Genomic DNA, 72089 nt, shown 5'->3' with positions numbered 1-72089 from the left:
GCATCCCTTCTGTAAAGCCCAGAAAGTTAGTTTTGCTTTGTTCTTCCCCATTACTTAAGCTATTCAGTTGTGGGATATAAATTATGCTTCTTTTGCACATGGTAAATTTATCTCAACATTTTCCTAATGTATACATTGTATTTTAAGATTTTTATTAAAAAATAACCTTCTGGCTTTAATATTGTGTTAGGTTAGAAGGTAGGATGACAGAATTGGGATCCAAAATAATTGTGATGAGTTAGAACAGTGGGCTGAAGTTATCCAGATAAAACAAAGTCATTAGCCTTACTCTTTCTTCCAGAGTCATTGAAATCCAGTGCCAATGGGGCAGTTATGTGGTGCAGTGGATACAGCACTGGCCCTGAAGTCAGGAGAACCTAAGTTCAAATCCGGCCTCAGACCAAACACTTGACACTTACTAGCTGTGTGACCCTGGGCAAGTCACATAACCCCCGCTGCCTAAAAAAAAAAAAGAAAGAAAGAAAGAAAGAAAGAAAGAAAGAAAAAAAGAAAGAAAGAAAGAAAGAAAGAGAGAAAGAAAGAAAGAAAGAAATCCAGTGCTAAGACAAAAGTCAAGATGACGGGTGATGGTCTGGGATGCAGTGGATGACCTTCTTGTCTTTGATGTCTAACCAAGCTCTGCTTCAGCCACTTTCATGGCTGTTGGAACAAACTATTCTCATCTGCCCATTTCACCAGAGAAGGCATCTCCCTAACTCACTGATGGGTTTCAGGCCTATCAGTTATGCTCAACTGGGTTCAGTCTGTCTGCTGAAATGGTTTTACCAGGGTGTGGCTGCTACATATGCCACAGCTTCTTGGAGCCACAAGTGAGAGTTGGGTAAAAGGTGGACACCAAAGGTGGATGAGAAGCCCTGAAAAGGACTCAACAATCCCTCAAACCAGAGAGGCTAGTTCACCCTGAACACCCCATACTACCTGATACTACCTGTCAGCATGAGCAGATCACTTAATTTTCTTGGACTTCAGTATACTTCAATCTGAATCCATAATTCATCAATTCTTTCTGAAGATGGATAGTATTTTTCATCATGGATCCTTTGGTATTGTCTTGGATCATTGTTTTTATCAGAGCAGCTAAGTCTTTCACAGTTGGCCATCTTTACAAAATTTCTGTTACTGTGTACAGTATTCTCTTGGTTGATATATTTTATTTCTTTTTCTGAAACCTGCTTGTTCACATCCTTTGACCACTTATCAATTGGGGAATGGCTCTTATTTTGTTTTTATAAATTTGGCCTTATTAGAGAAGCTTGATGTAAAACTTTTTTTTTTCCAGTTCCCTTTTTCACTTCTAATTTTGGCCATATGAGTTTTGTTTGTGCAGAAGCCCTGTAATTTCATGTAACCCAAATTATCCATTTTACTTTCTGGGATTCTCTCTCTATCTCTCTTTCTCTCTGTCTTGCTTGGTAATAAACTCTTCCCTTATTCATAGATCTCACAGGTATGTTTTTCCATGGTCCCCTAATTTACTTGGGATATCACCCTTTATGTCTAAATCATTTATTCATTTGACCTTATCTTGGTATATGGTATGAGGTGTTGGTCTATGCCTACTTTCTACTGAACTGCTTCTAGCAGTTGTTTTTGTAAAATACTGAGTTCTTACCCCAAAAGTAGTGTTTATCAAACACTAGATTACTATGATCATTTACTATTATATATTATGTACCTAATCTATTCAAGTGATCAATCAATCTATTTCTTAGCCAGTATCAGATTGTTTTGATGATTACTACTTTTTAATATACTTTGAAATCTGGTATTGCTAGATTGTCTTCTTTCACGTTTTTCCCCTTTGATTCCATTGATATTCTTGACCTTTTTTCTTCCAGATGAATTTTTTTATTTTTTTCTAGCATGTTTGTTGTTGTTGTTTGTCCTTTGTTCTTGAAGAGGACCATGACATTGGGGAGGTGATGCCATGACATGCAAGTGAATCAGATTTAAGCAAGGGTGGGCTGTGCAAAGTCACCAGCCTCACTTTCTCCTCTGGAGCCATCTGAGTCCAGTGACCAGATATAGATCAGGATAACTGGAGAAAGCTCAGTATGCAGTGGGGGACTTTGGCCCTTTCAAACTAAGGTCTTTAACAGATCTCAATTTCTTTACTAGTAATACCCCATGAGCAGTTTTGGCGTGCTATAATCCCTGGGGTCATAACAAGTTGGACATGACTGAACAATTGAACAACAACAGAAATATGTACTCCAGAGAAAGAGAGACAAAGAGAGGTGATAGCTCTATACTCCATACCTAGTTATCTTTATATCTAGTAGGAGGTACTGGATATTACCCAGCAAGACACCCAGCAAGAGATGGTGAAATAGTATGATTTTTTATTAATTTTGAATTCCCATTAGTCTTTTTTCCTTTTTTCCTTTTTTTGTCTCAGTATCTTGTAGTTGGATGCCATGATTTTTGGGGTAGGATTTCCCCATAGTTGTTTCTGTAAATGCTGTCATATTGAAGGCCTTTCTCATCTTTTGCCTGATTTATGTTGTGCTATAGCACAACATTCTCACCCCTGCAAAATCCAGTTTTCACTCAATTAAAAAAAATCATCTGTTGTGATTGATAATGTCTTAGAGAGATGTAATGGATAGAGGGTGGGCCTCAGAGTCAGGATGACCTGACATATACTGGCTATGATGAAGGAAACTGAGGCTCATCAGGAAGGTTAAAAGTAACAGAACTAGGTCACACAGCTAAGGAATGTTAGATTTGGGATTTGTCCTGATTTCAAATCCAGGGCTGTGTGACCAAAGCCAACACACTATGCTGTATCTTCTACTCTAATCAAACTCTATTCATATAGACAAATGTTAACATCTTCCCTGCCTTTTCTCATACATTTAAATACAAACGAAATCCTAGAAGTAAGAGCTATAAATAAACATTACATTAAAAACTATAAAATAATTGTATGGAAAATGAAACCAGAAAATATTTTGAAAGAAAATAACATTTTATACCTGTCAACAAGCAATCACGACTTCATGAAACTTAAGTGAAAACTAGGTTAATTACATGAAGAATGGATATGCATGTGGAATTCAAAGCCAGAGCAGAGTTCACAATCCATACAGAAGTTTCCATATTTATGACAGTAGGACACAGAGAGGAGAGGGTACTAGAAACCTCCTCCTAAATGGGCATGGCATGAGAAGAGGAAAGGTGCAGTAAAGGTGGGAAAAGGACAAAACCTCTCCTGATAGGGAGGATCAAGGCAGTAGTAAAAGGGGCATTCTTTTCCCCTGGGAGTTGGACTATGAAGATAGGATGGTCGGCTTATCTACAAGAGTCTCAGCTGCACAATTTCCCGGCCTGGTGCAGACTCACTGGTGCCTGTCTTACCTCCCAAGGACACACTGGAAATCCAGCTTGGGGTGTAAGCAACAAATTATGTCAGCTTGGGGTGGGGGCCCTTCATCCTTGATACATTCCGGTTCTCCTGCATACACTGGGTCCAGTGTTTCTGGAAAATATGGCAACTCGAGAAGACAGGTTAAGTTGGATTCAGAGCAACATACCTTATATCACAATTAGCTCCTATTGGATACTTGAATAGTCAAATGGATCTGCGATCTCGTTGGTAAGGACATTCTCATACCAATCACAATCCATCCATGGTTGCTCAGGTATGATTGTTGTCCCTCCACAAATTTAATATAGGTTATCCTGCAAATGTACTGGAGCCTTCCTCAAGTGCTCCTATATCTCAGGGATAGCTACATGGGCCATCCATGGGTCTGCTGTCACTTTTGCCACATGGCCGACTCATATTTTTCTGTCATCCATTTTTTTTTTTTTTGCTATTCTTGAAATCGCTTAAAAACTCCTGATCTAGAACATATTGCAGTCTTCTCAGTCCCTCCATATTCCTTTCTGTTGCCTTTTGAGTGATCCTCATAAACACCAGGCCACAGTGTTTCTCCAGGGCCTCTATAGCAATAAATGTAATACTATTCACATCTTTCACTGCTTAAGCAGCAAATAAGTTTCTCCTTTCATATGATCTGTCAAACATTTTTGTCTTTTTTTGTCTTTTTATTTCTGGGGGCTGGGAGACAGAAGAAGAACAATTTAATTTCCCACTTTTCTATCCTTCCTGGAGCTGACTAGCTGGACAAAAGCACCTCCAAGTTAGTCTGGAAAAGAGAAGTCCAAGAGATAATGTGCATAAATGGATCCAATTTACAAACACCCTGTGATAGCTATGATTTGAGTGTCATTCACAAACACAATGAACATGCTTTGAATTTTTTATACTAAGTTCAAATCCAAGAGCCATTATCTACCAATTAAAAAAAAAAGGTGCCAATTCCAGGCTGGGTTTCTTTCTATATTGGCCAAGTTTAGTGGTTAATTATCAAATGCTCATTTTCTTAGGTGTATAATACATATATTTATATATTATATAACAAAGTTATATAATCAAAGAGGAAGAATTTTTATTTATTTCTGGTAATACTTCCCCCAACCTTCATAGACCTTACCATTTCACTGTTGACTCATCTTGCCTGAAAATACTGTTTCTTTTTAAATTCCAATGAGTGGATGCAGGAATCTATTTTTCCACAAACTTTTGAAGTAATAATTGATCTGAATATACAGAAAAGCTGGCTCTTTCCCTTACAGATAACACATACTCCAAAAGAGAGAGAGGGAAAAAGAGAAAGAGAGAGAGAAAGAGTGTTTTTGAACAGATAACACAGAATACAGAAGCAGATAGCACAATCTGCATTACTCCTTAGGGAAGAGAATTTCACTGCCTAGTAACTATCTGGACTGCATCATCTTCAAGCTGAATGGATAGACATCAATATATAACCATCTGAACTATCCCAAGATTTTGTAGAGAAATAGGCATCATGGGGGGGGGAAGAGAGGGATGGATTCTAATCTTTTCTTACTAGTTCTGGGTCACTGCTCCTTGGCATAGTCAGCATACATGCCAGAAGGAGTCAATGATTTTGATCTCTCTGCAGTGAAATCAGTTTTCCTTTACAAGACTTTTTTTTTTTAAAGCCCAACAAAGTATTGGCAGCAAGAATATGGAAAAGATGTGTGTTTAGTTGTTTCTGACTTTTGTGACTCCATTTGGAGTTTTCTTGTAAAGATATAGAGTGGTTTGCCATTTCCTTCTCCAGCTCATTTTACAGATGAAGAAACTGAGGAAAAAGGGGTTAAGTGATTTGCCCAGGGTCACCTAGCTAGTAAGAGTCTGAGGTAAAATTTGAATTCAGAAAGAGGAGCCTTCCTAACTCTAGGCCTGGCATTCTATCCACTAAGCTACCTAGCTGACCCTAATACTGTATTTACCTTACATTAAAAAAAAATTCAAAATCACATTCCTCAGTGGATAAGTGGTTAAAGAATATGAACAAATGGCTGACAAAAGAAGAACTGAACTGTAGGTCTGGTGCTCCATACATTATGCCACCTAGCTGCCCCATGGAAACTATAGTCAACTTAATAATAACCATAGCTGATATTTATTCAGTACTTTCAGGTTAGCAAAACTCCTTGTGAACATTGTCTCCTTTGAGTCTCACAACCTTGTGAAGAATGCCCATGAGGGTATGCAGGATGGATACATTGGAAAGTGAGGCAATGCGGGCATTATTTCTGAAACATTGTATTGATTCAGTGGTTAATAGGTGGTACAGTGGATAGAGTGCTGGCCTTAATACAGAAAGAGCTAGTTTCACACATTTCCCCAGATATTAGCTGGTTATCACCCTGGGCAAGTTACTCAAAACTTTATGGGTTTCTTCATCTGTAAAATAAGGGGATTAAACAAAATGGATTCCAAAATCCCTTCCAGCTCTAAATCTGTGATCTTATTTTCCATATTCATTTGTTTTGGTCCCTGTTCCTAAGGCAGTTTGACTTAGTAAGAAAATAGAAACAAATCAGGTAACCCAATAGATTGGGAAATGTCTAAACAAATTGTGGCTTTACTTCTGATTCTCTGGACTTTTCTACCTACATCTCAGCAAACCTTCTCACTCTGGAAGATGTTTCTGTTCCCTCTTCCAATTAATGAGTCCTTCTCCAGAACTTCCATTCCAGCAAATACCCAAGCCAACCATTCTCGCTCCTCTTGGCTCTGTTCCTGCCTCTCCAGACTTCTCCACTTCCATCCCAGCTGTCCTCTAATTCTGGAAGATTCAGACTCACCTGTGGTCCTCTCACCCTGGAAGACTCTTTTACCCCACACCCATACTCCCATTGGGGAGCTCCTCCTTATAACTGCCAGAGCCAGCCATACTCACTCCTCTCCTGTTTCCCCTTCTTGCTCCCTCCTTCTCTACCTTCTCTCTCTCTCTCTCCTCCAACCCACTACTTTTCCTCTCCCTTTTACATATTGTTTTCAATATGAGAATGTAAGGTCCATGAGAACAAGAACTATTTTAAAAATTTTGTTTCTTATATTTGTATTCCTAACATTCATCAGAGTGCCTGGTACATAGTAAGTGCTTAATAAATGCTTTACAACCCATCTGTCTACCTACCTATCTGATTATCTATTCATATGTATCAGAACTATATTGAAACCTTTTTAACTAACCCTGAATGACCTTGGGCAAGTGTCATTTAGCCCCTCTGGAACTCCATTCTTTGATTTGGAAAATGAAGGGGTTGTGTTATAGTACTTCCAACATCCCTTTCAACTCTATATCTTATTATTCTGTGCTATGTATGATCTCAGCCTGTCTCCTATCCTCTCCAAACACAAATACTCAGCCCAACCAAGCAGTTGCTTTTGTTGTTGGAGGATGGAAAAAAAAAACTCTTTAGACAAGATGTTCCAATGACTATGGGATCTATTTAACCTTAAAAAACAAAAACCACAAAAAATCTACTGTTTAGCTCTACAATTTTACTGCTCCCTTAACAAAAACATCCCTATGCATCTTCATTTCTGGTGTTTCTGCAGGTTTATGGCTGCCATTGAACTTGAGGACAGAAGTTCACTGAAGCATTTTATGCTGTAACAGCCTCTTGCAATTATCCCTTTTCTTTCTCTTTTTTATACTAGATGATTATCAATCTAAGAAACACATTTTGAAAGTAAAATACTGTATGAGAAAGTTGCAGCAATACATAGCTGTTCCACATCTTTGCAGGTTGACAAAATGTTAACTGAAACATAAAAACCTCTTTTCATAATCAGATCACAATATAAAACATCCCAGAAGAGAAAAGATAGTAGGACCTCTACCAGACTATGGAATGAGATTACAGATGAAAGTGCTACTTTCATTTTGGCACCTGAGACCAGGAACTGGAGGTGCATGTAGAAGAGTGAATTTGTTCTCTAGTACTTAGATAAGGTAGGTTATGAAAGTGAAAGGAATCCAGCTAATTGCGATGGACCCAGATACAAGCTGTTTATTCAATGGCTTTCTTAAGCAAGGCACAGTAGCCCAATCAAAGTGGAACAGTGGGGAAAATACTTAAGAACTGGATGACTATAGCTTCCTGAATCTGTCTGTATAGTGCTATCCAATCAACATTTTTTGGTCCATTTAGTCCTTCTTAGTGTCCTAAAGACAGTAACATGGTATTTTTTTTTTTTGGTAGCTGTTGACTGATGTTCCAGAACCTAGCAGAAAAGCAACCAGCCCACCGGCAATTTTTAATAGTAAAAATTCTTTCATCCTCCACTTTTAAGTACCCAGGAGTAGTCAGGCACCAAAAAATTAAACAGTCTTTTTCTGTGAGCAACAAGGGAAGAGTAATGCATTCTGGTAAAAGCTCTGTTTTTGCCAGATTGTGAATATTGCTTCAAACCAGCAAGCAAGGATTCTTTCAGTCTTTAGATGACCGAATTGGCATGGTCAAAATATATCAACTTTTTTCCCCTCTCAACTTGGTATATGCTAAGGAAAACATTCAGAACTCCTGCAGCTATTCAGATAGCTCACAAGAGGTTTTCTGAAGCAAGCCATGGCCAAATTAAAAACTCTCATAGCACATTATGAATTGGAAGGGGTTCAAAAACAGCCACCAACTCTTAGTGATTATTCTCACTTCTAAAAATGACCATTTCAGAGCTAGTTGTAATTTTGATGAAGGCACCACTTTTTACATTAAAAAATAGTGCTGAAAGTAGTCTAGCAAAACTGAATGAGAACCTGCAAGGGTATTCCTTTTCTGAACATGTGAGAATTCTATCTCACTCCCTAATGTTTCTGAGGCATGTGGATTTGATAGAAAAAGAGAAGACAGTGGGAACCTTTGGGAAAAAATGGACTAGAGAAAAGCTGATGTGCCTTGAGGTCATTTCAGGGTAATTAAAGGCCAGGATATTCATTTGGATTCTTGGAGGAACACAGGAAGCCTATGAGCATATTTAGTAATATTACAAGAAAAGAGAGAGATCAGGACATTATTAAACAGATCAAGTGATGGGCCTAAAGCTATTATTTTTCTCATTAAAGTTGTTTTTGAGATTCTACTTCTGGGAGCCAAGGTGGTAGAGTAAGCAGTAAATCTCTGTAGTTCTTCCACATTCACTTCCAGACAAACATAAAATAGAATGCCATAACAAATCCTAGAATGGTGGAGCCAGTGGAAAGACAGAGTGGAGTGGACTTTTAGCCTAGGAGACTTGGAGGATCTTCAAGAAAGGTCTGTCTTACTTGGGTAAAAGGTGAGTGCATTCTAAAACAGGAGGTATCCTAGCCAGCCAGCAGCAAGCCCTACCTCAGCAAACCAGCTGGAAGTCCTGAGCACCAGTGTGGTACAGCAGGCAAAAGCCAACAATAGGACTTCTCCTCTCTCCCTGCCCCCCATGACTTTTAGCACAGCCGGGGAAACCAGAAGACTCCAATTCTGAGAACCACCATGTGCTTCAGCACAGCTGAGAAAAAACAGGCATCTTCCAGTGGCCAGACCTCCATGTGCTTCAGTATAGCCATGAGGAAACACAGAAACACCCCATCAGGCCTCAGCGCATGCCAAATACCACCACTAGGATCTTGGCTCAGCACCAAGTAAGTGGCTAGACCTCCTGTAGTCTCCAACAGGGCCAGCCATCCCTGCCCCAGCCTCTCAACATAGCACCAGACACCAGGGTCCCCTGTGGACCTCAGAATAACATCAGTGCAGCACCAGGTAAACAGCCAGGGGCAGCAGACACTGGCACAAGAAGTCTGAGACAGAATCCCTTCCACCCTGGGAGCAGAGCTCAAATTTAAAAGAAAGGAAAAAGGCCAAAAAAAAAAAAAAGATGAGCAAAAAACAACAAAAAAATCTGACTATAGAAAGTTATTATGATGACAGAGAAGATCAAAATGCAAACTCAGATGAGGCCAACAATGTCAAAACACCTATGAGCAAAACCCCAAAGAGAAAGAAGAAGCTGTCTCAAGCCTAGAAAGAACTCATAGAAGAGCTCAAAAAGAAGCTTAAAATCATATGAGGGAGGTAGAGGAAAAATTGGGAAAAGAAATTTGAATGATGTGAGAGAATTATGAAAAAAAAAAGAGTCTACAGCTTGGAAAACTGCTTAAAAATAGAATTGGCCAAGTGGAAAAGGAAATACAAAATTCCATTGAAGAAAACAACTCATTAAAGAGTACAATTGGCCAAATGAAAAAGTACAAAAGCTAATTGAGGAAAACAACACCTAAAAAGTTAGAATAGGGCAAGTGGAAACTAATGACACTATGAGACATCAAGAATTAATCAAACAAAATCAAAAGAATGAAAAATGGAAGAAAATGTAAAATAACTCATTGGAAAAACAACTGACCTGGAAAATAGACCCAAGAGAGACAATATGAGAATCATTGAACTACCTGAAAGACGTAATCAAAAAGAAGACCTGGACAGCTTCTTTCAAGAAATTATCCAGGAAAACTGCCTTGATATCCTGGAACCAGAGGGCAAAATAGGCATTGAAAGAATCTACTGATCACCTCAGGAAAGAGATCCCAAAATAAAAATTTCAAGGAACATCATGGCCAAGTTACAGAAATATCAGGTCAAGGAAGAAATACTACAAATGGCAAGAAAGAAACAATTCAAATATCAGAGAGTCACAATCAACATTACACAAGACTTGGCAGCTGCAACATTAAAAGGATCAAAGGCCATGAAACATGATATTCCAGAAGGCAAAGGATCTTGGCCTACAACCAATAATCACTTACCCCACAAAATTAAGCATAATATATCAATGGAAAAATGGTCATTCAATAAAATAGGAGGATTTCAAAGTTTCATAAGGAGAAGACCAGAACTAAACCAAAAAATTGATCTCAGGAGCAGCTAGGTGGCACAGTAGATAGAGCACTGGCCCTGAAGTCAGGAAGACCTGAGTTCAAATGTGGCCTCAGACCAAACACTTGACACTTGACTAGCTGTGTGACCCTGGGCAAGTCACAACCCCAGTTGCCTAAAAAATAATGATCTCCAATATCAAGGCCCAAGAGAAGCATAAACAGGTAAAAATGGAAAAGAAAACATAAGCGCTTTAATAGAGCTAAACTATTTAAATCCCTACATTGGAAGATGATGCTCGTAATTCTTAAAATTGTATCACTAATAGTATAGCTAGAAGGAATATACATATAGAGTACAGGTATAAGGTGAATTTGAGGGAATGACATAAAAAATTAAGGGATGAGAAAGAGGAGTACAATGAGTGAGAAGGAAGGGAAAAATAGAATGGGGTAAATTGTTTCACATGCAGAGGCCCAAAAGATCTATTGCAGTGGAGGGAAAGATGGGAGCATGAGAAATGAGCATCACTCAGTATTGGCTCAAAGAGGGAATAATATACACAGTCAGTTGAATATAGGAATCTATCTTACCTGACAGCAAAGTAGGAGGGGAGGAGATAAAGTAAGGTGGGATGGAGACTCACAAACAGGAAAGCAGATCAGGGCACATGGCAGACAGAAGCAAAACTCTGGTGAGGAGGGAAAAGGTGAAAGGAGAGAGAGGAGGAAGAATAGGATGGAGGGAAATACACAGTAATCATAACTGTGAATGTGAATGTGAACTCTCTCATAAAATTCAAGCCAATAGCAGAGTGGCTTACAAACCAGAATCCTACAGCATGTTGTTTATAAGAAGTACATTTGAAGTAGAGACACAGAGAGAAAAAGTAAAAAACTAGAGCATGATATATTATGCTTCAGCTGAAGTTAAAAAAAAAAAACCAGGGGTAGCAATCCTGGTCTCAGAAAAAGCAAAAGAAAAAATAGACCTAATTAAACAAGATAAGGAAGGAAACCACATCTTGCTAAAAGGTGCCATAGACAATGAAGCCATATCAATAGTAAACCTATATGTCCTAAGTGATATAGTATCCAAGTTCTTTATATATATATATACATATATATATATATATATAAATTTATTTATTTTTAGTTTTCAACATTCCCTTCCAAAAGTTTTTGAGTTCCAAATTTTCACCCCATCTCTTCCCCCCCCAAAGATGTCATGTATTCTGAATATCCCTTCCCCTACTCTGTCCTCTCTTCTGTCTCTCTCCCCTTCTCTTATCCCCTTCCCCTTCTATTTTCCTGTGGGGCAGGATAGACTTCTGTACCCCATTTCCTATGTTTATTTCCCAGTAGCATGTGAAAACATTTTTTTTAAACATATGTTTTTAAAACTTTAGGTTTCAAATTTTCTCTCTTCCTCCCTCCCCACCCACCCTCATTGAAAAGGCAAGCAACTCAATATAAGTTGTACATGTGCAGTTATGCAAAACACTCCATAGTAGACATGTTGTGAAAAACTAACTCTATTTCCCTTAATCCTATCCTGCCCTCCCATTTATTCTATTCTTTCTTTTGACCCTGTCTCTCCTCAGAAGTATTTACTTCTGATTAACCCCTTTCCCAATCTGCCCTCCTCTCTATCATCCCCCGCTCTCTTGTCCCCTTTCCCCCTATTTTCCTGTAGGGTAAGACAGATTTCCATACCCAATTGAATGTGTATGTTATTCCCTCCTTAAGCCAAATCCTATGAGAATAAGATTCACTCATTCCCTCTCACCTTCCCCTGTTTCCCCTTCCACTGTAAGAGACTTTTCTGGTTTTTTTTTGTGAGATAATTTACCCCATTCTACCTCTCCCTTTCTTCTTCTCCGAGTATAATCCTCTCTCATCCCTTAATTTTATTCTCCAGATATGACCCCTTAATCTTCAGCTCACCCTGTGCCCTCTATCTATCTATCTACATATACATACATATAATTTTTTTCCTCCAACTACCCTGATACTGACAAAGGTCTCATGAGTTATAAATATCATCTTTCCATGCAGGAATGTAAACAGTTCAATCTTAATAAGTCTCTTATGATTTCTCTTTCCTGTTTACCTCTTCATGTTCCACTTGAGTCCTGTATTTGAAAGTCAAATTTTCTATTCAGCTCTGGTCTTTTCATCAAGAATGCTTGAAAGTCCTCTATTTCACTGAATGACCATTTTTTCCCCTGAAGGATTATACTCAGTTTTGCTGGGTAGGTGATTCTTGGTTGTAATCCTATCTCCTTTGCCCTCTGGAATATTATATTCCATGCTAATGTAGAAGCTGCTAAATCTTGTGTTATCCTGATTGTGTTTCCACAGTACTTGAATTGTTTCCTTCTGGCAGCTTGTAATATTTTCTCCTTGACCTGGGAACTCTGGAATTTGGCTACAATATTCCTAGGAGTTTTCCTTTGGGGATCTCTTTCAGGAGGAGATCTGTGGATTCTTTCCATTTCTATTTTGCCCTCTGGTTCTAATATCAGGGCAGTTTTCCTTGATAATTTCTTGAAAGATGATGTCTAGGCTCTTTTTTTGATCATGGCTTTCAGATAGTCCAATAATTTTTAAATTCTCTCTGCTGGATCTATTTTCCAGGTCAGTTGTTTTTCCAATGAGATATTTCACATTGTTTTCTAATTTTTCATTCTTTTGGATTTGTTCTACTGTGTCTGATTTCTCATAAAGTCACTATCTTCCAATTGCTCTATTCTAATTTTTAAGGAAGTATTTTCTTCAGTAAGCTTTTGGACTTCCTTTTCCATTGGCCAATTTTGCTTTTTAGGGCATTTTTCTCCTCATTGGCTTTTTGGACCTCTTTTGCCATTTGGGTTAGGCTATTTTTTAAGGTGTTATTTTCTTCAGTTTTTTTTGGGTCTCCTTTAACATCACTCTCAGTTTTTCCTCTACTTCTCTAACTTGCTTCTCAAAATCGTTTTTGAGCTCTTCCATGGCCTGAGACCAATTCATATTTTTCTTGGAGGCTTTGGATGTAGGGGCTTTGACTTTGTTGTCTTCTTCTGGTTGTATATTTTGGTCTTCTTTTTCACCAAAGTAAGATAATATAGTCTGACTCTTTTTGCACTACTTGCTCATGATCCCGGCCAATTACTTGAGTTTTAAACTTTTTGTTAAGGTACGGATCTGCTTCCAATGTGGAGAATGTACTGTCCCAAGCTTCGGGGGTTTTTACAGCTGTTTTCAGAGGTACTTGTAGGGACCTGTAAATTTTCAGTTCTTCCAAGGTGGTATGATAAGGGGCAAGGTGTTTACTCCTTTCCTGGCCTGTGACTACAAGTACTCCTTTCTGTCCTGTAACTGTGATGATGGGCTCCTCTCCACAACCACTACAAGCTCCACCAAGCCAGAGCTCCTCTGGCTGCCCAGAACTGTGGCCCAGATCCAAACACGGGCAAAGCAAGAGATTCCTGCCTCAGCACTGGCAAAGAGATCCCGGCAATCCCCCTCTGAGTAGCCACTGGATTGCCCCTCAGTCTGTGGGCTGGAAGCTCGGGAGCTGCCCCCCCAGGGCCACGCTCTTGGGGAATGGAGCTGAAACCCCCCTTCCTTTCTCAGGCACCAACAGAAACAGACTTTTCCCACTGACCTTCTAATTTGTCTTTGGCATTGGTGGATTGAGGAGTCTGGAAACCTCCACAGCTGCCCGAGATTCAGTCCTCTGAGGCCTGCTCCAGGTTTGGTGTAGCCTGCGTACCCACGCTGCAGCCTGTGCACCCACGCCACGCTGCACTGCACTCCCAGCCCGGCTCGATAAACCTTTCTAATCAATCATCCAGGTTGTCTTGGGCTGGAAATTTGTTTCACTCTGTCTTTTTGTGGGTTCTGCTGCTTCAGAATTTATTTAGAGCCATTTTTTATGAGTATTTGGAGGGGTTTGGGGGAGAGCTCAAGCAAGTCACTGCTTTCACTCCGCCATCTTGGCTCCGCCAGTATCCAAGTTCTTAAAGGAAAAGTAAAGCGAGTTACAGGAAGAAATAGACAGCAAAACAATACTAGTGGGGGATCTTAACCCTCCTCTCTCAGTAGCTGATAAATACAACAAAAAAACCAAGAAAGAAACTAAGGCAGTAAATAGAATATTAGTAAAGTTATATATGATAGACCTTTGGAGAAAACTGAATGGGAAAAGAAAGGAATATACCTTTTCTCAGCAGCACATGGCACCAACACAAAAACTGAGTGAATTCTACCAAACATTTAAAGACCAATTAATTCTAATACTATATAAACTATTTGGGAAAGTAGGCAGGGAAGGAGTTCTATCAAACTCCTTTTATGACACAAATATGATATTGATACCTAAACCAGGAAGAGCTAAAATAGAGAAAAAAAAATATAGGCCATTTTCCCTAATGGATATTGATGCAAAAATTTTGAACAAAATACTATCAAGACAATTACAGCAATCTATCACAAGGAGTATACACTATGACCAGGTGGGATTTATACCAGGAATGCAGGGTTGGTTCAATATTAGGAAAACTATAAATGTAATTGACCATAACAATAACAAAATCAACAGAAATGACATGATTATCTCAATAGATGCTGAAAAGTTTTTTGACAAAATATAGCACCCATTCCTATTAAAAACACTAGAGAGCATGGGAATAATGGGGATGTTCCTCAAAATGATAAGCAGCATCTATCTAAAATGATCAGCAAGTATTATCTGTAATGGAGAGAAGATAGAAGCCTTTCTGATAAGATCAGGGGTGAAACAAAGATGCCCATTATCACCACTATTACTCAATATAGTACTAGAAATGTTAGCTATAGCAATAAGAGAAGAAAAAAGAATTGAAGGAATTAGAATAGGCAATGAGGAAACAGAACTATTATTCTTTGCAGATGATATGATGGTATAAAGACACTTAGAGCATCAACTAAAAAAATACTTGAAATAATTAACAACTTTAGCAAAGTTGCAGGATATAAGATAAACCCACACAAATCATCAGCATTTGTTTATATGACCAATAAAGTCCCGAAGCAAGAGATATAAAGAGAAATTCCATTTAAAATAACTATTAACAATATAAAAACTTAGGAGTCTACCTGCCAAGACAAATCCAGGAACACAATTACAAAACACTTTTCACACAAATAAAGTCAGATCTAAAAATTTGGAAAAATATTAAATGCTCATGAATAAGCCAAACTAATATAATAAAAATGAGAATTCTGCTTAAACTAGTTTACTTATTCAGTACCACACCAATCAAACTACCAAAATTATTTTATAGAACTAGAAAACAACAAAACTCATCTGGAAGAACAAAATGTCAAGAATATCAAGGGAATTAATGAAAAAAAATACAAAGGAAGGTGGCCTAGCAGTACCAGATCTCAGTCTGTGTTATAAAGCAGTAATCATCAAAACTATCTAGTTCTGGCTAGGAAATAGAGTGGTGGATCAGTAGAATAGATTAAGTACAGAAGACACAGTAGTCAATGACCATAGTAACCTAGTGTTTCATAAACCCAAAGCTTTGGAGATAAGAACTTAATATTTGACAAAAACTGCTGGGAAAACTAGAAAACAATAGGACATAATCTAAGTATAGACCAACATCTCACACTTTGTACCAAGATAAGGTCAAAATGGGTGCATGATTTAGACATAAAGGGTGACACCATAAACAAATAAGAAGAGCAAGGAATAGTCTATCTGTCAGATCTATGGGGAGGGGAAGAATTCATGACCAAACAAGAGCATTACAAAAAGCAAAATAGATAATTTTGATTATATTAAATTTAAAAGCTTTTTACAAACAAAACCAATGCAATTAAGATTACAAAGAATGCAGAAAGCTGGGAAATAATCTTTTCAGCAAGTGCCTCTGATAAAGGCCTCTTTCTCAAATATCTAGAGAACTGAATCAAATTTATAAGAATATAAATCATTCCCCAATTGATAAATTGTCAAAGGATATGAACAGATGGTTTTCAGATGAAGATATCAAGAAGAAGTGCTCTAAATCAGTGCTTCTTAAACTGTGGGTCTTGACCTCATATGGGGTTGCAAAAAATTTGGCAACATTAAAAGGTTTCTGTGCAATGACCAAAAATTATTTAAAAATCAAATGTGTAATGAATTTGAGGTATTTCTGGCAGCACTTTCCCATGTTGCATCATTCAGCTTTGCTGCAGCCTTGTTTCTGAACATAAAGCATATACACTTTGCATTGAGCATGACTTCAGGCCACTCAACACCAACTAAAGCTGCCTAAAGGGAAAAGGAGTTGTGAGTGGAAAATGTTTAAGAAGTCCTTCTCTAAATCACTTTTGATTAGACAAATGCAAATTTAAAACAACTTTGAGGTACCACCTCACACCTATCAGACTGGCTAATATGACAAAAACGGAAAATGGTAAATTTTGGAGAGGATGTGGGAAAATTGGAACACTAATGCCTTGTTGGTGGAGTTGTGAATTGGAACTATGCCCAAAGAGCAACCAAATTATGCACACCCTTTGATCCAGCAATATCACTACTAGATCTGTATCCCAAAGACATCATAAAAAAAGAAAAAGAAAAGGACTTACCTATGCAAAAATATTTATAGCAGCCCTTTTTGTGGTATTGGAAATTGAGGGGATGTTCATCAATTTGGAAATGGCTGAACAAGCTGTGGTCTAATGAATGTAATAGAATATTATTGTGCAATAAGAAATGATGAACAGTCAGATTTCAGAAAAATCTTGGAAGGACTTGCACAAACTGGTGCAAAGTGAAATGAGCAGAACCAGAAAACATTTTACACAGTATTAGCAATACTGTGTGATGATCACCCATGAATGACTTAGCTTTTCTAAGCAACACAGCGATCTAAGACAAGTACAAAGGACTCATGAAGGAAAATGGTATCCACATCCAGATAAAGAACTGATGGACTCTGGGGATTGAAGCATATTTTTTTTTCACTTACTTTATTCTTTTTGATGCCTTTTTCCATTTAGATCTGTTTCTTCTTTCAAAACTATGACTGATATGGAAATATTTCTACATGATAGCATACACATAAACTATATCAAACTGTCTACCATTTTCAGAATAGGGGAGGGGATGGAGGGAGGGAGAAACATTTGAACTCAAAAATCTTTCTTTTTCTTTTTTCTTTTATTTTTTAATTACTAAAATGAATACACAATAAGAAAAAAAAGAAACATCATAAACTTGAATATTGAAACAAATATAAAATAAGAAAAAAAGCATATTATGCACAGTAGAATGTAAGAGAAGATTCAAACTATATAGCAATAAATTTCCATTTCAAGAAAGCCTATATAATAAATACTATGTATTGTATTGAGAGCTGTCCATTTTTCCTTTGCTTACTTGTAAGCTTTCTTTTGTTCTCTGCTGTGCACTTTTTACTTTGATCTTTTTTCCCCCTTTCTTCTCCCCCTCCTTCCAGAAGGCTCCAATAAGCATAGATATATTTATATATAGTTATAGATATATACATACAGATATACATATGTATAAATACATAAATATATACATACATGTGTAGACATATACTTTCTCTAACAGATTCTACTTCTGATCTTTGTTTTGATGTTTGTGCATATCTCTTATTTCCTATCCCTCCTAACTCCTCTACTTTACTTCTACCAGCTACCTTGCTCTCCTATTACTTAACCTACTCCCCCCCCATCTCTCCCTTATCCTCCCATTCATCTAAACACTCTTCTATAGCCACCTTTGATCTATTCCCTCACCTTCCCTCTAAAGATCCTTCCTTTATCCTCCCTAGAATCACTTCCTTATCCTACCATTCCCATTAGTCTAAACACCCCTCTATACCCCCCTTAACCTATTCCTTCACATTCCTCTCTAGAGATCCCTCCCTTATCCTCTCCCCCTTACTATCCCTTTAGTGTTTTATTTTTTTCTGAATTTAGAAGACTTTTATACTCGTGTGTGTGTGTGTGTGTGTGTGTGTGTGTGTGTGTGTGTGTGTGTATATAGTTTTCTCTTGAACCTGTATCTGATGAAAGTAGGTTTCAAGAACTAACAGCCTTGCTCCTCCATCTAATTCCCATACTCTTTTTAGTTGTTCCTAAACAGTTTTACTTTTTAAAGTCATATCATACTCAGGTCTACCCCAATCTTTCTTACAAACTGCCCAATTACTAATAACAATCAGATATATGTTTTACATTTTACCTACATAATAGGTAAACAGTCTGTTTTTATTGAGTCCCTTGTAATTAGTTTTTGGTATGTATCTGATATTTCTCTTGGCTCTTGCATATCAAATCTTCTATTTAATTCAAGTTTTTTTTTTTTTAACAAAGTCCTGAAAGTCTAACAGTTCATTAAATGTCTATTTTTTTTTCATTCAGGATTATGCTTAGCTTTGCTGGGTATGATATTTTTGTCTGAAACCCCAGTTCTTTTGCTCTTCAATATATAGTGTTCCAAGACCTGTAGCCTTTTAGTGTCACTACTGCTAGGTCTTGTGTGACCCTAATTGTGGCACTGCCATATTTAAATTGCTTTTTTTTCCTTATTGCTTGTAATATTTTATCCTTGAGCTGGGGGTTTCTGAATTTGACTTTGCTATTCCCTTGGGTTTTCCTCACAGGATCTCTTTCAGGTGGTGACCAGTGGATTTTTTCTATTTCTATTTTCCCTTCTTGTCCTAATGTTCAAGACAATTTTCTTTAATTATTTCTTGTATCATTGTATAAAGATTCTTTTTTTTTATCATAGCTTTCAGGTAGTCCAATTATTCTCATGTTTTCTTTTCTTGATCTTTTCTCCAGATTAATTGTTTTCTTCTGAGATGTTTCACGTTGCCTTCTATTTTTTCACTCTTTATATTTTGTTTTATTATTTCCTTTTTTTTCTTATACCCTGGCTGACTTCCCCTTGCCCAATTCTGATTTTCAAGGAGTCATTTTCTTCCTTAAGATTCCAGATCTCCTTTTCTAATTGGTTGACTTTGTTTTTATAATCTTCTTGATTTTGCTGAATTTTTTTGTTTGTTTTTCCTCAATCTCTCTCATTTGAGTTTTAAAGTCTTTTTAAAGTTCTTCTATGAATTCTTTTTGAGCAGGTGACCATTTGACATTACTCTTTGTTGTAGGAGAGGGTTTCTTTGCTTTAGTGTCCTTTTCTGAAGATGAAACCTGGTCTTCTCTATTCCCATAGTAACTCTCTGTGGTTGGATTCTTTTTCTTTTGCCTGTGCATTTTTAAAAAATTTTAGTAGCTTAGTGTATTGTAATGACCTCTAGTCCTGGGGTTTGGGAGATGGTGCCTCTGGCCTCAAATCCTCCTTCAGTTGTACCCTTTGGCCTGGGACCTGGACCAAGACCTTTATCCTCCTCTAAGAGCCCACAGCCAGCAGTGTTCCCACCACACAGGTTTGGCACTCACCTGGCCTGAGCCGTTCCTTCTTGCCCCACCATGTCTCCCCAGCACAGCTGAGTCTGGTGTTACTTGTCAGCAGAGGTTCCTTTGATCTTCACTGGCTCGGATATCCAACACCCCTCACTGTCCCAGGGGTAAAAATTCCCTCAGCTGGGGCCAAAGCAGCCTCCAAACCCAGCTAACTTTAGGTCTTGCTACTTGTTGTTTAAGCAAACCTAGGAGCTAGCCTGGTGGTGTTTACTCTTCACAGAGACCAAATCTCATCCTGTGATTTTTCTTCAGATCTCTGATTGTCCCAAGAGAATCCCTGTTCTGTCCCTACTCTTATTTATTTTTACTGCTCAATATTTACCCTGAAGCCCTATTTCATCTCTTTTGTGGGGGAAAATCTTCAGAGCTTGGAATTTTCTGACCCACTCCACCATCTACTCAGAATCCTGTCCTGAAACGAAGAATCTTGTAAAAAATGAATGGTAAAAAAAAAATTTTTGACATGCAACCAGGGAAAAAATAAAATACTATAAAACTTTAAAAAAATTTAAAAATCAGGTTAAAAATAAATAAATATGTTGTTTTGAGTTTCTTGGATATGAGAAGCAATATATGAAAATTAAACTATCTCATTTTTTTTAGGTCCTCTTTGTTATCCAGATTAGAGTAGTCCAAACATTGAGTCTATGATATGCTGAGGAAAGGACAACAGCTGTCTGTGTATAACTGCAAAACTCAGTATACATAAAATCACCCAAAATAATTCTGTTATACAACTCAAGGTCTTAAGCCTACTTCCTGTGGTGGATTCATGCATGAATCAAATAAATATTTTTCTGGCAATAATCAACCAACTGACAAGTATTCTTTAAGTATTTACTATGTAACAGGCACTGAACTTGGTTCTGGGGATAGCATATGCCCCCCAAAATAGAATAAAGAAATAAAAAAAAAATCTCCACACTTGAAAAGCTTACATTTTGTCGGAGGAGACAATATATCCCCGCCCTGTTCTAGATGGAGGGGTTAGTAACTAGTAGTTAATAATCTGGATTACTTCTATTTTTTTTTTTTTTTAGTTTTCTCACACTTTACAACTCCCTTCCCCACATTCCCTAACATGCCCACACATACTTTGCTATTTAGTCGCAATGATCTCCTTGCCTTTCCTCACAGAAAACACTCCATCTCCTGGCTCCTGGCTTTTTCATTGGCTGTCCTCTATGCCATGAATTCTCTCTCTCCTCATCTTCATCTTCTCTCTCCTCCCCGGCCCCCCCCCCCCCCCCCCCCCGCCCCTGTCCCACCCCAGGCTTCTTTCAGGGTCCAGCTAAAATGCTGCCTTCTACAGGAAGTCTTTCTTGACCCTACTAGTGCCTTCTCTTTGATTGTTATTTACAATTTCACCTATGTGAATCTTGTTTGCATGTTGTCTCTCCCACTAGACTGCATGCTCCTTGACACCAGTGATTTATTTTTTGGTCTTTTTTCTTTTTATTCCCCAGTGCTTACCACAGTACTTGGTACATAGTAGGTTCTTAATAATGCTTATTAACTGACTTGGGCCCATGAACTAAAACTTATTTTGGTAACTGTATTTCAGTTAGTTTCATCTGCAATCCTATATATAGTTAATGAATTTAAAGACATTTTTCTGAGAAGTGGTCCATATCTTTAGACCTTGAAGGGACCTCAGAGGTAATTTAGTCCAAATCCCCTGCCCCTTCATTTCACAGATCAGGAAACTGAGTCCCAAGGAGGGTAGGTGATCTGTCCAAATTCACAACTTAGGTGACAGGGTGTGAACACAAGTCCTCTGCCTCTAGTCAGCACACTTCCCTCTGTAACACCTGCCTCCTTTTCACATGCATCTCTGCCATCATTCTTCTTATGCAAAGATGGAACTGGTTGGCTACAGAAGCTCTACCCTGGATGGGGTCCAGACTACATAACAGGGTAACAGATTTTATCTCAGAATCTCTAACTCCTTCAAAATTTTTTCTTTTCAAGAACTTCACCATTTGCCTAGATGCCTGAAAATAGTGCAGAGGAAGTTTTCCTTATGGCTACTAAAATGATTATTTAGGTAGAAAGCAAATTTTTTTATGTAATCTCTCTAAAGTAAACAGGAAAAAAATCCTACAACAGATTCTAAGGGGAAAAACAACAACAACAACCTGGAAGTGGTTTCTGTATTAGTATGTAGCAAGGTTACAGAATCACACAGAGAATGACAGAATCCTAGAGTTTTGGAAGGGACCTCAGCAGCCATATGGCAGATTATATAGCTTCTGAGATCTCTTCCAACTCCATGTGAGCAAGAGTGCTCTCTACGATATACCTAACAAGTGATCATTCAGCTTTTGCTTGGAGACTTTGAGTGAGAGGCATTTGCTCTCTCCAGAGGCTACCCATTCCACTTTTGGATGGCTTTAATTATTGAAAATTATTCTCCTTAAGTCAGTCTTAAAATTTCCTCTTTGCAACATACATCCTCTGTTCCCAGAGGAAGTAATAGCATCCAAGATATCATCTCACCGTTTCATTATTTCACTTTGACTTTCTCTGTTTTTAACTAACCTAATCATAGTTTTCTACTCCAGGGCCAATGATGTGAGGCTCTTGGATTGTTTTCGGTGTTGATATTAGCTTATTTTCAGGCAGGACTAGTTCTCCATTTCACAGGAATCCCCTCAACATAATTTTCTTAGATTTTATTATCTCTTTCACTTTAGGGGGAATTTTGTCAAATTTTCTCTATCTCTGTCTCTCTGTCTCTGTCTGTCTGTCTCTCCCTCCCTCCCTAGTGTTACATTATTATTGTTATTATTATTATCGCTAGCTTTCAACTTCCCCTCTTCTGTTATGGTACTGTCACACAATATAATATTCGGAAGAACCTACTCATGGTATTACTTCCTGGATGTATCACTATTACTGAAAAAATCTGCTACATAACCTGCAGTTTCATTCAGTTACTAATGGTAAGCATTCTAATCTACCTCTGCCTTCATCCACTTCCACAGTCAATCAGAAAACCAAATTAAACATCGCCCAAAGAAAATTGATCAGGCAGTTCAACTCACTCCATGGCTTCTTTCTTTCAGGAAAAAAATGTATCCTAAACTATAGGAATAATAGTGGTGTCTTTTCTTCAAACCTGTAGCCAAATTGTCAGATGTCCTTTCCATTAACTTCTGTAGTGCAGTTATTAATTGATTTGTATCCTAACATGAGGGTGAATAAAAACAAATGGGGGTTTCCTGCAAGTTTGGAAAATTTAAAGGAAAATTGCTGCTTACATGATCATCCCTGACAATATTGAAATCATAAATGGACAAAGACACCTTCTAGTTCTCCTCTGTTATTTAAGTATAGCCAAAAACAAAAGGGTCCCTAAGTCATATTGATTAGATTGAAAAGATGGGTATTTTAAGGAAATCCAATTCAATACAATTCAATAAACACTTATTAAGTACTTGCTATGTGCAGGTATAAAGATGGAAAAATATTTCCTTCATTGTAAAGCTTTAGGGTATGGAGAGTCAGTTCTAGGTCTCCCCTTTGGGTGAAAGAGCAACAAGTATTCTTTCTCTCCCTTTCTCTCTTCCATCCTTCCTCCCTTTCTCTGTCTATGTCTCTTTCTCTCTGTCTCTGCTGCTCTCCCTCCCTTTGTCTCTCTCCATCTCCCTCCCCAACATCTCCCTCCATACAAGCCTTCCAAGGGACTAGGACAGGTATTGATTGAAAATGCATTTACATTTCATTGGCAAGAATGCTTATGTGTCTGTCTGTATTTTTAACATCATTAAGAATCATATTCTCAGTTTATGAGTCATTTTGATAAAATTGCACATTTGTAATGAGTTGAAAATTTTTCTCAAAGTGAGTGAGGTATTCCCTAAAGGGGAAGCTATTTGGGGCACTGGATAGAGTTCTGGGCCTAGAATCAGGAAAACTAGAGTTCAAATCCAGCCTCAGACACTTACTCACTGTGTGGCCCTGGGAAAGTCTCTGTCTGCTTGTTTTCTCAACTGTAAAATGGGAATAATAATAGCATGTACCTCTCAGGATTGTTGTGAGAGTCAAATGAGATAATATTTGTGAAACCTGGGACATAGAAAGTGCTTAATAAATGCTTGCTCTCTTTCTCTTTCCTCACCTATGATGGAGTAGTTCCATCAGAGAATCCAAGTCTAGAGGAATTTCCTGTGTACGGTGAGATCTACCACATTGGAGATGGTAGATGATGTCTGGTCAATGTCTTAAACTCAATATGTCTAAAACTGAATTAATTATATCCCCACAAATCTTCTCCTCTCCCTAACTTCCTATTACTGTAGAGGGCACCACCATGCTCCTAGTCACCCAGGTTAATGACCTGTGAGTGATCCTTAAGCCATCATTCTCTCTTACACTTCCCCATATCTAGTCTTTTGACAAACTCTTGTTGATTCTGAATTTGTAACATTTTTTTGGGTATTTGCTTCATTAGGTCCTCTGATGTTTCAGCCATCCCAGTTCAGGTACTAATTAACAGGGTTCTAGACTATTTCCTTCTGGTTGGTCTTTCTGTCTCAAGTTTCTCCCCACTCCAGTCCAGCTTCCATGCTGCTATCAAAACAACCTCCCTAAAGTGTATGTCTGACTCTGTCAGCTCCCCCTGACCCTTACCTCTGTCCTACCACTTAACATATTCTAGTGCCTCCCAATTATCTGCAGGATCAGCTATAGAATCCACTCTTTGACTTTTAAAGTCCTTAGTAACCTAGCCCCTTCCTTCTTTCTAGGCTTCTCCAACTTTACTCCCTTCTACATACTCTATGATTCAGTAACATTGGTCTTTTTGTCTTTCCTCTTTTAAGATATTCCATTTCCCTGATTCTACATGCCCTCCATTCTCCCCATCCACCTCCTAGTTTCCCTGTCTGCTTTCAAATCTCAGTAAAAATACCACATTTTGCAAAAACAAACAAACAAAAACCCAACCTTTCCTGATCCGCCTTAATGCCAGTGCTTTCCTTCTGAGATAACCTTCCATCTACTCTATCTATGGGGTCAGCTAGGTACAGGAGATAGAACGTTGGGCCTGGACGCAGGAAAACCTGAGTTCAAATCCAGCCTCAGACCCTAACTAGCTGTGTAAGCATACTCAGCTGACTTGGGTAAGTCACTTAACTCTGTTTGCCTCAGTTTCTTCATCTGTAGAATGAGCTGGAGAAGGAAATGGCAAGCTACTCCAGTATCTTTGCCAAGAAGATCCCAAAAAGGGGTCACAAAGAGTTGGACATGACTGAAATGACTAAACAACAACCCTGTATATATCTTGCATGTGTATTGTTGTTTATATGTTTCAGCCATTACAAGGTGAGTTTCTTGAATGAAGGGACTGTGTTTGCCTTTTTAAAAAAATTCCCACCTCTTAGCTCAGTGTGCTTGGTACAAAGTAGGCACTTAAAAGTATCTGTTGATTGATTACTTCATAACCTCTTCTTTATATATGATATTTTTCTGATTATATCCATCCCTAGAGTACTGAAAAGCATCCTGGGAGATATCTGTAATCATGGCCTGACTATTCACATAGGAAAGGCCAAATAGATAAAAATGTCTATTGCTCAGATTATAGCATGTATCTGGAGGGATGACCTTTATAAACTCTTTTTTTTTTTTTTTTGGCAATTGGGGTTAAGTGGCTTGCCCAGGGTCACACAGCTAGTAAGCGTTAAGTGGTCTGAAGCCGGATTTGAACTCAGGTCCTCCTGACTTTAGGGCCAGTGTTCTATCTACTACACCACCTAAGGAGGGATGACCTTTAGACTTGGTCATTAGCATCTATCTATCTATCTATCTATCTATCTATCTATCTATCTATCTATCTGTCTGTCTGTCTGTCTGTCTGTCTGTCTGTCTGTCTGTCTGTCTGTCTATCTAATCTGGAACAGGTAGTATAGATGACAGCATTTCTTGCCAAGAGTTGAATAAACAGAGAAAAGAGGCCTGCATTGTCTTTAGGAATTGAAAAGCTCTTTTACTGGCCCCCAAGCTTCCCTTGAAACCAGTGACTTGTCTTTCTAACACCAGTATTTTGTCAGAATTGTTGTATGGCATCAAAACTTGAAAAACGATGGTCTCTGAAGAAATAAAAATGAGCATCACACAGAGGGCAGAGAGGTACATGGTGGGTGTGACCAGGCTACAACATACAACCAGTGAGGAACTTTAAAGCACATGAGCAAAAGGTGTCATTGAGAGGATTAGATGATAGGAAGTGAATAAGGGAATAAGCATTTGTTATGCCCTACTATGGGCCAGGCACTGTGCTCAACACCTTACCATATTATCTTATTTCATCCTCATAACAATCTTGGAAGGTAGATGCTATTATTATCCTCATTTTACAGATAAGGAAACCAAGGCCAACAAAGTTTAAGTGACTTGCTCAGGGTCACACGACTAGTATATCTCTGAGGCTGGATTTGAAATCTGTTTTTTTTCTGAGTCCAGAGCAGCTATGTGGCACAGTGGAAGGAGTGATGGGCCTGGAGTCAGGAAGACTCATCTTTGTGAATTTAAATCTGTCCTCAGACACTTACTAGCTATATGATTGTGGGCAAGTCACTTAACCCTGTCACTTTACAGTTTTATATCTGTAAAATGAGCTGGAGAAGGAAATGACAAATCACTCAATTGTCTTTGCAAAGAAAACCACAAATGAGGTCACAAAAAGTCAGAGATGATTGAAGTGACTGAACGACAACAATTTCCCAACTCCAGGTCCAAAACTCTATCCATACCATACCTATACCTAGCTGCCTGATAGAAAAGAAAAATACCCTGGTCACATGCGGAGGTAAGGGATGACAGGTTGGCAAGCAGAGTACTTCCTTGGCATACTTGTGACTAAGGGTTCCAACACCCTGAGTACATCCCCTGTGTTAAACTTGTGGGACAACATGGACAAAGGTTAGGTTGGATGGGCAGGCATAGGCAAGGCTGAGTTATCATCTGCATCATTGGTGTGAATTTCCCAATCGATGACATCATAGGTTCTCCAAGTATTTAGATATAGACACAGGCAAAACCCTGACCCATCATTTACAAACAAATAAACAACAATGACAATTTTTAAAGAACAGAGTGCTAATCTATGACTCAGGAAGATTTGAATTCAAAGCTACTTCTGACACTAACTAGCTGGGTTATTATTTGTAAAACCTCTCAGAACCTAAAGTACCTTTCTAGGAATTTCTATTAATTTATACATTGAGGCACTTACCACACTTTGGAAATCACAGATTCTTGGTTAGTCACACAAGGAACAGGAAGAAAGGTTGAGTATGTGGTGAAGAAGGTAAGGCTCATTACTTATTCTTTTTTACTGATCATTGATATCCCCCCAAAAACTTGTATTTAAAACAAATTGCTGATGTAAATATACATTATTCAACTACAGTACTAGCAAAAAAAGTGAAAACCTTATAAATATGGAGAAAATTAAGGAAGAAAGTGTTCTATTTATTTTCCCAGAAGACACTGTTAATTAGAGGACTCTTCTTGTCTATTGATTTTATTCATTTCAGACTGAAGAGAATGATGAGTCCATAAAAGCAGCACTTAATAAAAATATTTGTCAGTTAAAGATGGCTATGAATTTGTCTCCAAAATAGATGTTACTAAGCTAGGAGAAAAAATATTTTTATTTTCAAATTTCACATGGGTCACATAATTACCTCAGGCTCTCACCTTTTTAAATGTAGTATTAACAGTGATATTCCCAGTGCATTGTAATAATGAAGGAAAATCAGCATGCTCATTAAAGGAATGCAAGTGCAGATGGTCATTATTAATTGCTGAAGATTGGGTACAATAATCATGAAGACCCAGAACTTTAAAAATAAGCACTGAAAAGACTCCAGTCTTAATTATACCAGTGATAAAGATTGTCTCTGCAGTGCCAAAACTCCAGATAAAGAATGAAAAATTCAGTGACTATTTTACCCTTGATAGCACCATTTGGTCGATTGGTTGAATTTCCACTACCTGCATCTCCCCCTGGTCTTGTGCTGACTCAGGCCTAGGTGCCAAGTCTAAATTGAAAGTACCTGAGTCTTTTTTTTTTAATCATTTAAGTGGTAGCATTTTGATGCCATCCTTTCATCTTTTTATGGCTTTCCTTATCTGGAAAATGGGAATGAAAATGCATAGCTGCCCCCTTTCCCTCCCAGATGAATGTTGTGAGGCTTAATTAGGCTCCTTCAGAAATTTGAGCTCCTTAGAGGAAAGTAAAAAAAAATCCAAAGCCTTCTTAATAGATTATCTTTGAATGAAAGGCTTTGGGAAAGAGAGATAAGGTGGAAGAAAGGGCCTTTTTTCATAGCTCATCATTCTTCTTTAGTCATACTGTAATAATATCTAGGTAGAATTATTTTTGGATTAATTGGATATGCCTATCACATTACCCTTTGCCTCCAAAGATGGTGCACATATTCAGAAAAAAGAAATACCACGATTCACCCAACTCAGGTAAGTGTCCTTGATTTCATTGAATTTGCCATTTCCTTTGCTTCCAGATTACACTATGATTCCTAGCTATCCAACACAGGAAATGAAAGGCCCTCCCAAACTGCTGTTACCATCGTCTGGACTAGATAACCTCTGTCCTTCCTGCTTTCATATAGATTTGTACAGTCAGTTAGTGCTCTTACAGAATCATGTAGTTACATATTAAGACCCCAAAACATCCAGATGTGAAGCTAGAAGAAGTAAAAATGTTTGGGAATAGGAGCTCTTAACATTAGTAAATGTAATTATATTAGTATACTTTTGAAGAAAAAGAATACAAAGATTGAATTCAGCAATAATATGATAAAATAAATAAAATATAAGGTGCCTCACAAGGCAGAAATTCCATCTTCTTCATCACTGAACTTCAAAAAATAAAATGAACTCACCAATAGAAATATAGTTTGGGATGTGTATCTAATTATATACAAATTGGTTATTGGAAATTTTTTTGGGGGGAGGCTTCCAGATCACAACCCGACATTTAAACAAACAATTTACATTTTTTCTTGAAAATATAGATCTTGACCTCAAATCTCTTTTCAGAGAATGAAGCACAAAGGTAAAAACAAAAGTCCACTAGAAAAATGAAATTATGTTGTTTGTCCTTCTTTTTCAAAGAGAACCAATAATATCACAGGGTAATATATTGACTTGTCCATGAATTGGATTTAAGTGAGATTTAAGTGAGAACTGCACAAAATCATTAGCCTCACTCTTTCTTCCAGAGTCATGGAAGTCCAGTGGCAAGATCAAAGTTAGAATGACTGGCAATGGTCTGGGATGAAGTGGATGACCTTGGCATCTTTGATATCTGACAAAGCTCTAGGGACTCTCCAGTGCCTACTTCAGCTGCCTTCATAGTCATTGGAACACATGGCTCTGATGTACCTATTCAAATGAGGAAGTCTTTATATGCTTGGGGTAGACAACCCCCACAACTTACCAATGGGTTTGAGGCTTGTCAGTTACCTTCAATCTGGCTTATCCCATCTGCTGAGATGGTTTACTGGGGTATGGACACCACCCATACTACAGCTTCTTGGATTCATAGGTGAGAGCTGGGCAAAAGGTAGATGACCATCTCTGAAAAAGGCTCGGCAAGCCCTCACACCAAAGATGCTAGTCTTCCTAGAACACCCCATATATTTCTGGGATTAGGTGCCATGTGGAGGGGCCTGAGAAGATTCTGAAAGAAGGGTGGTGATGTCTGGGAGCTCAGGAGTTTGTAAAAGACTCTGATGTGGTCACAAAAAGCAAGGAGAGAAGATATCCAAGACTCAGTGAAGCTATGGAGAGACAGCTAATGCTCCCAAGTGGAGAGGTGGGCAGTGAGTGGGTGATGTTCCTTTCCTAACCTGCATCTTGCTGCAGAATAATATTGTACTTTCCTTCATTTTGGGGTAGTCAGTTTGGAGGAACTCATTTCCTAAACCATAGGTGTCAAACTGAAATAGAAAGAGGGGTCATGAATGTGCATATAAGGATCCCTGTGGACCACATGATTTAGCTTTAGAATGTAATATTATCTATGCTTTATTTATCTTTATTTATTTAATTATTTCCTAATTACATTTTAATCTGGTTCTAGTGCACCTCTGTCCTAAACCACTCAGGAGGGTGGAGAAAGACGAGATTATTTTTGCTTAGGTATTTCTGTACTAATTGATTAAGTTCCAATGAAATATTTTACTTCTTTTAGTCCTATCTTTTGCTTGCATCTATTAGTATGGGAGCAACTGAATATCCAGACCCAAACTGGCCTTAAAAGTTCCCAATTTTAAACTGGATTGGAGCAAAATGAGCCAGATTAGGTGAATTCACATTAAAATCCTCACAACTTGAGCCCAGATCCCTGTGGAACCAATGTGGATGGGCTATATTACGATGAAAATGGTGGTGTCTAATTCTCCCCTTTAAACACTGAAGTATACAATAAATACACATTCAGACTTAGAGTAAGAAGGAAAAAAAATCACTTCTATACTGTCAGAATCTCCTCTTTAATTGAATTTACGTCCAAAATTTTCCCTGAATCTGGCAACCCTTGTAATCGCTGAGAGCAAAATTTACCTTTTATTTATTCTTTTATTCATTATATGGTTGTTGTATGGATCACATGGGATAACATGCACAACTCTTTGCAAACCTTAAAACACCGTATAAATGCTACTAACCCTCTCCTTCTGGGAATGGACAAATCTGAGGAAATACCCTTTTGCTCCTATAGAAAGCTCTTTGTTATCAAGCATCCTACATATCAGAAATCTGTTAACTACGATTTTGCATAATGATGAGTGATAGATAGGAAGGAAGGAAACAATGATTTGTTAAGCACCTACTATATATCAGTCACTGTGCTAAACTTTTTCCACTATTATCTCATTTAATTCTCAGAGAGGTAGGTGCTACTATTATCTCCATTCTACAGTTGAGGAAACTGAGGGAAATAGAGGTTAAGTGACTTCACACAGCTAGTTAGTGTTTTGAGGCCAGATCTGAACTCAGGTCTTCCTGAATCCTGGCCCAGTATTCTATCTACTATTCCACCTAGCTACTGAGACGATGAGGATATTGAGATGCTGTAATAATCATCAAATTAAGGTTAAATGCTGTTTGGTGTACTTTTTTTGAAAAGTATTCATTATTATGTTCTCATTCTTTAAGGAGCAGAAATGCAGATGTATTAATTGAATATATGTGCTTCCCCTTACTATTCTTCATATGTGACCATTTAATGACAGGTAGGTTTATTTTTTATTCTTATGGGTTTGTACTTCACCACATTATCTTTATTTTTTTTTTTTGGTGAGGCAATTGGGGTTAAGTGACTTGCTCAAGGTCACATAGCTAGTAAGTGTCAGGTGTCTGGTTTGAGACTAGATTTGAACTCAGGTCCTCCTGACTCCAGGGCCGGTACTCTATCCACTGCACCACTTAGCTGCCCCTGCCATATTTTCTTTATTTTAAATCTTCCTACTGCCTTTCCTTCTTTGTTATTTTTAACATTTAATTTTTTTCACAATTAATAAGCATTTCTTTTCCCCTCTGAACTTCTTGTTTTTGCCCTTCTTTGTATTCTTAGCACTTAGCACAGTGACTGCTTAATAACTTCGTTGATTGCTTGATTGATTACCTGTTCACTCTCTGCCCTGTACTACTTCTTTCTACCAGTAGAACACCCACATTTTCTTCTACCTGATCCGTGACTTCAATCATCCTCAGATTCTTCTAGTTGGGAGGCCTATGGGGCCCTAACTAGATTGCTACACTACATAAACTTCAATCAGAGAGGTCTAACCAAAGCTAGGTTTTGAACTTTGGACATGAAAAGTTGGTTCTCTTCAAGGTGGTTAAGCACTGTCATATTTCTTCTTCCTCCACCTTAGTTGCATAGTTGTATTTCTTTTACTTTCTGGGTTTGGTCAGGATCAATGTTTTCCACCTGTCATGGAACGTGGAGAATTCAGATTGAGTTCCTGCTTCCAAGGGACCATCATGCTTTAAACTAGAAATAAAATCCTGCCAATTTGATTGTGCTCAGTGCTCCTGGTGTGTGTGGTGGGTAGGGCAAATGAGAATTATAGTTACATCACTTCTTCAACGCTATTTAATAAGGCTTTTGTCTCATGCCGTGCTTCTGTTTATTTGTTTTTTAGTCAGTTTTGATTATTTCAGCTTTAATTACTGTATTTTTGGTGCAGTTTCCCTTTCTTTTGAGAGTTTGGATCAGAGAAGTGATTCTGAAAATGACTACTTTTCTGTCTTCACAGTCACTGACCTCTCTTCTAATACCTTCTCAAAAACTTGTCCCTTTTAATGATGGAACAAAGTATTAATCTGATTAATTAGTGCAATCCCTGCTGTATAGTCTAAGGAGGAATCAATTTCCACCCCTTGTCTAAAGAGTTTATGTAACTGGGACCATCTGGTCCATTCCCTTCTTTGTCATTGCCAATTTTGCTTGGCCACCATTTATCTCCCTTCAGACAGGAATACATACTTTTTATATCATCTGCCATGGGACCCAACAGAGCTTGTCATCAGCTCCACATCTTGTGTAAACAGGAGTTGTGTGCCTATCAGAAGTGCTTAATTAAGATAACTTCTCAGAGATTGTAGTGCTTTTATGGCCTAAATTCAGAGCATTGCCTATTGCATGAAACCATTTATGGCAATCCCAAGCTATTAGGACTATTTTCTTTAATGAGTTAAACAAAATAATTAAGCTCTGCTCAATAGGAACTTGTTTTCTTGCTTTCTTCTGTCTTTCAGAATAATTAAAGCAAAATTCTCAAAGCCTAAATTTTCCACCAGCCTCTCATAATGGATTCATTTATTTTTTCTCTTATGCTTTTTGGAATCTAGAAAGCAATTTCAACAAACAAATTCAATTCAATAATCATTTAGGCACTGAGAATATATGGATAAAAATTTTCGCAGTCTTTATCTTCATGGAATATTTCTTTTTTTTATTACGACCTATGATTTCATCAATGTGAGAAATACTTCACTGATAAATACTGATAGCTCATTTTCACTGCCTGTGACATTGAGAGTTTAAATGATTTGCCTGTTATCATACATTGACTATGTGTCAGAGAATAGACTTAAACTCAGATATTCCAGACTCAAAAGAGTTCCTGTTATTTATTAACTAGGCCCCAGCAGATACTGGAGAGCCCAGCAGAGCATTATAAATGTCCAACCGTCCTGATAGCTCCCTCTTCCCTTACCTGGATGGATGGTGATCTCACCATCCTCACTCTCAGAAGGGAAGCAACAGTTTTTTTTTTTACAATGACTTTCAGATCCATTCCTCATTGCCCAGTGGTCATGTGTCAGGATTCATCTCCCTTCCCCCCCTTTCCTTGGGGAGCAGACATCGTGATTGGATTAGTAGGGAGTCATAAACCACAATCCTCCCTGTAAGATAGAGTCCCACTGGGCATTACTACCCTTTCATTACAGCATTTGAACCTACCAGGTTTTCACATCTCTGCTGCTATACTCTCTGGACTTCCAGGAGGTATTGCCATCTGACACACCAATATATATCCTAAGAGCCCATGGACTTGCCATCCTCACTATGTTCCTACCTGCCCTTCAGCTGAACTTTCCTACATGTATTGTCTTCCCTAATTAAAATGTAAGTTCCTTGAAAACAAGGGAATTGTGTCCTTTTTCTACTTCTATCTCCACACTTGTCACTGTGTTTTGCACAGTTATGACTTTGAATCCTTTCCATTATTCACCATAATATACTACCTCTTACACTTTTCTAATACCTATAATGTGACTAGAATGTGATTCATGCATAACAGAGATCAAATGGGCTATAACTGGATAATCAGTTTTCTGATGTGTTTGCTTTCAAGTCAGACCAGTGTCTTTGATATAACTTCAGTATTGTTGAATGGTCCTACTATGTCTCTTCATAGCTCTGGGATGATTTTGGGTTTCCTGAAGGTGATAGCCCATGGAACATGAAGTTTATAAGGTTCTGGAAAGCTAGAACAACTTTGGGTATAAACTTAGTGACAAGTAATATCTGCTGTGCCATGAGCAGTGTAGCTAAGTATAGAGAACCTCATTGCCATCCAGTTTCTCTCCTGATACCAGGGTACTTTCTACAGTTTTGCCAAAGAAAGCTTCTTACTATGGAGATGCTTCTACTCCTGTGCCCCTCTTCTCTGACTGGTGAGTTCCTCCTGCATGGAACATCCATTTGAGGGAGTACATAGATCAAAACTCACTTCTCTGCTGCCTCCACTTCTGACTCACCAGCGTTTCCACCTTTCCCCTGTGCAGGTTCCTCCCCCTCCCCCTCCTCCAAGCTTTTCAACTTTTTCCATGTCTTATCTTCTACCATTAAATTGTATGTCCCTTAAGGGGGTAGGGATTTTTCCTTTTTTTGTGGGGGGGAAGGGGGCTTGGATTTATATTCCCAACAATTAGCATAGTGCCTGGCACACAGTGTATGCTAATGTCTTTATCTATCCATCTATCTATCCATCCATCTATCTATCTATCTATCTATCTATCTATCTATCTATCTATCTATCTATCTGTCTGTCTGTCTGTCTGTCTGTCTGTCTGTCTGTCTGTCTGTCTGTCTGTCTATATGTCACCAGACCACAACAACATATCAACCAGCCACAACTTGGGTTCAAGTCCTATCTCTGACTTACTATTTGTGTTACCAAAAGCAAGTCTTTTAACCTTCCCATGTCCCAGGTAATTCTTTAGAACTCTATGTTGTAGAATATTTTCTGATCTACATTGGTAGAGGGAGTTCTTTACATTGATGAAATCGCAGGACTGGACAAAAAATGAAATTGAAAACTTGTAGGCTACTAAGAAATCTCATCCTTGCTCCATCCTGAATCCTTTCTTGAAACAGAGAATCAGAAGGTCCTGGACTTGACAAGCAGTCAGCCTCATTTAAAAAAAGGTGGGGGAAGGCATGGTTAAATTTATACTTTATATACTTTATGATTTATACTTTACAAAAATAGCCTCAGCAGATGACCATGGGTTGAAATGGGAGATGCTTCAGGCAGGGAGACTAGCTATAAGGTTTTTGTATTAATCCAGGAAAGAGATAATGAGGAATTGGTTATGGCTGCATGAGCAGAGAGAAGTAGGCATGTTGGAGGGATGTTATGAAGGCAGATTCAACAAGATCTAACAATAATAGATTGCATATGTGAGGTGAGTGAGAGTGAGGATTTAAGAATGATGCCCAGGTTTTGGGTCTGGGTGATTGGGAGGATGGTGTATAGTAATAGGGAAGTTCTAAATGGGGGAGAGTTTGGATGCAAATATAATGAGCTCTTTTTTAGTCATGTTGAGTTTAAGACCTCTTCAGACCATCTAATTGAACATATGCAAGTGGCAGTTGGGGATACATGATTGTAGCTCAGGAGAGAGGCTAAGGTTGGATATAGAGAGGTGGAAATCATTAGTATGGAGATAATAATTTAATACGTGGAAGCTGATGATATCACCCAGTGAGATGTGATAGAGGAAAAGTTGAAAGGTGCCCAAGCCAGAGCCATGGAGAGGGGATAGCCATGGCTAGTGGTTGTGACATAGATGAAGACTCAGCAAAGGAGACTAAAAAGCAGTTGTTGGATGGCTAAGAGGAGAAGGAGGAAAGAGTAGTATCATGAAAAACTAGAGAGGAGGGAATATTCTGAAGGAGGTGATAATCAGTAATGTCAAATACAGCAGAAAAGTCATGGAGCTCAGGATTGAGAAAAGCCCATTCTACTTGGCAATTTTGAGATCACTGGTACCTGCGGCAATGTCAGTTTCAGTTGAATTATAAGGTCAAAAGCCAGATTACAAAGGGTTTAGAAGAAAGTGAGAGGAGATGAAGTGGAAGCACCAATTGTAGATGGCTTTCTGAAGGACTGTGACCCAATCTTGTATTTAATCATATGCCTTTCTCCCCGTCTTCTGTTCATACTTCAATGAATCTGTGATTTCATTGATGTGGGTATTTCTTTCAAAGACTCTGATGATAGTCTATCCATCTTTGCCATTCTGACTCTTGTTCATATTCATAAATTTGCCACAATATATCTGTCTAAGATGTATAGGTACCTTCACTTTCATTTGATATCATGATGATATGATTGGAGAACACAAGCTTGCTGTTAGTTATCCTTTGCTCTTGTAACAAATCCAGTGGATTAAAAGAAACTGAGTTCTTTGGTGAGTTCAGTCTTCCCACAACCCCATTTCCCCCTTATCTCTAGAAATGCTTCCCTGTGTGTCTTCAGAATTTCTTTTTTGAGAACTTGACATCCATTTTATGTTAACATTCATTGTAGGGTTTTAGTCTATGAGATCCTACCTCCTTTCTTTGAAGACTTTAAAATATGCTTTCCCAAAATGGAAGGTGAAAGTCATTCAATTTCCATATTTTCTCTCCTCTATCACAAACTCTATGGTGGAATGATCTCTTCACTATAAAATTCCCATCATTGCCACTCCAGTGCCTGGCTTATCCTTGTTAAGAATTAAATTTGTAAAAGGAGTTCTCCTCTTTGCTTCCTCCACCTTTTAAAGGATAGAATTATTATTACTGCAAGTCAAGATATTATTAGATACTCTAACACATAGCAAGTGAATCTTGAAGACTTATTTTTTGACATTCAGGGGTGTAGGGAAGGATTTTGTACTAATTATTCTCTGGGGGAAAGTGGGAGAATCGTGGTCCATATATGAATGCACATGCATAGTATATGCTATTCTAAAATGTCTTATAATTTGCCAACTTTTCCTAAACTGAAATTGACTACTGATGAGGAGATGGCTTCTTCTCTCTCTCTTTTTCCATCAATGTCTCTGGCTTACTGAGCTGTCAATCAGCATCAAGGCAGCCAGAGATTATTTTAATTGGGTGTTGTTTCCCTGCTGGGTAGCGTAATGCTGACTGACAGCTCAGCCAACCAGTGACAGGTTACACTAGAAAATGCTCCCTATGCCCTCCCTTCTACTGCTTCAACACAAGAAAAAGGACCTAGCAAAGCATCCAGTATTGCATGAAATGTACAAAGCAACAAAGAATAATATAGGTGGAATAATGAAACTGTTGAGCATCAAGAATTGACTTCAAGATTAAAGCCATCTATAGTCATATAAAAAAAATACTCTAAGTCACTATTGATTAGAGAAGTGTAAATCAAAACTACTTTGAGGTACCACATCAGACCTGTCAGATTGGCCAATATGACAAAACAGGAAAATGATAAATGCTGTAGAAGATGTGGGAAAATTGGAACACTAATGCGTTGTTGATGGAGTTGTGAAATGATCCAACCATTGTGGAGATTAATCTGGAACTATGCCCAAAGGGATATAAAAATGTGCATACCCTTTGACCCAGCAATAGCACTTCTAGGGCTGTATCCCAAAGAGATCATGCAAATGGGAAAAGGATCCACATGTACAAAAATATTTATAGCAGTTCTTTCTGTGGTGGCAAAAATTGGAAACTGAGGAGATGCCTATCAATTGGGGAATGGCTGAACAAGTTGTGGTATATGAATGTAGTAGAATACTATTGTGCTATAAGAAATGATGAGTGAGCAGGCAGACTTCAGAAAAACTGGAAAGACTTGTATGTACTGATGCTGAGTGAAGTGAACAGAACAGAGCAGAACAGAATGTTGTACACAGTAACAGCCACGTTATGCAATGTCTACTATTGGTAGACAACCCTTCTCAGCAATGCAAGGATCTAAGACATCTCCACAGGCTTCTTGATGGAAAATGCTATCCACATCCAAAGAAAGAACTATGGAGTTTGAATGTGGATCGAAGCATACCATCTGCAATTTTTTTCTTCTGCTTTGTTTCCTCTTTCTTGTAGTTCCTCCTATTGGTTCTAATTCTTCCTTACAACATCATTAATGTGAAAATGCTTTTTTTTGTTTGTTTTAGTGAGGCAATTGGGTTGGGTGACTTGCCTAGAGTCACGTAGCTAGTGAGTGTTGTGTGTCTGAGGCCGGATTTGAACTCAGGCCCTCCTGACTTCAGGGCCAGTGCTCTATCCATTGCACCACCTAGCTGCCCCGAAAATATGTTTAATAGGAATGTATATGTATAGCCTATATCAGATTGTACGCTATCTTGGGGAAGGAGGTGGGAAGGGAAGGGGAGAAAAATGTAGAACTCAAAACTTTAGAAGTGATTGTTGATAAATCAAAATAAATTAATAAAAAAATGAAAAAAGAAAAGAAAACACCAAATCACTACTAAAAAAAAAAGAATTGACTTCAAGTCACTTAGTAATGGAGACAGCACCCTCTATATGACTGCATAATTTCGGTCCTTGAACACTGTTATCTCTTTACCAATTCTACAGATCATTTGTCCTCTCAATAAGGATGTTAAAAAAATCAGGTTCTGTACATGACTCTGTGCTAGAACCTGAGATGGTACTAAAGCTATTCCTTTAGGAAAATGTAAGATCTTATGAAATAGCATCTGACAAAGAACCTTATGAAGCTCATAAAGAGAATGTACTTGGCTTTCAGGAAGGTATGATTTCAGAAACACTCTTTAGAGAGACAAGAAATTATTAGTAGTGAGCACAGTGTGGTTTGCCTCTAGCCACGTGGTATTATCTCTTTTTTTTTGAAACATTTTTATTGTTTCCCACTTGGAAAACAATAAAACTTTATTTAATGAATTATCTGCTCATATGGTGCATAAAGATGGTCTCCTTTACAATTCTGCCAGTTACTTGTTGGCTTTCATTTTGAAAACACTGCTCAAATTATCTTGATTTTAAAGAAATTATACTGTCATCTAGACACTGTAGTCCTGATCTTTAAAACATTGTTTACCAATAAAAATTCTTTATTGAATTACTCAATCATATTTTGCAGCATAATCTCTGAGTGGCATGCTGCTAGGAATCAGAGATCTGCCAATAAGATCTCTTCAAAACCTGTTTTTGTATTTCATCTGCATTTCCTCCCCTCTCCCTTTGACTGAGCTATCAATGATACTATATCATGTGTTTTTTTGGTGTAATCATCCTGTGGAAATTGAATTTGGAGAGAACACTTAGGTTTATTATCCCCCAATCTCTGTATTTTAATGGCTCCATATTGCAATGGGGCTGTATCATCACACAGTATTTTAGGAAGGAAGCACCATCCTAACGGTCAGTGTTATTGCCTGTTGAGTGAATTGCATATTGGCATTGGCATAGTAAGCATCCATCTCTCCACAGGAAAAATAAAAGGAGATAGTGGTTGTGAAGGTTTAAGTGAACTCTTGTCAGTATTTTTGTTTCTAAAACTCCTTGAACTTTATTTTTCCAATTAACTACAAATGTCAGGTTATTAGTAAGATTGTGAACCCTCAACTTTTTATGTATTTCCCAAGGAAAAGAGCAATATACTTTTTTTAAACTAGGGTAGATTTAGTGCACATAACTATAAAATTCTATTTGAAAGATCGATGCCTCACAGAAAAGAACAAATCACTTCCATAGCAATTATCTTTAAAATTCTGTTTATATAATAAAATTACTAGCTCCATTTTGGGGGGGAAAGTTGGATCTGAATGATTATAAACTATTATGTCAAAGCCTTCCAAAAAAAAAAAGAAGGAATAAAAAAAGAAAGGAGAAAGAAAGAAAATTAATTCTGAAAATATTGAATGTCCTGAAAATCTTAGCTGAGGCTTAAGCTTCAGTGGCTTAAAACTGCCTTGAGACTTTTGAAATACCCTGTTTGTACAAAAGGGCACCTAGATGGCACAATGGAGAGACTATAGAACCTGGAGTCAGGAAGACTCAAGCTCTTGAGTTGAAATCTGGCCTTTGACATTTACTAGTTGCGGGACCCTGGGCAAATCATTTATCCCTGTTTGCCTTAGTTTTCCTATCTGTAAAATGAGCTGGAGAAGGAAATGGCAAATCACTCCAGTATCTTTGCCAAGAAAATCCCAAATGGGGTCATGAAGAGTTGGGCATGACTGAAACAACTGAACAACAACAAAAGTCTATATGAAATCGGCCAGATGTTAAGAAAAGGTAAGAAAGTACTTTAGTTAAATAAAACAGACAAGCAAGCAAGCATGTTTCTTGCTTTAAAATATTTATTTTTTCACACTATAGTTACTTGTAGAAGTTATGAATTCATACCCTTAGAAAGATTGAGGTATTCTGAAGATAGTATAACTGGGATATTTTTTTAAAAAAAATCTTAGCTATGCTTTGTGGACAATGTGTAATTGGAGATTTATTGGTGGAATAGCTAAGGATGATGCCAATTTTTTCAGATATGAACCCACAATGGAATAATAATAGCAGTCCTTTATATAATGCTATAAGGTTTGCAAAACACCTTAGTCACATTTATTGTATATAAGCCTCACAATAACCCTGTATAGTAGATACCATAGAGGAGTGAGAGGGAAGTAGACAGAAGAAGGGCATGTGGCACAGGGAATGGTGAAGTCTAGAGGAATGCTGGCAGGTGGGAAAGAATGAGAAGGAAGCCCTGGCTGCCCTCCTTAAATGGATGATCTGAAAGGAGGTCTGCAATGTCCAACCTTTATCCTCTCCAATCAGAGGGAGGAAGGAGTTCCAGGGGTAGGGAGTACCACTCAAGCTCCAGTCTGACTCCATCATTTCTTTTTTAAAGAAACCTTATTATTGTTGTTCAGCTGTGTTCAGTCATGTATGACTCTTCATGACCCCATTTTGGGTTTTCATGGCAAAGAGAGTGGAGTGGTTTGTCAATTTCCTTCTCCAGCTCATTTTACAGACGAAGAAACTGAGGCAAATGGAGTCAAATGGCTTGCCCAGGGGCCCACAGATAGTACGTATCTGAGGCCAGATTTGACTTCAGGAAGACAAGTCTTCCTGACTCCCTGACTCCGGGTCCAGCACTTTCTGTACTGTGCCACATAACTTCCCAGAAATGTTTCCCAAGAAACATTAGTAGTTTCCTATTGCTTGTAGGATAAAATGTAACTTCCTCTCTTTAGGGGGATGAGACATACGTTTTTGGACATGGCTATGAAGGAACTTGCCTTGCTTGATTATGCATATTTGTTATATGTTTGTTCATTCATTCAGTTACAATGCAATGCAACAGTAGGATAGCAGGAGGGAGAGAAAAGGCTTGTTAAAAAAATAAATTAAAAATGAAACTAGACTAGATTAATTTAAACTCTGTCCATTTTATAGGACACTTAATCTATTGAGGTGGAGGGAAGAAGCTATGATCCTAAGGATATCCTTGAATCTTCATGCCCTAGAACAACTTAAATTTCCTGAATTGTTTCTGGAAGTCAGCTGAATCAGAACTCAATCTCCAAACTCACTTCCTTCACAGATAATCCCAGACCACTTCAACCTGTTCTTATTAGTTTTACCAAAATTAGAGTTGCCCACAAACAAAAGGGTCTTTCCAAATCTAAATATGCTTATTGGAGGAATTCCTTGGCTCTGTTGCTACCCAGGTTTAGATGAATATCTCTAATCCATACATACTCACTTCAAAATCCCTGGCAGCAACTTAAGAAACAAAATTTCCTCCCAAGTAATAACTAGATGCAATTTTAACTTTAGAAAAAAAAACAAAACCACAACTCAAAATGTTGATCTACTTATTATGCAAGCAGCTAAAAAGAAGGGGAGGAGAAATACAAGTGCAACAATAAATTTGTTTATTCAACAAATACTTGTTAAAAGTTTATTGTGTGTAAGATGAAAGACATGTGGTGAGGTGGAGAGTAAAGAAGATCTGAGTTCAAGCCCTATCACTTAAACACTGGCTTTGTGACCCTTGACAAAAGCACTTATCATCTCAGTACCCTGGACAACTCTCTTAAAATGATGAGCTGAAGAACATTTGCTAATTTGCATTTGTAGAGATTGATGAAATCTATTGATGAAATAATAGGGCCAGCCCCCACTCTGTCCCACAAAAAAAAAAGACATTATGCTAAGGATTTAGAGACAAAAAAGGAAAAAAAATACAAAATAATCCATGCCATCAAGGAACTTACATTCTCCTGAGCAATGCAAAGTATACTTAAGTAAACATAGGAGATTTGGAGAAGAGAGCTTGTGTCACGTTGAGAAATAATAAATAAGTCCGGTGATTCTGAAAAGAATTTTCTTCTCAGTTTATGAGGTAGTATCTTCAAACATCTACACGAGCTCTTGCATGTGTGCTGAGTCTGAGAACAAATTATTAATAATAGCATTTGATATCTTTATAACACCCTACATCCGAGAATCTTAAGGCCCCTTATAAACATGACCTGGATAAAGTTGACAACACCCGTGTGAGGTATGAAGTGACAAGTGTTACAATTCCCAGTTTCCCTCACTAAGAAAATAAGATATGAGAGGATGAACAACTTGTTCAAGGTCAGTTCAGCAGAATAAGACACAGCTCTTTTTCCTGCAGCGGCCTGGGCTAAGATTAGTCAGAATTCCCACCAAAACTGCAATACTTCAGGGTGTCTTTAATTGCATTAAATTGTTATTATATCCTCAAAGAAGTGAATTGATTGGAATTAATTAATTAATTAAAAGGCATATCTATAATAATTATGGAGTGTTTTGTGGGCAGAAGTAAGGGTTCCATCAAAATTCAAGAGATAACTCAAGGACCCTAGGTTTAAAATCAGCCCATTCTATCATGCATGCTTTCCTCCTACAATCTTTCTTTTCAAGGAAACTAGAAATTGAAGTTATAATCTATAAAATTTCTAGTCTTGCATTTGAAATTTAAGAAAACAGGAACTTTTGAAAATCCCATTAGTATTCTCAAAGTTGTGCCATTCATGTGAGCATATAGCTTATAATGCAATGAAATGAGGAAGACCACATTTATCAGCTGTGGGACAATGGACAAATTACTTCAGTTCCCAACATCAATAAGCATTTATTGAGCTTCTGTGAAGGGACTGAGTTTGGGGATTGATTCTGATTCAGTTAACCTTTAGAGACAATTCAGAAAATCTAGACTGTTTTAGGGCAACAAGGATCAAGAGATATCAAGGACATCTCTAGGTTCATGGGCATACCTTTAACAGCTTCTTCCTTCCATTTCAACAGATGAGACACCTATAGAGGACTGACAGTCTATAGTCATCAGCCTGAATGGGGGAGTTCAGCTATCCAAGGCAAGGCGTATGCAAAACTGGCTAATTTTATTTTTACAGTAACAATAACATTATGAAGAAAAACGGCTTTGAAAGACTTCAGAACTCTGACTCATGCAATGAGCAAATGCAATTCCAAAGGACCTATAATGGAACATGCTACCCACAGAGAGGTGATGTACTCAAAATGCAAAACAAGGCATACATTTTTGGACACGGCCATGAGGGATGTTGCTTGCTTGATTATGAATATTTATTTTGAGAGCTTCATTCATTTATTCATTTAGAAAGTTAGTTCAATGGGGATGGAGGAGTAAGAGAAAAAGTATTGTTAATTAGAAAAAATAAGCTAAACTAAACTAATTCAACCATTGTGATTGAACTATCTAGTCCATTCAATTAAACAACTTATTTGATTGAATTAATGGAATTGAACAGCAGTTTGAGGCCTGATATATTACTTATTGGGTCAAGCAACATATAATGTTCTGAGTAATAGACTTCTGGTTTTGTTTTGCTGTTATTTCTCTCTTGCAGTGCCTCAAAGCAAAATTTCAGGCAGTGGCACCTCCAGATCAATTTCTTTGCAATTCATTTCTGGGCAAGAGCTTAGAAAGAGGTGTTGAAACATGCTGTAGGGACTGTTAGAAACTTTTCCAACTGAGTTGGAAAAAAAGTCATTCCAAAAGCAATCTACCATTTAATCAGCTGCCAGATGATGGAATGGACTATTTCAACTTATACTCTAAATTGCCATGTTTAAAGGCAAGGGATTTAGCCACCCTATTCCAACTCATCATCACAGTAAAGAGATGGCTGGGGGGGGGTTTTGTCTTGAAGGTTTATGATAGCACAGCACAATTTCTGGCAGGCCCCGGAGATAGGTTATCTGTCTGTCTGTCTTTTGAGGATTAACCTACCTAACTTTGAAGAGGAAGGTCAGCCCCTAGGTGACAATTTTTTTTTTTTGAACAGGGATAACATCAACTCATACAGATTATCTGCTAAGTCAAGGAAGGGAAGTAATCTTTATTGGTAAGGGGAATTACCTACACTGAGGAAAGCAAGGAGCATTGGACAATGCCTGGTGCACAGTAAGCACTTAATATCTGTTTATCCATCTATCACCAATCTACCTATCATCAATCTTTCTGAAATTATTGGAAGACACTCCTTCCTAAGTCATCTAGTTCAACCCATGGCTGAATAGGAATCTCTCTGTAGCAGTAACATCAATCTGTTAGAAATGGAGCCCATTAATTATACCTAAGGATTCCTCAGGCCACATACTGTTAGTTTTAAAATGTAATATTACCTATGTTTTATTTTATTTTGTTAAGTATTTCCCAATTACATTTTAAATTGGTTTGGGCCATGTCCAGCAGTGTTGTGAGCCACATGATGTCCATGAACCACCTGTTTGACACCTTTGCTTTGCAATAGCCCTTATAAATGGTTATTTAGCCTGTCCTCAAAGGCCTGGAATAAGGGGAAACTCATCACCTTCTGAGGCAGCTTATTCCATTTTTGAACAGCTTTGTTAGGAGATTTTTTTTTAATTGAACAGAAGTCTCTCTCTTCGACTTTCAATCATTGCTCCTAGTTCTGCTCATGGGAACAAATAAGGACACCTTTAACCCCCCTCCTAATTTGTCACCTCTTCAAAATACTTGAAGACAATTATCATGTTTTTCCCAAGTCTTTCTTCTCTAGTCTGAATACCTTCAGTTTCTTTAATTGAATCTTAAGTGGTGTGATTTTGATTGTCCTTACTTTTTTGGTTGCCTTCTTATGCATGCTTTCTACCATCTAGTCACTTAATACAGATTTATTGAAATAAATTGAATTGTCAATGTCATTTCTAAAACGTAAGGTAATCTGATCAATCTCCAAAGAAGCATCATTAATTCCACTTGTAAAAGATCTTTTCCTTTCTTCTGTATTGATAGTAATTAACATATCAGTTGAATTGTTAATTAAATCAAATGTAGTCTGAGAGTAATTCCACCCCCCACCCCCAGTGGTTAAAGACAAGGTATGAGGAAATGAAAGTATTCACATCAAAATTTTATTCTTTAAAGCGAAATATCTGAGTTAACATACATCTGATAAATTATGCAGAATACTGAACCAAATCCAGGTGATGGCTGATTTACTTCAGATGTGGTCACACCTGGAAATCACTGTGGGCCTTCTTTGGTCATTATTGAATGACCCAGGATATTAGACTTTGAAGACCTTGATACATACCTAGAATCCTGCAGGTTTTCTTTCTCTGTTTTCTGATGTCAACATACACTTCTAATTATTCCTTTTCAGGGAGATTCACAAGCAGCTGCAAGAGAATTTAAAAGGAAAAACAAAACATGTAAAGATTTATTTTAAATTTGGTGTGCATAAATAGATTTCAATACCTATTATTTTTAGAGGTTGTATATGAACTGACTTTTGCTCTTATCTATCTACCCACTTATCTATTGATCAATCTATCTTGCTATCATCATCAGTCTATCTATTAATTGAAATATTTGTAAAGTACTTAGCTCAGTGCCTAACACATAGTAGGTATTTTATAGATGCTTGCTTGTTCTCTTCCTTCTTTCCTTCTTTTCATCTTTCCTCTCTTCTATCCTTCCTTCATTTCTTTTTTATCCTTCTTTCCTTCCTTCCTTTCTATATCATCTACATGGATCTATAATTTATCAATTATATATGTGTATATATATATATATATATATATATATATATATATACATATTTACACACACAGTTATCTCTATCATCTACCTGTTTGTTAGTCTATCTACCCATCCTTCCAGTTCAAAGACTGCTTCCTCTTTGAAACTTTCCCTCATCTACCAGTCCTTAAGAATCTCTCCCTTATATCATATAATAACATTTTTAAAAATTACTTCTTCTGTGGTAGAATTATAAGGCAGGTAGGTAGGTGGCCCAGTGGATAGATTTATGGTCCTTAAGCCAGGAAGACCCGAGTTCAAATCTGGCTTCAGACAATTACTAGTGTTTTGACTCTGGGCAAATCATTTAATCTCTCTCTTCCTCAGTTTCCTCAATGGCAAAATAAGATAATAGTAGCAACTTTCTTCCAGGGTTGTTGTAAGGATCATAAATGTGTAGAGTGCTTAGCGCACTGCCTGGCAATATGGTAGGTGCTTAATAAATGCTCGTTACCTTCCTTTTTGTGATGAGGGCCCCAAAACATGCTAGATTACCTAACATGGAGGCTCTCTGCTTCCCTTTTGTAGCTTCCTTTAATTGACTGCATAGCCAGAACAGGCTGGATCTTTAAAAACTACCACACTGTACCCTTCTTCTGAGCACTGTCACCTAGAAGGTAAAGATCACACAGTTCACCCACCGCAAGGGTTCCATGAACTGAAATGGGGCTGGCAATACCTTCCTGACCTCATTTTACCTCGATTCCAAGAGATGAATCAGGGATCTCCTTGTTCTATCATTGTTTCTCCTTCTCAGTTTTATGGCTAGCAGTAATTCCCAGTGGATCAAGAGTTCAAGCCATGATGATCTGGGAGCCAATATTCCAGGTAGGATGTTGTAGCCAGACAATCTGCCAGAGAAACCTGGAGAAGCCTATGGTCTTGGGACTCGAGCTCAAGAAGTGGTGCTTTGGACTTGGAATTTGGGGCTGTGCTCTGTGGGAAATGAGCTAAACTGTAACTCTAATCTTCCCATCTCCAGAGACTGAGGCAGTGCAAAAGGAAGGAGGGTTAAATAGAAGGGAACTATAAGTGGTTTATTTGTATGACATATTGTATCTCACCATACCCACTAGGCATTAACATCCTTAAGGACAAAGATTATGCTATTTAAAAAATCTTTGTATCCCCTACATCTCTTTAGTATGGTCCATTTTACTTGGTAGTCATTTAATACATATTTAATGCATGGAACTGAAAACTGTTATATACTAAATCTCCTCAGACAACTTCACAAAGGTCATATATAACCACTCATAAAATATCCCCTGATACCTTTGTCAGAGACAGAATTTAAGCAGTGTAGCCTATGGGTCTGCACCTGGATAGTACTGCTTTCTTTCTTATGTTGTATTCTAGGGACCTCCAAACATTTCTCTGTAGTTACAGGCCATTTTATAGGCATTATCTCATTTAATCCCCATAGAATCTTCATGGAGTAGATATCTAAGGTTGATCATTTTTGTTTTATAAATGAAGAAACTTGGGCTTCAAGAGGATAAGTGACTTGAATCTATGAAGAATCCTTTACAGTATACCATGCTTCCTCAAGAGGAAGCTAGGCAGCTCATTGAATAAAGTGCTGGGCCTGGAGTCAGGAAGACCTGAGTTCAAATCTGGCCTCTGACACTCACTAATTGTATGACCCCAGGTAAGTCACTCAACCTCTTTTTACCTAATCCACTGGTGAAGGAAATGGTAAAGCATTCAGTTTGTTTTTTTTTTTGCCAAGAAAACCCATTGGACAAGTATTGGCATGCTATGGTCCATGGGGTCATGAAGAGTCAGACACAATTGAACAACGACAATGCTTTCACAAAGATATTTTCAGCATACAAATTCATCTACTGTAATCTTTATTTTTGAGAGCTTATAGTGATTTGGAAAACAATGATTATCAAAAACACCCAACAATACAACAAGATTCCAAGCCCTTTAGAAAGCTGTCTTGGCCAAGGTGGGAAAAGAAGCACAACCCTATCACACTCTTTAATTTTCTGAATTTTTACCACTTTAACAAGTGTATGTAGAAATGACTTATATTTTTATATTCAATAAGATGTTGAAGAAATGGCTTTCTTCCGGAGCTGAACTAGCACTACAAGATAATCTATAAAGGTCATTGTCATGTTCAAGCTATTGAACAACCAGCGTTGTTCTATAAATAGTCATGCTAAGCACCTTTATTCTGTGAGACTTGTTAGCTAAAGTGGATTTCATGTTTCAAATCCACATAATAAATGAATTCTTTTTAAAATAAGCTGGTTCAGGTTTCCAAAACTAAGTACTTATTATGTATATCAAACCTGTTTTTGGAGATTTATTTTCAAGATATTATATTCCTGGTATTTACTGATTGAGGTGTTTATTTTAGTAGTTGTGCCCATAAGGAACAAAGCAAATTGTTTAAAAAAACACAATAGGAAGAGAATTTATGTAGTGACCCCAGCCTCATTTTTAACTTTTAACAAGATTTATAATTCAACTTACGTTACTCTATTGTTTACATGTCTTATAGAGATTAGTGGAATTCTTAGTTTTTATTCCATTTCAGAAACACTGCCTAAAGTGTTCCTTTAATATTTTTCATATAATTTTTTCTTCCCAAATGATCATGTTGAATTGTCAGTGACAGGTATGGGGGAGGGGGGTAACATTGCTGACAAGATGTCAAAGTGCCTAACAGGAACTCTAGGATCTTGGTGACCAGTAGAGGTTGGTTTTTGACAGTTGAACTAAGATAGGAAAGGTTGAAAATAGGTAAAAATTCTGAGAGTGAATAAAGAAGAAAATAAATAACAGATAACCTAAGGAGAAGAGCTAAACCATGGAATAGAGCCTTGTGATGACTTTAAGGCTCCTGCCAGCTCTATGACCCTATGATCTTATTACTCTTCTTCAAGTATTTACTTAAAATTAAGTCTACATATACATATGTGTATGTATACATATGTATGTTTTTTCTAACATTAGAGAGAAGAGTGTATGTGGTTTTGTATATAGACAGATTTCTATATATTGCCATTTTCTTTAATCAGTTACACTGGTTAAATTTTTTCATTGTTTCATTTAATTAATTCATTCAGCAAGTATTTATTGAATAGTTATTGTGCTAGGAACATATGTTTATTATTCCAAAAGAGAAAGAGGAAGCCCTAACAAAGCTTACTATTTAATCAAGGAAATAAGACACATAATGAAATGCAAGGCCAGTTATGATAAGCCCAATGAAAGAAGGGACAAATTTGCCTATCTATGACATTTAAGGAATGTCTGTACTTGAGCACCCCAAATTATTCTGATCTGGTTTTCTGATTTTATATACCTAATTTCTTTTAATTGATGAGGTTAGAAATAGGGCAGGGAATGAATGGTACAGGAAGTAGATCCCTAAGTCTGTAAATAAAAAAAATGGAATTTGGACTTAATTGAAAGTGTATTTGAAGACATTTTCATGGCATGTCTTATCAAAGAAGAACTAGCATAAATCAGAAGCAAGAAATAAGTTTGGGTTTCTGTCTGTTCAAAATGGTATCTTATTGAATGCCATTCAATGGAGGTCTCATTTATTGTCACAAGCCTTCATTTTAAATAGCATGCATGCACATATTCTGAACAGTTTGTATATATATAATGTATATGTATACATATAAAACACATATATAATACTTATATACTTTTTCCTCTTTGATCTCTTTGGGAAGGTATACATTACATAAACACATATACATACATATATATACACATATATACATATATACACACATATATACGTACTACTGACAATAGTTTCTCTATAAAAAGATAAATTGTTCATACACACAATAATCAAATCACAATACTGTGTGAGGGTTAGGTAATTAAATCTCAAAAAAAAAATGCTCCAGCCATGAAGTTCCATAGCAGTCCAGAGAAAAGAAATAGCAATATAGTTGGGACAGGGTGAGGGGTATTTGAGTTGGGTTTTGAAGGATTTGTTTAAGAGGCTAAGAACTGGGGGAAAGGTATATAACTGTGTTGGGCATAGATGCAAGGTTCATACAATTCTTCCATAACATGTAGTAGTAGATACAGTACTAGACTTGGAGTTAGGAAGACCTGGGTTCAAATCCCACATCAGACACTTACTGTATATGTAGCCATGGGCAAGTCACTTTCTCTGTGCCTTAATTTCTTTATCTGCATAATGAGGAGAGTGGACTCAGTGGGCTCTATTGTCCTTTCCAGCTTTAAAACTGTGATCTTGAGACCTTATGATCCTCCACTCCTCATAAAAGCATCAAATTTTTACTTATTAAAATTTTTTAATATATACTATATCCTCCTTTTTATTTTTTTTAATTTATTTTTACATTTATTTTTATTTTTACATGATTTTGTATTGAAGTCAAGAGATGTTGACACTTTCTTTAATTCATGATGAAACTACACATTACACTAGATATTAAATACAACTTTGACAAATAGTTTATTTTTTTGTAAGCCAAAACTTGATTACACGTTTCCATGATGTTTAAATTGGGTCAGTGCCCAGGCCATTGAAGTATGTTTTTGTCTATCTCTTAGATAATTTTCTTATTCTTTCTTGGTGTGTGGCGTGGAATAAGGGTAAGTCAAATTATTCTATTATCATTTGGGATTTTCCATAATTGTTGAACAATTTTTCCTCTTAGTATATAAATATATTTATTAGATTTCATCATTCCCTTAATATGACAAAACTTCCAGGCTGTCCTGAAAATAAACAATCACCAAAACATTTTTGGGGGGGGTGGTGGTGGTGGATTTTTTATAGTCTTATGCAGATGCTCAGATTTTACAGATGCATGTCTACTTCTGATACACTTTTTGGTATGGTGTCAAATGAAAAAGTTAGCTTCACCAATAAAAATTAACTTTTCTTAATCTCTAGAACTTAAGTTTTTGTGTTGGCTTGAGGATATTAAGTTTTTTTTCTTTACATCAATGATTAGCATAATTTTTCACTGCTTCCCACCTCCACCTCCCACTATTCTTCCAACTTCAAGAAGCCTTTACCACAATAGAGGAATCAGTAACAAAACCTCCAGCTTCCCGATGACTTTGAAGGTTTTTATGCACAGTGGATAGAGTGATGGGCCTGGAATCAGGTAGACCTGAGTTCGAACCCAGCCTCAGACACTTACTATATGTGACCCTGGGTAAGTCACTTAACTGTGTTTTCCTCAGTTTCCTCATCTGTAAAATTAACTGGAGAAGGAAATGGCAAAACAATGGCAAAATGTCACAAAGTGATTTGCAAACTTCAATACACTATACAAATATCATTTATTTGCATATAATTAATCAAGAAGTCTGAAATGATACCTTGGTAGTATGTTCAGAGCTGCAAACAGGAAAGGTTGCTTTTGACACTCAGGAAGTATTGACACTGCACCCCAAAATTCTATGACCTCTCTACCCGCAATATAGATATTCTTTTTTTTTAGTCTGAGATCCCAAGCTACACCACTATGTTTGGGTACAATTCCTTACCACAGATCTGAAAAAAGGGATAGTCACTGCCAGATTCAGTAGGGTGAAAATCCTTTCTTTCTTCCCCTTTCTTGTATTGTCCAAGACAACAGAAGGCAACTGGAAAGCTGCCCAGTCACATTAGAGAATTACTTAGCTGCCATGAACAGACGCACCCCCCAATTATGCAGTGTCTGAATCAAACTCTGTCTTTGCTGATTTTTAGTGCAAAGAAACATGAGGCTGAAAAGTGCCAGGCCTGGCCTTTGGTTTCCAGAACTATGTGGGAGGGGAAACTATTTCATCAGAGTATTCATTTATTAAGTATATACTAACCCCTTAATTTATCTGTTTGAAATCAATATCCCCCTCCCTTTTCCCTATAACTAGTTCAAGAATGATAATACATAGGGAACATTTCAATTGAATGAGATTCCTCCCCCAACCCCCTCACTTAATTATGAGCTAATGAAAACAAGGGGTAATGATGGAAGCAAGATTTTATTTCAGACTTTAACTAAAATGCTAATTTTCTTAATGCTGTAATTATAGTGAAGTGAAATATATACCACAGAGAAGGTCCTAGGTTTCTGTAGATGACTTTTTACATTAAATTTTATATTTTTTTTTGTGCTTGCCTTCAAATGTCAGTCTGTGCCCATTTTTTCCCAGCACAACATCTCTTTTCCTATTTGAAGCCCATGAGGGTTCTACTTAATGAAGCAGATCTGCTCCCTGAAGGCTGTACCCATTCTTAGACTCAAAATAAATCAAAATATGTTATAATACTTTCATGTACTGGGCAAGCTTTTTATTGAAATAAATGTTTTGTCTACTTGATGACTCAAAACCACATAGAATTCACATTATGGAGGCTACAATCAATCTACAATCCATAGGAAAGATGACTTCATAGCTGAAAGACTTTGTTGGACATCGTTTTATAAAATGTGTTATGATGAAGAAGATGATGATGATAAGCATAATGAGGAGAAAGAGAAGGAAGAGAAAGAAGATGAGGATGTTAAGTCCAATTCTTATTTTTTCAATGGAGTTAGTAATAGTCCTGGTTCAATTTACAATCCTGCGATTATTCTTTTATATTTAACATTCTGTGGACTCTTGTGCAGGTGGAGAAAAAAAATGATTTTTGTAACTGAATAGAAGAATTGGGATGTTAACTTATCTTCTTATAGGCTTTTCAAAAGCATCTTTCGGACAACTCCACTACTGCAATGGCAAAGATGATGGGGATGATATCATCTTCCCATGTAGGAATTTAAAGTTAAATTTTTATAAGTCCCTTATGATTTCTCTTTCCTGTTTACCTTTTCATGCTTCTCTTGAGTCTTGTATTTGAAAGTCAATTTTTCTATTTAGCTTTGGCTTCTCAAGAATGCATTAAATTTTTTTTATGTCATTGAACGTCAATTTTTTCCCCTCATTGATTACACTCAGTTTTGCTGGGTAGATGATTCTTGGTTTTAATCCTAGCACGTTTTGCCTCTGGAATATCATATTCCAAGCCCTCTGATCCCTTAATGTAGAAGCTGCTAACTATTGTGTTATCTTGGTTATGTTTCCACAATACTTGAATTGTTTCTTTCTGGCCGCTTGCAATATTTTCTCCTTGATCTGGGAACTCTGGAATTTGGCTATAATATTTCTGGGAGTTTTCTTTTTGGGATCTGATCTCTTTCAGGAGGTGATTGGAGGATTCTTTCAATGTCTATTTTACCCTCTGGTTCTAGAATATCAGGGCCTAGAGTTATTCTTATGTATTTTATCCTTCCATTGTTTAGGTATTAGAATTGTGTTTTTGTCACAGTGCTTTCTTTCTCAATTTTTTTATGAATAATTCATACTTTTAATAGTATAATTTGTGAGGAATAATTTGTGTAGTATCTCTTAGTTCTTTAATAGTTTGATAGAATTCTGCAAATCTATCAGGATCAGGAGGTTTTTCTATTCTTCTCCTCTATACTTTTGGTAGTTCCTTTATAGCTAGTTCTAATTTCTTTTTTGAGAGTGGGTGAAGATTTCCATTTGGTATTCTGTCTTTTGGGGTGTTTTATATTCTGAAGGTATTCCTCTATTTCATTTGTGCTCTCAGTGTGTGTGTGTGTGTGTGTGTGTGTGTGTGTGTGTATGTGTGTGTGTTTGTATAAATGCATAATGTTCTGAATAAAAAAAGTTTCTGCCTTTGTTGTGATTTCAACTTGCACGTTTGTTATTTTTAAATTTTATTTTCTACTCCCTTTTTAAAAATATTGGCTAAAGATTTAACAATTTTATTAGTCTTAAAAAAAACCAAACTTTTAGTTTTACAGACTGTTTTTATGGTGTTTTCAAGTTTATGCATTTCTCTTTTACTTTTTAACCTATTCTCTTTCATGCTTATTTTAGATTGCTTATCAGTTGACTTTCTAGTTTTTAAAATGCATATTCAGCTTCTTACTCCTCCCTTTTTTTACTTTGTTATTGTATATTTATAGGGATATGCTTTCTCTACCGAAGAATGCTTTAGCTGAGTGGTGGGGAACCTGTGGTGGGGAACTTGTATCCTTCAGGGCACACGTGATTCTTCTAGGTCTTTGGGTGCAGCCTTTTGACTGAGTCCAAGTTTTACAGAACAAATCCTTTTATTAAGGGGATTTGTTCTGTGAAGTTTGGATTCAGTCAAAGGGCTTCACTTCAGGACCTAGAGGGTCATATGTGGCTATGGGGCTGCAGGGTCCCCACCCCTGCTAGCTACATCTCATAAAGTTTGGTATGTTGTTTTATCATTAGCATTTTCTTTCACATAATTATTGTTTCTATGATTTGTTTTTTGATCCACTGATTTTTCAGGATTTCATTTTTAAATTTTTGTTTGGGTTTGCATCTTTTATTTGCAGTCCTTGAATTGATTACTATTTTTATTGCATTAGGGTCTGTAAAAGTATTTATTATTTCTTCCTTTTTCCATTTGTTTGGAATATTTCTGTGCCCTAAGACATGATCATTTAAAAAAAATTCTGTGTGGTGCTGAGAAATATGTGTAGTCATTTGTAGTCTCATGTAAAGGATAGCATAAGTAATTTAGTTCTAGTTTCTGTAGCATTTTGTTCAGTTCTATAATTTCCCTTTAGTTTATCTTTCTGTTAAACTTACCTAAAATTGAAATAGGGAAATTGAAATGTCATACCATTATTGTGTTACTGTTAATGTCTTATTGTAGTTCAGTTAATATTTGCTTCTTGAATTTGGATACTAAAGCATTTGGAGGATATAAGTTTAATACTAATATTGGTTGCTACATATGTTCCCTTTCAGCATGATGTGTAATTTCAGCATAATTCCTTTTTATGTTTTGGATATGTGTTTTTACTTTGAGAGAATAATTACAATTCCATTTTTTGATTCACCTGATGGATAATAAATCCGTTTTTACAGCCTCTCATTTTTATTATGTTTTGTTCTTTTTTATTTTTATTTATTTTTATATATTTTATTTATTTTCATTATTTTATTTTTACTTTTATTCTCCTTTGCTTTTTTCTTTTTTTGGTGTTTACTTTTTCGTATTTATTTTGATTTATCAACAATCACTTCTATAAGCTTTTGAGTTTAAAATTTTTCTTCTCCTCCCTCCCTCCCCAAGATGGCACACAATCTAATATAGGCTATACATATACATTCCTATTAAACATATTTTCACATTAGTGATGTTGTAAGGAAGAATCAGAACCAGTAGGAGGAACCATTAGAAAGGAAATAAAACAAAACAGAAGAAAAAAATAGCAAATAATATGCGTCCATCTGCATTCAAGCTTCGTAGTTCTTTCTTTGGATGTGGATAGAATTTTCCATCATGAGACCTTTGGAGATATCTTGCATTACTGAGAAAGGCTAAGTCTATCAACATTAGTCATTGTACAACATAGCTGTGTACAACATTCTCCTGGTTCTGCTCACTTCACTCAGTATCAGTCTATACAAGTCTTCCCAGGTTTTTCTGAAGTCTGCCTGCTCATCATTTCTTACAGCACAATAGTATTCCATTACATTCATATACCACAACTTGTTCAGCCATTCCTCAATTGATGGGCATCTCCTAAATTTCCAATTCTTTGCCACCACAAAAAGAGCTGCTATAAATATTTTTGTACATGTGGGTCCTTTACCCATTTTATGATCTCTTTGGGATACTGCCCTAGAAGTGCTATTACTGGGTCAAAAGGTATGCACATTTTTATGTCCCTTTGGGCATAGTTCCAAATTGCTCTCCAAAATGGTTGGATCATTTTACAACTCCACCAACAATGCATTAGTGCTCCAATTTTCCCACATCTTCTACAACATTTATCATTTTCCTGTTTTGTCATATTGGCCAATCTGATAGGTGTGATGTGGTACCTCAGAGTTATTTTGATTTGCATTTCTCTAATCAATGGTGATTTATAGCATTTTTTTCATATGACTATGGATGGCTTTAATTTCTTCATTTGAGAACTACCTATTCACATCCTTTAACCATTATCAATTGGGGAATGACTTGTATTCTTATAAATTTGACTTAATTATATATTTTAGAAGTGAGGCCCTTATCAAAGGCACTGGTTGTGAAAATTCTTTCCCAACTTTCTGCCTTCCTTCTAATCTTGGTTGCATTGGCTTTGTTTGTGTAAAAATTTCTTCATTTAATGTAATCAAAATTATCCATTTTGCATTTTGCAATGTTCTGTATCTCCTGTTTGGTCATGAATTCTTCTGTTCTCCACAAATCTGATAAACTATTCCTTGCTCTCCCACTTTGCTTACAGTATTAGCCTTTATACCTAAATCATGAACCCATTTTGACTTTATTTTGGTATATGGTGTGAGATTTTGATCTATGCCTAGTTTCTGCCATACTCTTTTCCAGTTTTCCCAGCATTTTTTCAAAGAGTGAGTTCTTATCCAGAAGCTGGGGTCTTTGGGTTTATCAAATAGTAGATTACTATAGTCATTGACTACTGTGTCTTGTATACTTAACCTATTCCACTGATCCACCACTCTATTTCTTAGCCAATACCAAGCAGTTTTGATGATTGCTGCTTTGTAATACAATTTAAGATCTGGAATGGCTAGGCCACCTTCCTCTGTATTTCTTTTCATTAGTTCCCTTGATATTCTGGACCTTTTGTTAAGCCAAATGAGTCTTATTATTTTTTCTAGCTCTATAAAATAATCTTTTGGTAGTTTGATTGGTATGGCACTGAATAAGTAAATTAGCTTAGGTAGAATTGTCATTTTTATTATATTAGCTGGCCTACCATAGCAACTGTTGTTTTTCCAATTATTTAGATCTGACTTTATTTATGTGGAAAGTGTTTTGTAATCATGTTCATACAGTTCCTGGGTTTGTTTCGGGAGGTAGACTCCTAAATATTTTATAATGTCTACAGTAAGTTTAAATGGAATTTCTCTTTCTATCTCTTGCTGTTGGGCTTTGTTGGTAATACCTAGAAATTCCAATGATTTATGTAGGTTTATTTTATAGCCTGCAACTTTGCTAAAGTTGTTTATTATTTCAACTACTTTTTTACTTGATACTCTAGGATTCTCTAAGTATATCATTATATCATCTGCAAAGAGTGATAGCTTTGTTTCTTCTTTGCCTATTCTAATACCTTCAATTTCTTTTTCTTCTCTTTTGTACTAAAGCTAACATTTCCAGTATGTTATTGAACAACAGTGGTGATAATGGACATCCTTGTTTTACCCTAGATCTTATTGGAATGCTTCTAGATTGTCCAAATTACATATGATGCTTACTGAAGGTTTTAGGTAGATGCTACTTAATATTTTAAGGAAGACTCCATTTATTCCTATGCTCTCTAGTGTTTTTAATAGGAATTGGTGTTGTATTTTGTCAAAAGCTTTTTCTGCATCTATTGAGATGATCATGTGGTTTCTGTTAGTTTTGTTGCTTATATGATCAATTATGCTGATTGTTTTCCTAATATTGAACCAGCCCTGCATTCCTGGTATAAATCCTACTTAGTAATACTGTATTATTCTTGTGGTAAGTTGCTATAATCTATTTTCTAATATTTTATTTAAAATTTTTGCATTTATATTCATTAGAGGAATTGGTCTATAATTTTCTTTTTCTGTTTTGACTCTTCTCGGTTTAGGTATCAGCACCATATTTGTATCATAGAAAAAATTTGGTAAGACTCCTTCTTCACCTATTTTCCCAGTATTAGAATTAATTGTTCTTTAAATGTTTGATAGAATTCACTTGTAAATCCATCTGGCCCTGGAGATTCTTTCCTAGGGCATTCATCAATGGCTTGTTCAATTTCTTTTTCTGAGATGGGTTAATTTATTTTACTTCCTCTTCTGTTAATCTGGCAATTTATATTTTTGTAAATATTATCCATTTTACTAAGATTGTCAAATTTATTGGCATGCAGTTGGGCAAAATAGTTCCTAATTATTGTTTTATTTTCCTCTTCCTTGGTGGTGGAGTCACCCTTTTCATTTTTGATACTGGTAATTTGGTGTTTTTCTTTTTTTAATTAAATTAACCAAAGGTTTATCTATTTTATTGGTTTTTTCATAAAACCAGCTCTTAGTTTTATTTATTAGCTCAATAGTTTTCTTAATTTAAATTTTATTAATTTCTCCTTTGCTTTTCAGTATTTCTGATTTGGTGTTTAATTGAGGATTTTTGATTTGTTCTTTTTCTAGTTTTTCTTATTTGTATGCCCAATTCCTTTATCTCTTTTTTCTCTATTTTATTCATGTAAGCATTTAGAGATATAAAACTTCCCCTAAAAACTGCTTTCATTGCATCCCATAACTTTTGGTATATTGTCTCATTATTGTCATTCTCTTGAATGAAGTTATTGTTTCTATAATTTGTTCTTTGACCCATTCATTTTTTTCTTTGGATTAGATTTTTCAGTTTCCAATTATTTTTTGTTCTACCTTTCAGTGGCCCTTTATTACATATAATTTTTATTGTGTCATGACCTGAAAAGGATGCATTTAATATTTCTGCCTTTCTGCATTAGATTGTGAGGTTTTTATGCCCTAGTACATGGTCAATTTTCTATCCCCATTCAGTTTTCTTCAGAGGTCTGACATCCCTAACTTTTCTAAAATTCTATTCATCTCCTTAACTGCTTTCTTGTTTATTTTGTGATTAGATTTATCTAGTTCAGAGAGGGGGAGGTTAAGGTCTCTCACTAGTATAGTTTTGCTGTCTATTTCTTCCTATAACTCCCTGAACTTCTCTAAGAATTTGGATGCTATACCATTTGAGGCATATATGTTTAGTAATGATATTATTCATTGTCTATGGTGCCTTTTACAGGATGTAGTTTCCTTCCTCATCTCTTTTGATAAGATCTATTTTTGCTTTTGCTTTGTCTGAGATCAGGATTGCTACCCCTGCTTTTTTTTTTTACTTCAGCTGAAGCATAATATATTCTACTCCATCATTTTACCTTTATCCTGCGTGTGTCCCTGTGTTTGAAATGTATTTCCTGTAAGCAACATATTGTAGGATTATGGTTTTTAATCCATTCTGCTATCCACTTTTGTTTTATGGGAAAATTCATCCCATTCACAATCACAGTTATGATTACTATTTGTGTCTTTCTATCCGTCCTATTTCCCCCCTGTTCATGCTTTTCTTTCTCCTTTCTCCCTTTCTCTCCTCACTAGTGTTTTGCTTTTGACCACTGCCTCCCTCAGTCCCTCCTTCTTTCTATTAGCCACCTCTCTTTTCTTCCCCTTTACCCTTATTACTTCTTTCCTTCCCTCTATCTCCCCCCCCTTTTCTTTCCCCCTTTCCCTCCTACTGCCTATAGGGCAAGTTAGATTTCTATACCTAACTGATTATGTTATTCCCTCCTTGAGCCAAATCTAATGAGAGTAAGGTTCAAACAATGCTCATCTCCTTCCCTTCTTTCCCTGTGTACTGTAATAGGTTTTTGTGCCTTTTCCTGTAAAGTAATTTACCCTAGTCTGCCTCTTCCTTTCCTTTTCTCCCAGTGCATTCCCTTAGTTAGATCATATTAATTTACTAATTAGATCCATTTAATCTACTTGATTATTTTTTTTATCATTATAGCAAAGTCAACTTATACCCACCCCCCTCTATGTATGCTCCTTTAAAGTGGTGTAATAACAATAAAGTTCTCAAGTGCTACAAGTGTCAGCTTCCCTTGTAAGGATGTAAACAGTTTGCCCTTATTAATAACATGTTGTTTTTGTTTTCTGTCCAATTTACCTTTTTATGTCTCTCTTGAGTCTTGTATTTGAAGATTGAATTTTCTGTTCAGCTCTGGTCTTTTTATCAGGAAGGTTTGGAAGTTCCCTATTTCATTGAATATCTATCTCCTCCCCTGAAAGATTATACTCATTTTTGCTGAGTAGTTGATTCTTGGTTGTAATCCAAGCTCCTTTGCCTTATGGAATATCATATTTCTTGCCCTATGATCTTTCAATGTAGAAACTGCAAGGTACTATGTAATCCTGATTGTGGTTCTATGATATTTAAGTTGTTTCTTTCTGGCTGCTTGCAGTATTTTCTCATTGACCTGGTAATTCTGGAATTTGGCTACTGTATTCCTTAGGGTTTTCAATTTGGGATCTCTTTTAGGAGGTAATTGGTGGATTATTTCTATGGTTATTTTAGCCTCTGGTTCTAGGACCTCAAGGGCAGTTTTCCTTGTTGATTTCCTGAAAGATGCTGTCCAGGCTCTGCTTTTATCGTGATTTTCAGGTGAACCGATAATTTTTAAATTGTCTGTCATGGATCTATTTTCCAGGTCAGTTGTTTTACCAATGAGACATTTTACATTTTCACCTATTTTTTCATTCCTTTGTTTCTGTTTGACGGATTCTCACTCTCTGAGAGTCATTAGCTTCCACTTGCCTAATTCTAATTTTTGACAAATTGTTTTCTTCTGTTAGATTTTGTACCTCCTTCTCCATTTGTCCAATTCTGCTTTTTAATGAGTTATTTTCTTTGGTGCACTTTTTTTTCCAGTTGGCCAATTGTATTTTTTAAGGACTTGTTTTCTACAGTTAATTTTTGTCCTTCTTTTTCCAAGCTATTGACTCTGTCTTGCATACCTCTCATTTCTTTTCCCACTTTTAATTCTACCTCTCTTATTTGACTTTTTAAATTCTTCTTGAGCTCTTCTAAGAAGGCTTTTTGGGCTTCAGATGTGGGTTTGTTGACAATGTTGTCCTCTTCAGAATTTCTACCTTGATCTTCACTGTTCCCATAATAAGAATCTATAGTATGTTTCTTTTTGCTCATGGTATTTGCTTATTTCCTGGCCTTTAAAGAGATTGAGCTCTCCTGATGGGGAGTAGGGGGCACTGGCCCAAGCTTCTTGTGTTGGGAGCCTGAGGCCTTCTTGCTGGCTTTGTGTGCTGGGGCCTCCAATGCTGGCAGTTGGAGGCTGTAGGGTTCTGGCAGCTTACCTGGTGTGGAATCAGCAACACTGGAGCTCCAGGGGTAGGATTGGGTAGTCTGACTCCTGGAAGTTGCCTGCTCACTTGGGCCTTTTCTTCCTTTTATTTTCTTCAGCTCCTTTCATATGGATGTTTCACTGCTGCTGGATGTTTCTCTGTCTGGGTGGGGGGGCAACCCTTGGAACACTTCCCAGAGTTTTGCTGAGATACTGGAGTTGGTTGCTGTAGAATGCTGAGGCATGTGGTGGTTTTTTAAGCTAGGTTTCCACTGATTACCCTGCCCTTACTGAGGCACTCGGGATCCTGGTGTTGGTGTTTGCCTGCTCCACCACTTGAGGTTCAGGATCTCCCCCTGGTATGCTGAGGTGGGGCTTTCCTCTAGCTTGCTGAGATGCCTCCAGTTCTGTACTGCTCCCTTTTCCTCAGGGCAAGAGGGGCCTTCCTGTTAATCCCTCAAGCTACCTGGGCTACTGCACCCTGTCTTTCTGCTGGTTTAGCTGTTCCAGTTTTTCCTGGGGTGATATTTTCTGGGCTTTCAGAGATTAATAAGGGAGGGTGAGCGTAATGTACTTCTTACTCTGCCATCTTGGTTCCAGGAAGCAGAACCTTTCTCCTTTGCTTTTAGAATGTTTTTTTTTCCTCAGCAACAGATTGTGGGGTATTGTTTTCTTATCCAATCTGTTACTCTTTTTCATTTTATTAATTTTTTAATCCATTCACATTTAAAGTTATGAGTTAGATTTTTTTCCCCATTTGTCTCTAATGCTGATTTTTTTTCCAAATTAGGATTTTCTCTTTCTTCCTCTGTAAAACAGTATTGTCTTGTCAGTAATTTTAAATTAGTCTATTTTAGTGACCTCTATTCTCACAAGTGTTCTTCCCCTCACCCCCAATCAACTTCTTCCCCATTTGCTATCTCTTTCCCTAGTTTGGATTTTGATTGTAGTTCCTTTTCCTTATTTGTTTTTATCTGGCTATTTAATTCATTTCCTTTTTCCTTTTCTCAGGTAGTCAGGTAAACTTTCTCCTTTCCCCTTTGATGTGTTTTGTTCATTAAGTTTTTAAAATTTCATTTTCTGCAATTTTTTTCCTACAAAGTGATTTCCTTCACATTTTCTGTTCATTATTTAGTTTACTATTTATTCTAGCCTTTCATTTATTGTCCTTGTACTTATTTAGTTCTTTTTTAGTCTGTTTCCTTATGGAATCAAAAGGGAAAAGAGAAGAAAATAAGCATTTATGTTATATTATATTTATAAGCACCTGCTATGTGCCAGCCACTTTATTAAGCTCTTTTAAAAAAACCACAAATATTATGTCATTAATTTTTACAACAATTGTGTGAGGTAGGTGCTATTATATACGTTTTACATCTGAGAAACTGAAGCAAAAAAGTTTAAGTGATTTACTCAGTACTATATAGATGGTAGTGACTAGAGGCCAGATTTGAACTAGATTTCTTTTTGTTTTAAAAGTGGTTAGTTTTTTTAATTTCATTTTTAGTTTTAGTTTTAAATTCTCTCTCTCACTCCACCTCCTCCCTCAGACATTGAGAAGACAAAAGAATGACACCCTTTATCCATATGAAGTCATGTCAAATATATTTTCATATTAGCAATGTTGCAATAAAAAAGCAATAAACATAAAGTGAAAAAAACTATGCTTTAATCTGCACTCAGAGTTTAACAGATTTCTCTCTGGAGAAACATTTTTCATCATGAGTCCTTTGGAATTGTCTTAGATCACTATATTGATTATAGTAGCTAAATCTTTCAAATTTGATCATCCTTACAATATTTCTGTTACTGTGTACAATGTTCTCCTGGTTCTGCTCACTTCACTTTGCATTGGTTCATGTAAGTCTTCCTATTGTTGTTTTTTTTTTTTGTAAAACTATCCCCTTTTTAATTTCTTATGGCATGATAGTATTCCATCACAATCATACAACAAAACTTGTTTAGGCCTTCTCAAATTGATGGGTATCCCCTAAATTTCTAATTCTTTGCTACCAAAAAACCTATTATAAATATTTTTGTACATATAGATCCTTCCATCCCTCCTTTTTGATGTCTTTGGGATACAGACCTATTAGTAGCATTGTTAGGTCAAAAGGGTATACAGTTTGATAGCACTTATAGTTTCGAATTGTTCTCCAGAATGGCCAAACCAGTTCACAACCTTATCAACAGTGCATATTCATGTATTTCCCCTTCCCCATGGCCCCATCAGCATTTATCATTTTTTGTCATGTTAGCCAGTCTTATAGGTGTGAGGTGTTACTTTAGTTGTTTTAATTCACGTTTTTCAACTCAATAGTAATTTAGAACAATTTTTCATGTGATCATTGATCACTTTGATTTCTTCTTCTGAAAACTGCCTGTTCATATCCTTTGATCATTTATTGTTTGGAGAATGGCTCTTACTTTTGCAAATTTAACTCAGTTCCCTATATATTTGAGAAGAGAGGCCTTTATCAAAGATACTTGCTGTAATTTTTTTTCAGGTTTTCTGCTTTCCTTCTAATTTTGACTACATGGATTTTGTCTATGTAAAATCTTATATAATAAAAAATTGCCCATTTTGCTTCCTGTGATTCTCTATATCTCTTGCTTGGTCATAAACTCTTGCCTTATCCTTAGATCTGAGAGGTATTTTTTCCCATGCTTACTAGTTTGTTTATGATATATTTTTTTATGTAAATCATGTGCCCATTTTGACTTTATTTGGCATATGGTATAAGATGTTGGTCTATGCTTAGTTTCTGTTAGACTACTGTCAAGCTTTCTCAGCAAACGCAGATCTTCCTGACCACAGTCCCAGAGCTCTGTCCATTGTGCCATCAGTTGACTCTGGCTTCTCAAGCTTCCAACGAACCTATGCTGGGTGCCTTATTCACAATTTCTGTTGTAACACCTAGCATATAGGTTGTTGTGAGGATCAAATGTGGTAATATATTTAAAGCACTTTTCAAATCTTAAAGAGATATATAAATGCTGGTAGTTTTTATCACTATCATCTTCATTGTTACTCTTTTCAAGGAATATACACAGTCTTTCTTAATTATCAATTTATCTTTTCCAGAGTGAGTATACATTTAGCTAAATTAGACAAATCAATTAAAACACCCTTCTTTCCTTAAATTGTAGGTATGTTTTTGCTTGAATTAGCAGGTTATTCCTTTAACTGTGCCTATGTAGATACGATATGTATTATCCTTATTATTCTCTCAAAGAATATAGGTTCCTTGAAGACAAGGATCATAACAATATATAATGTGAAGGGTGTATGACCTGGAATCAGGAGAGACATGGGTTCAAATCTTAACCCTTCACATACTGGTTGTATAATCATAGATCATTTAACATTCCACAGTCTCAGTTTCCTCATCTGTAAAATAAGCTTGATAACTTACTGGCTTTTTTTTAGGCAATTGGGTTTAAGTGACTTGCCCAGGGTCACACAGCTGGTAAACCCACTGTATTTTTGCATTGATCAAATGAGCTGATGTATAAAAAGTACTTTGTAAAACCTTGAAATGTTATATCAGCTATTATAGCATCTAGCATTTTGGGAGTTCAACAAGTACTAACTAGCTATCAAAATATCTACTGTATAAAGCATTACTTTTCCATTCTAGGTATTTTTTTAATCCTATATGGTCACTGTTCTGTCCAACCAAGATTTAATGTTGATAATAATCTCTAATATGTTTAGAAATAAATGAGACTATCTGTAAAAAGTAGCAAATAACACTATTGCTAGCCATTTCAAGTGCTCCTTAATTGGCCCTTGTTGGGTGATTTGAGAGTCAGGGACCTATTTTGAATTAGTTTTATTTTTTTCTCACTGCACTCTCCTACACAATTGCTCTAAGAATTTTTCTGAATATATAATTCCTTCTGACTTCAGTGGTAATTCAGGTCAAAGAAGCTATTGAAGAAAAGATCCAATCACTAATTTTCTTCTTATTGCCCACATGGGCATAGCCATCATGCACAAAATTATCAGCATGTGCTGATAATTGCTGTGCACAGGTGACTTTGCAATGGTACCCTTTTTCCAGTGGATGAGGAAGGAGACATTTTACTAAATTTCTACAGGTGCCATGTCTTCCCTGAATCTTTCTCTTATTCTCTCAGTAGGAAGTGAACTCTTCCTTCTTAGATGTTCTTGAGGGACTTTGGTCGATCTCTTTTTCTCTTTTCCTCTCATCCCATTCTACCTTGAATCATTACTTATTTTCATACTTGACTTTGGTCCTCATTAGATTGAAAGTTTCTTAAAGGCAGGACAGTTATTGATCATCTTTGTATTTTTGTAACACCTTCAGTCACTTCCTTATAGTAAATACCTATTTAGAAGTAGCATGTGAAAATGAGGGTACTGGGTTTGGAGTAATGGGACCTGGCTTTTAATCCTCATACTACCCACATGACTTTGGACAAGTTATTTAACTTCACTGGGCCTCAGTTTCCTCAATTATAAAATGAGGGGATTAAACCCAAAGATGTTGAAGGTCTCTTCTAACTCTAAATCTGTGATCCTATGATTGTGTCAAATGTTTGGATTTAGTTCTGCCAATAACATAAATAAAATGGCCTTTGATTTTTTATTAGTAACAACAGTGTAATATAGTGATCAGAGTACTGGACTTAGAAAATCAGGAGTATATGAGTTCAAATCCTCCCTCATACACTTACTAGCTGGGTGACTTGGCAAGTCACTTTATCTTTCTTAGCTTCAGTTTCCTCACCCATTTTCTCTGGTTCTTTCCAGCTCTAATACTATGATCTCACTGATCTATGATCCTGTTATAATTATTGAAATTTCACTGTGAATGCAAAACAAATTATGGAATACAGCTATTAAGAAATCTTCTTCCAGAAAAGTTAAAAACAAAATTTGTATTTCATAAAATTGGCAGTTTTAAAGATTTTATTGTAGAGTCCATTTCACCATAGTTTTCCTGATTATAGAATGTTTTCCCTTGCATAGTGTTCTAAAATCTTAGTGCAGTTGTAAACTGTTGAAGCTCAAAACTTCACTAAGACTTTTGGGACACTATAATGGTTTGTGTTAAAAGAAAAAAAATGTGAATGTATGAATAAAAACTACTGAAATTTCCCCCACATCATGTGTGGAAACATATATTCTTGAAAGAGTATGGTTTATTAGAAAGAGTGTTGCACCTGGAGTTAGGAGAGCTGTGAATTGTGAGAGGGCTCCATCTGGCTCTGGAGACCTAATTGTTAAATTTTGAGTGTGAGCATTTACTCCTAAGAAAACAGCAAATATTACAAGTTAGGGTTTTATTTATTGTTTTGTTGGTTGTCTATGCTTAAGAGAGTCATGGCAGAATTATAATAATTCAGATTAAATTTAAAAGTGTGTCCCATATACAATTCCCCCCCAGAGAACCCCTCGGTAAACATTTACCAACACATTCTTGGTTCATTGACATTCTATTAGCTGTCTAACAATACGTAAGTCAGATTTTCTAAGCATCAATTTATTCACCTGGAAAATTGAGATGATATCAATATCCCCCACAGAATTTTTTTAATGATCAAATGTATATAAAAAGTTATACAAATGACAGCCAATGGTTTTATTCTGTTGCACTTTATGCCAAAGAAGGAATAGATAACTACTCAAAAAGGTTCTTCCAGAGAAAAGAGGACAGCTGAAATATCTTATATAAACACATAGTTATTTGCATGTTGTTTCCCCATTAGAAGATAAGCTCCTTGAGAGCAGGGACCATCTTTTGGCTTTCTTTGTATCCCTAGTGCTTAGCTTAGTGCTTGGCACATAGTAAGCACTTAATAAAGTTTACTGACTGCAGTTAAGTCAATTAGGCAGTGGAGAAGTACATCCTGAATATTATTGTAAGTGAGATAAGTTTCAGAAGAATATTGCTTATAAACATTTTTGCATTATTTCATGTTTACAAAATAATTCATAGTAGTGTCTTTAATTAACTTGGAATAAATCCTCTCAGTGGAAAAAGGTTTATTGTACACCTCCATTTTCCAGATGGGCAAATGAAGTGATTAAGAGGTTAATTGACTATATCCTAAGGTATTTAGCAAATTGATGATGGAGTTAAGAATAAATTTAGAAACTTCAGAATTCCCAGGGGCAAATGAATCAGAGAGAATGATTCAGTGAGAATGAGTCACTGAAAGGCCTTCAATCTCTTATCTCCAAATCCCTTTCAGACATCTCAAACTGGATGTCCAATAGATATATTAAACTCATTGGGTCCAAAACTGAACTTATTTTCCCCAAACCCTTCCCTTCCTCCTAACTTCCCTATTACTATTGAGGGCAACCTAGGAATCATCCCTGACTCCTCACTGTCTCTTATCCCCCATGTCCAATGTGTTGCCAAAGCCTATTGGTTTCACTTTTGTAACATCTTTTGAATGAGCCCTCTATTCTACTTTGTTGTAGGCCCTTATCACCTACTACCTGTACTATTGCAATAGCCTGCTGGTGGGTCTGCCTGCCTCAAGTCTCTCCCCATTCTAATCCATCCTCTTTTTAGCCACCAAAATTTTCCTAAAATGCAGGTCCAACCATGTCTCTCCCTACCTTCTCCCTCCCTCAATAAACTCCAGTGGCTCCCAATTGCCTCCAGAATCAAATACAAAATGCTAAGTCCTTCATAACCAAGTCCCTTCCTATCCTTTCAGTCTTCTCATACCTTCCCTCCTGCCATATTCTCTTTGATCCAGTGTCACTAGCCTCCTGGTTTATCCACAAACGAAACACTCCATCTCTTAGCTCTGGGTATTTTCTCTGGCTGTCCCCCATCCCTGAAATCTTTTCTCTCCTCATCTCTGCCTCCTGGCTCCCTTCAAGTCTTAACTAAATCTTATCTTCTATAGAAAGTCTTTCCCAGACCTTCTTAATTTTAATGCCTTCCTTCTCTAAATTATTTCCAATTTATTGTGCATATAGCTTGTTTGTACGAATTTGTTGACATATTAGCTCCACCATTAGATTGTAAGCTCCTTGAGGGCAAGGTCTATCTTTTACCTCATTTTGTCTGGCATATAGTAAGTACTTGACAAGTATTTGTTGACTGAGTAACTGAAAGATCACCTGGTATCGTGGAATGTGAATCATTCTCAGAGTGATCTGAGTTTGAGACTTTCCTCTGACACTAGCTGTGTGACTTTAGCATAGGACCTCTGTGCCTCTGCTTCCTCATATATAAAGAAATGATAATAATTGTCTTACTTATTTCATAGTGCTGTTTGGAGGAGAATAAACCTCAAACTGATTATATATATGCATGTATATGTACACACACACACACACACACACACACACACACATATATTTCTATTATTGGGTTAAATTCCTGGAAAATAGCAGACAGACTTATCCAGCCTAACAAATAGTTGTCAAAGATCATAAAGTTTTCAAAAATGCCATCATACCTCCCAAAATCATTGATTCCATCTACTTTTTAAAGTCTTCTTCCTGTAAGGCTGGTGTAGAAATCTCCCCACCACATCTTAGCCTTGATACCTTTACCTAAGTATGATCATGTCTCAATCAATCATATCACTGATAGGCTTTAAACTAAGTACTAAGAGGCCTTCATGCTGAAATGACATTACATGATACAGGAATCTTTTGGATAAGCCAAGGAAAATTGGCCACACTATAGGGATCATCTATAAATTATCAAGCCAATTGCACAGGGATTGGTTTACAGAAAGTGGAATAAGTGTGGCTTTCAAGGATAACTCTGAGAAGAGACAACCTTGGGTAGAAGGAGAGGCCTTGTCATCTCCCTTGGTTAGATTTACACTCCACCTCCCCACCCCTCAGCTTTGGTCAGTTGAGAACCTTGTCAAGTTGAAAAGGTCTTGAAGGTTTTGGACTTCGCTGTCTTCCCATCAATATCTTAACATCTTCCCCTCTGGAAAGTAGCAGTTGGTGGCCACGTTTGCACTGAAGACAAAGATAGAATGGACTCATGGCCATACAAGTTGCTTAGCAGAAACATCATGCTATATCTAAGAGGAAATTCTCAACAGATGAAAAGGACTTATAGCAACCAGAAATTATGAGTTATCTTTTTGCTGCATGTGCTTCCTAAATTTGAGTCAGCTTTCCTCTGGACTCTGGTCATGCTTGTGGGAGAGTGTGTCACAAATGGATGGGGGAATGTTTTGTACCAATAGTTGAACGGGGTACATGACTCATGCCTGATGTCAGGAAAAACTGAATCAAATCTGGCCTCAGACATTTACTAGTTGAATTGTTCTGGGCAAGTTACTTAAACTCTGTCTATCTCAGTTCTTTAACTGTAAAATAGAAATAATAATAACACATACTTCATATGGTTGTTGTAAGTATCAAATGAGATAATATTTGTAAAGCCCTGAGCACAGTGTCTGGCACATAGTAGATGCTTAATAAATGCGTGTACCCTCCTCCTTTCTTAAAAGCTACTTAAGGCTGACTCACTAAATTAATAATCAACTGATAGTCTTGGGGAGAAGCATGCCAGTGAGGGCTCAAGTCAATAGTATTAGGGAATCACCCAAAACCCCACAGGAGTAGCCCTAGAACTAGTTCTAGGGGTCTGACCCATCAGTAGAAATGGAAATTAGGATAAGGATGAATCAGAGCATAAATGGGCTACAGTTAAATACTAATCACCCTTATTTTCTATTCCTTTATCAATAGCATTTCACGTAACTTGATCTTCTTTTCCAAAATCAGTTATTTTATATCCGCTCACTCCTCTTTCCCCCTTAAAAACAGAATCCTCAAAAAAAAAAAAAGAAATAAAAGGTTATTAGGAAAGAGAATGAAAGCACAGATATTTCCTTTTAAGCTTGCTGCCTGATTTACCTTAAGTCAAGCCTATTGTTTTCAGACTTGGGCATGCCGAATAAGTGTTTATTTTCCTGGCTGTCTTAACTTTAAGAATGAAGAGAGATTTTTCATCTATTCAGAAAGAGAGAGAGACAGAGACAGAGACAGACAAATAGAGGTAGAGAGAGAGAGTGACAGAGAAACACAGAGGCAGGGACAGAGAGAGAGGCAATGACAGAGACAGAGTGAGAGGCAGAGACAGAAACACAAAGGGACAGAGAGAGGTAGGGAAAGAGAGAGACAGGGACTATAGCCTGTAGAAGTAAACTATTGCGATAGCAGCCACCTGTTTGATTATTAATATCCTAATTGCATGATGCTCATTATGCTTGAAATAATTTCTTTAGTGTTTTCCCCTTCTTTATAATTAGATTGAACCATTAGATTGTATTGTATGCTTGAATGATCAGCTTAAATAGTACCTCACTGCTACCAAGTCTCATCTTTTAAAACTGCCCTGGATTAGTAGTAAAAACAAAGAGGATGGGCATGTATTAATATTTGACAGAAGCATCTTGGACAACAGAGGTGTTACTCCTTTTTCTTGGCCCAATTGATGGTTCCCCCAAATTTTAGTTTTCTGCAATTATATTTCCATGGCCCCGGAACATAACAAAAGTTATGGATTTCTGAGAGGGACAGGGAAAGTGGAAGCTTCTGAGAATAGCCCTTTAACTGGGGAGGTTCACAGATTTAGAGCAGGAAAGAATCTTAGAAGTCATTGAGTTCATCTCCCTGATTTTATATATAAGGCCAAATGACTTGCCCGGGTTCCCATCGCTCGTATTTGAGACAGGATTTGAACTCAGTTCTTCCTAGGCACAGCAGTATAAGGGTTTAATAAATGCTTATTGACTGACAAGACTTCAAATCCAGCACTCTATGCCCCGTGGAATCTTTATTATTTCAACTTTTTCTTTTTGTTTGTTTGAAGACACACTATTTCAAAGGGGTTAACGTTCTGTTCTCAATTTGTATCTGTATCTTTGTAAAGGCAACATATTGAGCTGACAGTCGCTTGGAAATAGAGCTAAACTTTGGTGGCTGCGAAGTTTTGCCTTCCCTACTCTAGTCCTTTTTGCCATCTTTGAGTAAGACAGATCAATACATGTGCAAACCAGCTGTTCTCAAAATGCTTAAAAATGTGGCATTGAAAGATATTGGAAGTAGAAAATATATGTGAATATTCAGATGACTTTTCTCAGAAAGGATTTTAAGAGAGACAGGGAATTGCTTATATCTTAAAAAATCTGCACTATTACATAAATGTATTTTAACTCAAAAAGTCCAAATTTCTTTGTGTTAAAATAAATTCCCCATCCTAATAGCTGATCACATTCTTTGACTTTTTTTTTTAATTGTAGTTTGCTGACAAAATAATACATAGGAAAGAAATAACAACACAGTATAGGGTAGATTTTTTTCTCTTTTTTTACATTTAATATTTCAGAATTTAAAAATATTTGAAAAAATAACTTGAAAGATCACTCTTTGTCATAAAAGCATTAGTCTTAATAATCACTCACTGTCTTTGGGCATTATTTTCCTTTTGGCTCAATGTAATATTTTTGAGCAATGAAATAATACATTTTCACTTAAAATGTAAGGTGGGAACCAGACCCTTTAAACTTAATTATTTAGTAAGTGAATTTATTATAAAATTATCTCTATTCCAGATTTTATTCTAAATGAAAAATTGTAACCTAGATCCCAAAAGGAAAAAAAAAGGCTCAGAATTTAGTAATTGCAAAAATCTTAACCTACATGTGATTAGTGACTGAGAAGAAGCAATAGAACAAACCTCATATTCCTAGACTAAGGGAAATAAATCTCAGTTCAACATATTGAAGTATATTGTTCAAGTCAAAACACTTAGTGAATGGTGACTAATGTGAGAAGCACATAGTTCTTCATATGGATAGCTATCCATCCATGCCTTTGACAAAGTTACCTTCTTTTTGTGCTTTTCAACCTTTGATCAAGTAAATCAAGGTGACTACAGGGCTTTGTTAGGACAATATCAAGGAACAGAGACCATTACCTCCTCTCTCTAATTTAATCAGAGGGTTTATAGATAACACAGCCACTGGTGAAATGCTGCCAAAAATGAAATTCCACCTCACTGCCACCCTTGGTTACCATTCTCGATCTTGCTCTGAGAAAGGAAACTATACAAATAACATAAATTCAAAATAATCAGTATTATCTAGGCCAGGGTGTGGGGAATCTGTGTCCTTGAGGCCACATGTGGCCTTCTAGGTCCTTGGGTGTGGCCTTTTGGCTGAATCCATGTTTTACAGGAAAAATCCTTTTATTCTGTGAGGTTTGGATTCGGTCAATGGGCCACACTTCAGGACCTAGAGGGCCATTTGTGGCCTTCAGGCTGCAGGTTCCCCACCTCTGATCCAGAGCTATTGACAAATTTTGAAACTTTTAAGGCTACTTAGGAACTCTATGGTACAATCTGAATTCAGTACTCAGCTGATACACCTCTATCTAAAGCGACCAATGATCTATTAATGGCCACCTCTAACAGTCTTCCCAATCATCATCATCCTTGACTTCT

The sequence above is a fragment of the Phascolarctos cinereus genome, unplaced genomic scaffold (genome assembly GCF_003287225.1).
Source record: "Phascolarctos cinereus isolate Bilbo 61053 unplaced genomic scaffold, phaCin_HiC Scaffold_4;HRSCAF=312, whole genome shotgun sequence".
Taxonomy (NCBI): domain Eukaryota; kingdom Metazoa; phylum Chordata; class Mammalia; order Diprotodontia; family Phascolarctidae; genus Phascolarctos; species Phascolarctos cinereus.
This window is presented reverse-complemented; position numbering follows the sequence as displayed.